The 72,089-nt window shown below is 45.1% G+C and overlaps 1 protein-coding gene across 1 annotated transcript; it reads left to right on the top strand.

Annotated features, from left to right (window-relative positions):
• The first annotated feature begins 54,430 nt into the window (after positions 1–54,430).
• Positions 54,431–60,019, top strand: LOC119321240 (probable 4-coumarate--CoA ligase 3). Its single transcript, XM_037595012.1, has 6 exons — positions 54,431–55,230; positions 55,797–56,150; positions 56,244–56,442; positions 58,889–59,102; positions 59,232–59,334; positions 59,628–60,019. The coding sequence occupies exons 1-6, from the start codon at positions 54,574–54,576 to the stop codon at positions 59,745–59,747; spliced, it is 1,647 nt and encodes a 548-aa protein (XP_037450909.1). The 5' UTR covers positions 54,431–54,573; the 3' UTR covers positions 59,748–60,019.
• Positions 60,020–72,089: the final 12,070 nt, after the last annotated feature.

Below are 72,089 nucleotides of genomic sequence, written 5' to 3'. Positions count from 1 at the left end.
TACAACCCATGGTCGTCCAGCTCGATCACCTTTGATCGCAAGGATCATCCGACCAGTATCCTTCAAGGCGGCTCAGCCGCACTGGTCCTTGACCCAATAATCGACGGATTCCACCTCACGCGAGTCCTTATGGACAGAGGCAGCAGCCTGAACCTGCTTTATCAGGATACAGTGCGCAAGATGGGTATAAATCCTTCAAGGATCAAACCCACTAAAACCACCTTTAAAGGTGTCATACCAGGTGTTGAGGCATGTTGTATAGGCTCAAGCACTCTGGAAGTGGTCTTCGGATCCCCGGATAATTTCTGTAACGAAGAGTTAATCTTTGATATTGTCCCTTTTTGCAGTGGCTATCACGCACTGCTTGGACGAACCGCATTTGCTCAATTCAATGTGGTGCCACACTACGCTTATCTTAAGCTTAAGATGCCCGGTCCACATGATGTCATAACAGTCAATGGAAACACTGAACGCTCCCTCCGTACCGAAGAGCACACCGCCGCCCTAGAAGCAGAAGCACAGATCGGCCTCTTTCAATCGAACACTCATTCGACGGCCAAGCTCCCGAGCACTGTCAAAACAGTCTGAACTACCTCGCGGCTGGATAGCCCAGCTCGTCAAGAGCTCAACTAACCACTTCGGCGATAGACGGAGGCACAACTAGGTTATGTCCCACAATACGGCTCAACCGCTCGGGGACACACAAACATTTTTCGCATTTTCTTTCAGGTTCACTTTTGTCTAGGCCATCACTAGCGACCGGACCTATGAAGGCACGGACACACCACGGAGGGAAACAGCTCGAACGCGCGGAAGAATCCTTAGATATTACCCTTTACGATCATCCTACTATTCTACGGATCCGCACACAGCTCCCCCTGGTCTCAGCAGGTTCCGAAGTCATATTTCCTTTTATCGCACTACTTGTACTCATACGCTTTGACGTATTATTAAATTACAGTCTGCGGCTTTATATGACGTTCACTTGTTGTTCTTCTTTCTTGATATTTTTTCAAATGGCAGACGTACACTCTGGTACACCTTAATATGCCAGGGGCTTCGTTGTACCCATAATACGACAAGAAATTCCGAACACCCTCACGGTCGTTCGGCACCCCGAACTTATAGCATTATATGCATCAGCTCCGAATCATGTCTTTGGTCAAATGTTGGGTTTGCTAGGCTCCCATATTTTGCTACCTTACGTTCCGCTATATCGGCTAAGGTGGCACAGGGAGAACTACTGCGATTGTGTCTCGGTTCTTCCGGGCGAGCACCTCAGTAGAGAAAGCCGAAAACTCACTGTCATGATGCGGCGAGAGCTGGTCAGCTGTTCGAGAGGTTACAAAATCTTTAAAGATTTCTTCCGCATTACGCGATAACTAATGCAGTGTGCGATGGATCAGTTTTTTTTCGATCAGGTGCTTATAGAGCCCCTAGTTCGGTCTTCCGAACACTAGGGGTTGTGCCTACCTTTCTTTCGTCAAACTCCTATGGCTAAGTGAGGGTGATAAAGCCTTATAGTCCGATTGCCTAGTTTGTTGCGCTGAACACCTCCTTAAAGGACCCAAAAATTGGGGTAAAGAGTGTTTAGATTTATCCCGACCACCCCCATACTTCCTACGTGGGGGCAGAAGCCGACGACTGGCCAACTCTCAGAATTAATATAAATAACGGCCGCACAGGAGGTAAAATTCATAAAAAATAACAAGCATTACATTGCATAAACGAGCTTGTTCAACATTACAACGCCGGACAACATGAATAGATTCATGGGAAAATAATGTCCTTGGCACACTGTTCTACCACAAGGCAGGATCCCTCCAGGACACTCTTGTAATACAAGCCGGGCTTGCGATGTTCCTTCCCCGCAGGCGGTCCTTCAGTCATCAGCTTCATAGAATCCATCTTCGCCCAGTGTACCTTGGCGTGGGCAAAAGCCATTCGTGCACCTTCAATACAGATCGATCGCTTGATGACGTCAACTCGAGGGCAAGCACTAAACAGCCGCCTCATGAGTCCGAAGTAGCTGTTGGGAATCGCCTTGGTAGGACATAGCCAGATAATTAAATCCTTCATGGCTAGTTCGGCCGCCCTATGCAGCTCGACCAGCTACTTCAGCTAATCGCTAAAGGGCGCTGGATGTTCTGGTGCAAGATATTGCGACCAGAATAGCTTCTCTGTAGAGCTCCCCTCTTCGGCTCGATAGAATTGTGCGGCATTAGATATGTTGCACAGCAGATCCGCAAACACCCCTGGAGAATTCCGAAGTCGGGTTAGTAACAGAAATCTTTCCTTCACATACTCGCTCTGCATAGAAAAAGCCTTACCCGCCGTGATCTTCCTGGCCTCCTGGATTTCCTAGAGGGTGCCTTGGGCTTCCCCCTGGGCATCGCGTGCGGCTTGACGAGCCCTGGTGAGTTCAGATGCTTTATCCGTCAAACTCTGCTCCAATGTCTCGCACCTCTTCACGGCCTCTTGGAGTTCCTGTTGAACTTCAGTGACCCTGTCCTCGTGTTTTTCACGAGTGGCCTGCTCCTTGGCTACCTTCTTCTCGGCTTCAGCCACCGCCTTCTTAAGAGCCTCGACTTCGGACGTCGCTCCTGGTACACATCACGACATTTTTTTTCATCACAATCAATCATTGATTTGTATTGAATACAAACAAGGTTTTACGTACCTTGGTTATCCTCCAACTGCTTCTTTACTTGGTCGAGCTCTTCTTCGGCCCGCTCTAGATGCTGCTTCAGTTTGGAGGCTTCCGCAGTATGATAGGTGGAAGTCAATAAAGACGTCTGCTTAAGACAAAAAAAGGGTATTTCATGGTAAGTCTCCTGCGAGCATATATTCGATCCTCTGTCCGGCTTTTCTCTTCGAACAGCGAACAGTGTATCAGGGGCTACTATATATACTATGACACTCTTTAAACCTCACCACTTACCTCAAAGCTTGTTAAGAGGCTGGTGCAGGCTTCAATCAGCCTACTTTCCGCGGACTAAATCTTCTCAATCACTGCACCCATAAGGGCACGGTGTTCTTCAATGATGGAAGCGTTCTTTAGCGCTGTCAATAAGGTATCCGACACCTCTGGCTGGACAAAGGTCGCCGGTGGAACAGGCGCACCCCCTTCTATTGAAGAAGGTTTCCTGCCTGAATCCGGAGCCGTGTCGATCTCCGGAACTGTGTCTAGTTGGGGGCTGAATTCAAGCTGCCCCCGCCGTCAGTATCCATGGGGGTCTCCTCCCCCATGTGTTTGGCTGCCGAGGTCTGACCCTCTGGCGCCACCTTGACGGTCTCCCCAGCTCCTCCTTGGCCCGGGCACTGTTGGGACGACACCTCGGTGTTGTCCACGTGTTTGGGGAAGGAGGCCGTCGGGGGAGTCTCACTGTCCATCGCGTCCGAGCCCTGTAAATCCTCCGATGAGGATTGCTCGACATGAGACCTGAGCGGACGGCAACATGTGTGATTCAATACGTTAATGCTATGCGATAGTGAGTCTGGATATATGAATGTGTCCGGGTTTTTTATACTCATGATTTAGCAAGGGGCTTGACCCTGGGATCCCACTCTAGGCTGATATCGGTGGCGATGGTGAATTCGTCTGGGAGGAAGGCTTTCCCCTTCTTAAACGACTCGGCCTCCAATCGTGTGGAGGTCGTCCTCTTCTTTCTCCCCTCGCTAGGGGGGGTTGTCTTTTCTCCTCCTCTTCAGAGGAGGAGCGGGCCTCAGAGTCTTCGGACACTATGTCCGAAGTACCCTTGCGACGAAGGCCGCCCCTGGTCTCTTTGGCCTCCTTCTCGGCCTTCTTCGGCGCCTTGTAAGGCGCCGGGACCAGCATCTTCATCAGAAGTGGACCGGCTTGTTCTTCTGGCAGCGAGGCCGGATAGTAGATCCGCTCCGCCTTCTTCGTCCAGCCCTAGGAGAATTATTGGAAAATATATTAGGCATTTCCCTCAGAATACGCAGATAAAGCATACGTCTTGCCAATATGCGAAAACTTACCGAACTTGCAGGATGGGTCAATTTGTACCCACAGTCCTCGGCTGAGTCTGGCCACGATTTGCCGGACTTGAAGAGCACCTTCCAGATGTCTTCATGCATTGTGCCAAAGAACTCCAGGAGGGTCTGGTGCTTGGCCGGGTCGAATTCCCATAAATTGCAAGCTCTGTGTTGGCATGGGAGAGTCCGGCGAACTAACATCACCTGGACCACATCGACAAGTTTGATGTTCTTGTCTTCCATGCCCTTGATACGCGCCTGGAGCACCGCCAGCTCGTCTGACGAAGACTAGTCCAGGCCCTTCTCGGGCCAGGACATAAGCCGCAATGGAGCTCCGGATTGGAATCCAGGAGCTACGGCACATTTTGCGTTGCGTGGCTCAGTGACATAGAACCACTGTTGTTGCCACCCTTTGACGGAATCATTAAAAGTACCTGATGGCCATGTGACGTTGGGCATCTTGCTCACCATGGCGCCTCCGCACTTGGCGTGCTCTCCGCTCACCACCTTGGGCTTCACATTGAAAATCTTCAGCGGCAATCCGAAGTGTGGATAGATGCGGAGAAAGACCTCGCACACAACGATGAATGTCGAGATGTTGAGGAAGGAATTGGGGGATAGATCATGGAAATCAATCCTGTAGTAATACATGAGGCCGCGAACAAATGGGTGGAGGGGAAACCCTAGACAGCGGATGAAGTGAGGGAGGAATATAACCCTCTCGTGGGGTTCTGGAGTGGGGACAATCTGTCACGCCGTCGGAAGACGGTGGCCGATCTTCTCGGCCAGATACCCGGCCAACCGAAGTTTCTTTATATCCTTCTCCTGGACAGTGGAGGCCATCCATTTGCCTCCAGCTCTAGATCCGGACATATTCGGAACGCTTTTGTGGGCGGAGAAGGTGAATGCTTGGGCGTTGGAGCTCGAGAGAGAGAGAGAGAGAGAGAGAGAGAGAGAGAGAGAGAGAGAGTAGGCAGAGGAAGAAAGGCGTGGGTGAAAGAGGGGAATCCTTGTCCCTTTATAAAGGCAGTAAAATCATGCGCCTCCCCACGCGCCCACAAAATCGCTTATTCCCCAAGCGCCGTGCTGATGGCACGGTTGGGTTACCCACGCCCGTACTGATGAGGATCCCGTAATAAGGGGACATGATCTCTGCTTCAACAAGACGTGCCAATAAAACCGCCTCGCGAAACATGCAGTAGCAGGTTGGAAAAATGGTTCGAATAATGACCGGGCCGCGGTGTGATGTCACGCTATGAAGAAGTTGTCAGCAGATTAGACTCGTGGAATATTATACTCTCTATGGTGGTATGTGGAATTTATTTTGCAGAGCCGGACACGATTCTTGTGTTCAAAGATCTACTTTGGAGTATTCAGAGAAGGAACCCGCCTTGCAATGCCGAAGACAATCTGCGCGCCGGACTCAATCGTCATTGAAGCCTAGTTTAGGGGCTACTGATGAAGTCCTGGATTAAGGGGTCCTTGGACAGCCGGACTATATACTTTAGCTAGACTATTGGACTATGAAGATACAAGATAGAAGACTTCGTCCCGTGTCTGGGTGGGACTCTCCTTTGCGTGGAAGGCAAGCTTGGCGATTCGGATAGGTAGATTCCCTTCTCTGTAACCGACTCTGTGTAACCCTAGCCCCCTCTAGTGTCTATATAAACCGGAGGGTTTAGTCCGTAGGACAACAACAATCATAATCATAGGCTAGCTTCTAGGGTTAGCCTCTACGATCTCGTGGTAGATCAACTCTTGTAATACTCATATCATCAAGATCAATCAAGCAGGAAGTAGGGTATTACCTCCATAGAGAGGGCCCGAACCTGGGTAAACATCGTGTCCCCCGCCTCCTATTACCATTAGCCTTAGACACATAGTTCGGGACCCCCTACCCGAGATTCGCCAGTTTTGACACCGACATCCACCCTCGGGGCTGGCCAATTTCACCACGGGTCGTTAATGGGCCAAGAGTTACAAAGGGCCTCATATGGGCTGAAAGACGTCCCGGGCCATACATGGGCCGGAAGTTACAACGGGATGGAATCATATTGGACGGCCCAGATGAAGCTACTAGTCTTAATTCGGATAGGTTGTAACGGGCCGTAAGTTAGCGGGTCGTAAATGGGCTATATGTGAACATGCCGTTAACATGCTTTCCATGGGCCAGCCCGCTACCTTTTGACCAAGTCAAATGGGTCGGCTTTTTCACTGGAATGGGCCTTTATTGGGTCGTGCCACGTGTCTACGTATCATAGGCGCCTCCTGTCCAATTAGTAGATGACATCTGTCTCAACGATGAGCCGACATGTGGTTCCTCTGGCCATTGAGAATTTTACACATGGAAAATCCCCTTTGGTCTGTGCTGTTAACGGGTTAGTGGATCCAAAAGCAGACCCGGTAGCTTAACGGCGACCCGTTATGGTGGATGCCATTGTTGGAAATATGCCCTAGAGGCAATAATAAAAGGATTATTATTATATTTCCTTGTTCATGATAATTGTCTTTCATTCATGCTATAATTGTATTATCCGGAAATCGTAATACACGTGTGAATACTTAGACCACAACATGTCCCTAGTGAGCCTCTAGTTGACTAGCTCATTGATCAACAGATAGTCATGGTTTCCTAACTATGGACATTGGATGTCATTGATAACGGGATCACATCATTAGGAGAATGATGTGATGGACAAGACCCAATCCTAAGCATAGCACAAAGATCATGTAGTTCGTTTGCTAGAGCTTTTCCAATGTCAAGTATCTTTTCCTTAAACCATGAGATCGTGTAACTCCCGGATACCGTAGGAGTGCTTTGGGTGTACCAAACGTCACAACGTAACTGGTGACCATAAAGGTGCACTACAGGTATCTCCGAAAGTGTCTGTTGGGTTGACACGGATTGAGACTGGGATTTGTCACTCCGTATGACAGAGAGGTATCTCTGGGCCCACTCGATAATGCATCATCATAATGAGCTCAAAGTGACCAAGTGTATGGTCACGGGATCATGCATTACGGTACGAGTAAAAGTGACTTGCCGGTAACGAGATTGAACGAGGTATTGGGATACCGACGATCGAATCTCGGGCAAGTAACGTACCAATTGACAAAGGGAATTGTATACAGCGTTGCTTAAATCCTTGACATCGTGGTTCATCCGATGAGATCATCGAGGAGTATGTGGGAGCCAACATGGGTATCCAGATCCCGTTGTTGGTTATTGACCGGAGAGCCGTCTCGGTCATGTATGCATGTCTCCCGAACCCGTAGGGTCTACACACTTAAGGTTCGGTGACGCTAGGGTTGTATGAATATGAGTATGCAGCAAACCGAAAGTTGTTCGGAGTCCCGGATGAGATCCCGGACGTCACGAGGAGTTCCGGAATGGTTCGGAGGTAAAGAATTATATATAGGAAGTGCAGTTTCGGCTATCGGGAGAGTTTCAGGGGTCACCGGTGTTGTACCGGGACCAACGGAAGGGTCCCGGGGGTCCACCGGGTGGGGCCACCTATCCCGGAGGGCCCCGTGGGCTGAAGTGGAAGGGGAACCAGCCCCTAGTGGGCTGGTTCACCCCCCCCTTGGCCCCCCCTCCTGCGCCTAGGGTTGGAAACTCTAGGGTGGGGGGCGCCTCCACTTGCCTTGGGGGGCACTCCACACCCCTGGCCGCCGCCCCCCTTGGGAGATCCCATCTCCAGGGCCGGCGCCCCCCCCCCAGGGGGCCTATATAAAGGGGGGAGGGAGGGCAGCCGCACCCTGAAGTCTTGGCGCCTCCCTCTCCCCTACTACACCTCCTCCTCCCGTAGTCGCTTGGCGAAGCCCTGCCGGAACCCTGCTGCATCCACCACCACGCCGTCGTGCTGCTGGATCTTCATCAACCTCTCCTTCCCCCTTGCTGGATCAAGAAGGAGGAGACGTCACGCTGACCGTACGTGTGTTGAACGCGGAGGTGCCGTCCGTTCGGCGCTAGCATCTCTAGTGATTTGGATCACGACGAGAACGACTCCCTCAACCCCGTTCTCTTGAACGCTTCCGCACGCGATCTACAAGGGTATGTAGATGCACTCCTCTCTCTCGTTGCTAGATGAACTCATAGATTGATCTTGGTGAACGTAGGAAAATTTTATTTTATGCAATGTTCCCCAACAGTGGCATCATGAGCTAGGTCTATGCGTAGTTCTCTATTGCACGAGTAGAACACAAATTTGTTGTGGGCGTAGATGTAAGTGCATCTAGTGCCACCTCTAGTTGGTTTTGGAGTATTGACGACAAAGTTGGTTGAGGGACTAATGCGTTTGTGAGAATTGCAGGATAACGCAGGTAGTGTCCCTCATTGATTCGGTTTACCTACCGGAGATGACCCCTAAAACATTGACGACAATGGTGGTATGAGAAGATATTCATATTGAAGGCTATGACATGAGAAGACATTGCGTGAAGACTATGGAGCACGAAGACTGTGTGGTTTCGTTGTTTCCTTTTCTTCTTTGTTGAGTCATAGGAACCACCGTACTGTTAAGTGGGGTCCAAGTGAACTAAGTCAGAGTGACTGAAGTGATGCTCAACCCAAATCCTATGTCTTCGAGCAAAGACAATGAGAGCAAATCTTATCCAGAGTTGGATGAGTCAGCTTTGCTTGTAGCCCAAGTAAAGTTGTCGTGTGTGTTTGAAATCTGACCGTTGGAACACGTGTCAGTTCCTTAGTGACCCAGGGTCATTTCGGACAAATCAGGTCGGGTTGCTAGTGGCTATAAATAGCCCACCCCCTACACCATAAATTGGTGGCTCCTCAGAGTTAGTATACGGCTTTTGTCGTTTGAGAGCAACCCACCTTGAAGCATTTGAGAGAGAGAAATCCTTGCGAGGACAAAGCCCAAACACCCAGAGCCAAAGAGTGTTAGGCATCACTGAAGTCTTTCTGTCTGTGTGACCTGAAGACTTATTACACTTGAGGACTGTGTATCCTCCAGCCGGTTAGGCGTCTCGTTCTGAGCATCCAAGAGTCATTGTGGATTGCCGGGTGAACGGAGTCTGTGAAGGTTTGGAAGTCTACCTTGAAGACTTACCAGAGTGATTGGGCGAGGACTGGGTGTCCTTAGCTCAAGGGGAATAAGGTGAAGACACGGTCTTCTGAGTTGAATCTCAGCCTCCCTAACCAGACGTACAGTTGTCACAGCAACTGGAACTGGTCCAACAAATCATGTGTCTTCAACAAGCAACTGGTTCTATCTCTTCCCTCCTTTACTTGAGTTTGTCTTCATGAAGTCATTGCTTATCGTCTTATCTGATTGACTTCATTGCTTGACTACTATTGTTGATTGGCTTCATACTATCTTCCATCCTGATCCTACTACCTAGCTGCTATTAATCTTCGAACGTTAATGCTATTGCATACTTGATTATGGCTTGCTTGTTGTAGTTTATCTTCCGCTGCATATCAATTAGGTTGTTTCTATTGTTTGTCTTCGAAACTTCCATGTTTTGAAGACTTTCATAAAAATCGCCTATTCACCCCCCCTCTAGTCGATAACTAGCACTTTCAATTGGTATCAGAGCAAGGTACTCCCTTGTTCTGTGTGATTCGGTTTAACCACCTGGAGTTTAGCTATGTCGACTGCAGGGATAATCAAAGTCTCCGCTGCTTGCCCCATGTTCGATGGAACAGAATATCCCTACTGGAAGAATAAGATGCGCATGCATCTTGAAGCCATTGATGTTGACCTCTGGTATGTCGTCAAGAATGGCGTTCCCAAAACTGGTGAAGGTGTCACCCCTACTGATGTCAAGAAGTTCATTCAACTGGACTCGACTGCAAAGAACATCATATGTGGTCATCTGACCAAAGGACAGTATGGCCGTGTGAGTGCTCTGGAAACGTCAAAGCTAGTCTGGGACTGGCTTTCCAAGGTCAATGAAGGCATCTCTACACAGAGAGACCAGAGGATCAGTGTTCTTCACAATCTCTTCAATCGCTTCAAGAGAAACGACAATGAAAATGTCCAGCTCACGTTTGATCGCCTCACCGACATCACAAATGAGCTTCAGGCTCTCGGCGCCACTGAGATCACCAAGCATGAAATTGTCAAGACACTACTGAGATCACTTGACACCTCCTTTGACACCCTTGCCCTCATGATACAAGAACGTCCTGACTTCAAGACACTCGATCCGTCTGATATACTTGAGAGGCTCAACACACATGAGTTCCAGCTTTCTGAGAAAAGATATATCTATGGCCCCAACTATGGCCGAACACGTGCTTTGAAGGCAAAAGTTGTTTCCTCATCTGAAGAAGAAGAATCTGACTGCGGTTCTGACGATCCTGAAGACATTGGAAGGGAGCTTGCTATGCTTGTGAAGAAGTTCCAGAAATTCACCAAGAAGAAGGGCTTCAGAAAGTCTTCACGATCCAGTTCAAGAAATGATGAAGCTTCCACTCAAGACAACAAGAAGAGAACATCTCACAAGTGTAAGAAGCCTGGGCACTACATCTCTGAGTGTCCTCAGTGGGACAACAAGAAGAAGAAGAATAAGAGCAAGGAATATGACTCCGATGACAAGAAGAAGAAGAAATCTTCGAAGACTTCTTCCAAGTCCTCATCAAGGTCTTCATCTCACAAGAAGAGCTCATCTGGCAAGGCTCGTGCTTTTGTTGGCAAAGAAATGGATTCAGAGGAGGAGTCTGCGTCTGAGGAGGCAGAGGAAGAATCTGAAGTTGAGTCCGACTCTGGCGTTGCAAGTCTGGCTCTGGCCACAGCCTATGTCACAAAGTCCATCTTCAACACTAAAGACAATGACTCCCACACCAACGCTGATGATGACAAGGACGATCTTGCTCCTACCTACTGCTTCATGGCACGCGGTGCCAAGGTAAAATCGCGCGATGCTTACTTTCAAACATCAAGTGAAGATGACTCTGATTGTGAATCTAAACCCAGCTACAAAACACTTGCTAAAATTGCTACTGAACAACAAAGGGCTATGGAACATACTCAAAAACTGTTAGACAAAAGCGATGACCTGTTGGACGCAGAAATGACACGTTCACAGTCCTCAGTTGAAGACATAAAAAATCTTCATGCTAAGTATCAAGAACTTGAAAGTCTTCATGAGACACTCTCAACCACTTATGAAAATCTCTCCTATGATTATCTTCAAAGGAAGCAAGAGCTTGAGAAACTGAAAGTGTCTCATGAAGATCTTCAAAAAGAGAATGAGTCATTTCGCGCTCAACAGATCAGTCCCGCTCAGGATGAATTTCAACCACCATGCTTAAAATGCATTGAGCGTGATAACGCTACCTCTATTACTGAATGTTCCACTGCTGCTACTGTTGCTCTGTCTTCAACTACTGATGTGGTAACTAACCCCTCTTCTGAGGGTACCACTACTATTGCTGATGAAAATGCTAGGTTGAAGACATTGCTTGAAACAGAGATGTATAAAAGTCTGAAAGGGCATCAGACACTTTGTGATGTCCTCAAAAGGCAGATTCTGAACCGAACCCCTAGGAAAGAGGGTGTTGGGTTTGAGAGGAAAATGAATGCTGATGGTTCCTACTGGAAGCCTGAGCAGTATCCCAAAACCACATGGGTTGCTGCAAAGGAACCTTCAGTGGATCCATCTACTTTATCTGGATTTACCTGTGCTAATCCTATTATCATTGATGAATCCTTTGGTGCAAACTATAAACTGTTCAAAAATCAGAATGGTGAAGTGTTTGCCAGGTATATTGGTACTAACTGCAGGAATGGACCTCCCATGAAGAAGATCTGGGTTCCCAAAAGCTGCCTTGAGAATCTTCCAGTGAATGTCATCATGACACCACCAGGGAAGAAGACAAACCCCAGACCAAAGGCATCATATGGTCCAGCGGCTACTTACGAACACATGACTCACTTGAGTCACCCTAATGCCAATGTTTTGCAGGGAAATCATACTCAGACTCATGAATATGAGTGTGTGTCTTCAAATCGCTATGTTCATAGAACTAAGAACTTTTCTGCTTATTCACATGAGTATCATTCATCTCCTGCAAGGCTATTTGCTAGGGCTTCAAAGCCGAAATTCTCAGATGCTGCACTTAGACTCATTGCATCTAAGCCACCCCTGAAAATGTGGGTGGTGAAGAAAAATTAACTCTCTTTTGCAGAATGTGGTCTCCAGCCAGCAATCAATGGCGTCCGATATAATTGCTGGGGACCTAAAACACAAAGGGACGCATGATAAAATGACTTACTATGTATTCCACATATGAATCACTTACCTGTCATACTGTGTGCTAACTCTCATCTATGCTGTGATAATCCAAGTGTGCATCAATTGCTTATGCTTCACAACATACATTGTGAAGCCTATCCCTCTAACTGCACTGTAGGGTACACCAAAAGCTTCAGAATGGATTATTGACAGCGGATGCACTAATCATATGAATGGCGATCAAAGTCTTCTCATGGAATCAACCTTACATCCATCAGACAAGAGTCAAATCACATTTGATGACACTGGTAAAGGCAAAGTATTGGGTATAGGTAGAGTTGCAATCTCAAAGGATCAACACATGGATAAAGTGATGCTTGTTGAATCCCTTGGATTCAACTTAATGTCTGTCTCAATGCTTTGTGACTTAAACATGATTGTGATATTTGGAAAATATCGTTGCCTTGTACTAATAGAATCTGAAAAATCTCTAGTCTTTGAAGGATATAGGAAAGGTGATCTATACATGGTAGATTTCTCAGCAGGTCCAAAACTTGCCGTATGTCTTCTTGCTAAAGCTTTAGAATGCTGGCTCTGGCATCGAAGGCTGGGGCACGCTGGCATGAGGAACTTGCACACTCTCGTCAAAAAGAAGCATGTCATAGGCATCGAAGGTGTCAAGTTCAAGAAAGATCATCTGTGTGGTGCCTGCGAAGCTGGAAAGATGACAAGGGCCAAGCATCCTTCGAAGACAATCATGACAACATCTCAACCCTTCGAGCTGCTACACATGGACTTATTTGGACCTACCCACTACTCCACCCTCACAACAACGTCGTGTCTCTATGGCTTCGTCATTGTTGATGACTACTCAAGATACACATGGGTGCACATAATTCTATATAAGACTGAAGTACAAGATGTCTTCAGACGATTCGCCAATCGAGCAATGAACAACTATGGCGTTAAGATCAAGCATATCAGAAGTGATAACGGCACTGAATTCAAGAACACCGGCCTTGATCTTTATCTGGATACAATGGGAATCACTCATGAATTCTCTGCTCCATACACACCACAGCAAAATGGCATTGTTGAGCGCAAGAACAGAACCCTCATAGAGATGGCTCGAACAATGCTTGATGAGTACAAGACACCAAAAAAGTTCTGGCCTGAAGCCATTGATACAGCTTGTCACATCATCAACCGTGTCTACATCCATAAGCTTCTGGGCAAAACATCCTATGAGCTCCTCACTGGCAAGAAGCCAAATGTCAGCTACTTCAGAGTCTTTGGTGCTAGATGTTGGATCAAGGATCCCCATCACAAGTCAAAATTTGAACCCAAAGCTCACGAAGGCTTCATGCTTGGCTATGGAAAGGATTCGCACTCTTACAGAGTCTTCAACCTCTTCCACTACAAAATCGTTGAAACAGTGGATGTGCGATTTGATGAAACCAATGGTTCACAAAGAGAAATTCTGCCAAGTACACTTGATGAAGCTCCTTCCTGTGAATCTATCAAGTTGATGGGAACTGGTGAGATCATGCCCTCTGAAGCACAGCCTGAAGAGGAACTTATCATTTCTGCACCAAACCAACCTGAAGACAATGCTCAGACTGAAGACAATACTTCCAATGATGAAAATGATCAGCATGAGCAAGGTCTTCGTCCAGTTCATCCTCGTGTTGCAAATGAAGTACAAATTGAGAAGATAATTGACAGCATCAATGCGCCTGGTTCGCTTACTCGCTCAAGAGCAACACAGCTAGCAAACTTCTGTGGGCACTTTCCATTTGTGTCAATATCAGAACCCAAGAAAGTTGCTGAAGCTTTTATGGAACCTGAATGGATTCAAGCCATGCAAGAAGAACTTCAACAGTTCAAGCTGAATAATGTTTGGGAACTTGTCAAGCGACCTGATCCTCGCAAGCATAACATTATTGGAACAAAGTGGATATATCGAAACAAGCAAGATGAGCATGGTCAAGTCGTCAGAACAAAGCACGTCTTGTGGCTCAAGGATATACTCAAGTTGAAGGAATTGACTTCGATGAAACATTTGCTCCTGTTGCTAGGCTTGAAGCCATTCGCATACTGCTAGCCTATGCAAATCATCACAACATCTTGCTATATCAAATGGATGTAAAGAGTGCATTTCTCAATGGCAAGATTGAATAAGAAGTATATGTTGCACAACCACCTGGCTTTGAAGATCCAAAACATCCTGATATGGTGTACAAACTGAACAAAGCACTATATGGCCTCAAACAAGCTCCTCGTGCCTGGTATGATACAATCAAAGACTTCCTGAAGAGAAAAGGCTTCAAACATGGATCCCTCGATCCCACTCTCTTCACGAATACATATGATGGTGAACTGTTTGTGTGCCAAATATATGTTGATGACATAATCTTCGGCTGCACCAACCAGAAGTACAGTGATGAGTTTGGATTTATGATGCAAGAGCAATATCAGATGTCCATGATGGGTGAGCTGAAGTTCTTCCTTGGTCTTCAAATCCGTCAGCAACGAAATGGCATCTTCATATCTCAAGAAAAATATCTCAAAGATTGCCTGAAGAAGTTCGGCATGAAAGATTGCAAAGGCTACACGACGCCAATGCCAGCCAAACATCATCTTGGTCCCGACGACAATGGTAAAGAGTTCGATCAAAAGGTATACTGCTCCATGATTGGTTCTTTACTTTACCTATGTGCATCTACCCAGATATTATGCTTAGTGTTTGCATGTGTGCTCGATTCCAAGCGGCACCAAAGGAATCGCATCACTTAGCAGTGAAGTGAATTCTTAGATATTTGGCTTACACCCCAACACTCTGATTATGGTATCCAAAGGGCTCAAGGTTTGATCTGGTTGGATTCTCGGATGCTGATTATGATGGTGACAAAGTGGATCGCAAGTCTACATCAGGCACATGTCATTTTCTTGGTCGATCACTTGTCTGTTGGTCTTCAAAGAAGCAGAACTGTGTATCACTCTCAACTGCTGAATCTGAATACATTGCTGCTGGATCCTGTTGTGCTAAGCTTCTGTGGATGAAGCAAACTCTCAAGGACTATGGCATCGATCTGAAGCAAGTCCCTCTCTTCTGCGACAACGAAAGTGCCATCAAGATTGCCAACAATCCAGTCCAGCACTCGAAGACAAAGCACATTGAAATACGTCATCACTTTCTCAGAGATCATGTTATGAAGAAAGATATAGATATCATGCACGTCAAAACTGAAGAGCAACTGGCAGATATCTTCACAAAGCCCTTGGATGAGAAAAGGTTTTGCAAGTTACGGTGTGAGCTAAATATCTTGGAATCCTCTAATGTCCTGTGATCAAGCACACATCCTAACACTTATGCATGTTGATGACTTAGATGTGCAAGACACAAAGTAATGTATATCTTCAATCAATGAAGATTTACACTCTGAGTGTGAATACATTAACATGGAATTTGACTTCGGAGCGCCACGATAATTGTGTGCCGTGTCTGGGTCTAATACTTCCTATATGGTGGGCAACGCCACCACCAAATTTCTCTGTTTGAAGTGTTTCACTCATAGCGTTATTTTGCAAAGATTTTGCATTTGGTTTGTCTTCAGTTTCAATTTATCTTCGTGATTTTTTCTGCGCTATAATGATTTGATTGCATATAAATATACTAGTGTTTTGTCCTCTACAGCATTCACTTATAGCTATGTCTTCAAGTTGAATCTTTTGAACTAAGTGAATGTGATCGGACCCTAATCTCTCTATGCTTACTATCTCAAACTCTATCTGTCCAAATCATATGCATTCTATTGAAACTGTCGAATGTCTTCTCTGCATCCTTGTCAGCAGAAGACACAGAGACAAAACATTAAGTCCTATTTAAATGAATCATCTAAATTGTCGATATCCGGAGAAGCCGAAACGAACATCTGACATACTTGGCGGGCGTGGGAACATGGGACAATTCTAAATGTGTTGCATGCTTGCCACGTACCCCACGGATGTGAACAGACAGGGGCACCTGCGTAATTGCGCTGTGTTGCACACCTACTTATAAATATGTGTCCCCTGCGGTAAAAAAATCCTTCTTCCACCTCTCCACCTCCGTCAAAACCCTAGCGCCACCGCTAGCTCACGACGACGCCGGCGACGAAGCGCTTAGCTGACGCGACTTCTCCGACGCCGTCCTCACGCCGGCTGCGGACATCGACCTCTCCGCCGTCGCCATAGGTGTCCTCCGTCGCCAAGTTAGGGCACGGTGGGCTGAACTGCTTGGTCTCTCATTCTTCCCATCTAGCAGTTCGTCGTGCGGTAATTATAACTCTATTTTTACCACCTTTTTGATCTTTATAGATTCATCCTACTTACCGAAAGTGGTTTCTGCCTACTCAATGTTAGATCTATTCTATCTGCATCTCATAATGCCTAGTCTATTCACTTAGATTTCCTATCTAGTTTGATTCCTCACTTGTACTTATTCACGGATTGGTACAAATCTGGAACCAACTCACCACATATAAGTGAATGTCTTCGCATCATGAGGTCAATGTCTTCAAACTGATTTATCTTCAAAATCTTCTGAGAATGCATATGACCTCTTCCCCTTCCCTTGCATCTCTAATGTTGTCACAGGTACATGTCCGTGGGAGAATCCCTTGGTTCTCATAGTCTGCATTCGTTTGTAGAATACTTACAGCATCATATCAATTCTCCTGAAGCCAGTTCCTGCTTGACCAGCAAGCGTAAATCTCTGAAGCCTCTAAACGTATTGAAGCCATTCAGCTTGAAGTTCATGGCTGCAGAAAAATCAGCAAGGAAGGGTGACAGACAGCGTCGTGGGGGAACTTCGAAGGATCTGCCTGAGGATCTGGCAGAAATGTATAAAACAGGTCCCGAAGAAGATTACAATCAGCGCAAGACTCGAATCCAATGGATTCGACGCTATTGGGCTGAACAGTGGTACAAGTACAAGTTCGTCACCCAGGAGTACGCAGAGAAATATGCTATCAAGAGCCCTTGGGGTGATATTCTCTATCGAGGCCTTCCCCCCAAGAACAAAGCTGAAGCCATTGCGCAAGAATTCTATCCTTGCATGGTCCGTGGACCACAGCCTGAAGAAGCCGACCCATCATCATTGCTCTGGTGTCGCGATGACAATCTCTTCAAGCGCAACTTCCAGTTTGTTATGTCTTCAGCAAAGGAAAACAAGAAGTCATGGGGATTAGACTTCAATCCTGGTCCCTCTGCTCCCCGTGAGGATGGGACACGTGAAGCTGAAGAGAATAGAATTGGCCCCTTTGCAAACCTTGATGGTCTCATCTCCTACGTCTTGGTTCATGGTGCCAGAGTGGATCATCCCAACAATGATGCTGATTCTGATGAAGCCCCTGCTCCTACTCCAAGGCCGAAGAAGCCAATGAAGGTTAAGGCTACATCATCAGCCGCACCTCCCAAAGCTTCTCATGTGAAGCCATTGGCCACTGCACCTCCTGAAGCCAGTGTGCAGTCTGAAGATCAATCTCGTATCTCCAAGAAGACGGAGAAGAAAAGGCAACTTGTCAGGCATACTGATCAAGCTCTAACTCCTGCTGCTATTCTGCGTGAAGAACCCATTGATCTATCAAGTGATGAAGATCTTGCGGATGATGCTCTTGAGCAGCTGATAAAGAGCAAGGAAGAAGCAGAAATCTTCAGCAATTTGCCTCTCTTTGATGTGGCCATCATCCACAATTTCATTGATGAGTGGTTTGACACCCCAAACATCAGCTTTGAAGATTTACAGCTTCCAATTGGCCTCAGCGTCTCTTTTAATGGCGCCATTGCTTCTGAGATGGCTCTCACTCAGTGAATCGTTGAGCTCATGCATAAGATTGATTATGAGTGATTATGAGAAGGCTCAATTCCAGAAGCATGTGGCCAAGCTAAGTGTTCAAGACGTCCAAAACTTTAAGGTCATGCTGCATGAGCTTAAAGAAGATTTTCTGAAGAAGCGCCAAGAAGCTCAAGGCTCTCATGAGCGCATGAAGAGTTTGGCTGATAAGTGTGTGCTTGCCTACAATGAGGCTGATAAGCGCAAGTCACTTGGCCGTCCTGGCATTGACCCCAGGATGGCAGCAAAGAAAAAGAAGAAGCTTCCTGCTGATCAGCCTGCACCTTCAAGCCAAGAAGCTCCACGCATTATCTTCCCAAGTAGCATGACTGGCTCGAAGCCAAAGGTCACCACAACCGCTTCAGAACAGAAGAAGACGAGGGCTGCAGAGGCAGAAGCCAGAAAGAGGAAGAATACCGAAGCCTCTGATGCCGCTCCCTCCAAGAAGAAGCGCAAGACCAAGAAATCGGGCTGCTCCCACAGAGCCCCTTTTTGTTGAACCCATCTCAGTGATTCATCCTGCATCTGCATCCCAAGAACTTCACCTGACTGTTCATGAGTCTGCTTCCACAGAGGCTCCTGAAGCTGAAGATATTCCAGCAGGTGAACCCACCACTGCTGAAGACATTGGTCATCATGACAATGTTGAAGATGATGAAGTTCTTCCTCAGATCGAATACAATGTGGTATCATCGGCTATTCGTACGAACAGCGAACTCATCAGCATTGGCCGTCCTCTGACGCCAATTGCACAGGATGATTCATGGGCTGATCGCCCGCAAGAACAAGACTCCCCCAACACTCCCCAACAACAAGTCGCAACATCCGTACAAGCTGAAGAGGATGAGGGCTTGCCCACTCCATCTCCAAAAGCGTCGCCAGTACTTCAAAGGCTTCGCAAAGGACCAAGGCCTCAAGCTCCTCTTCCGAGCGTTCCAGAAGGAGAAGTGCATCATCAACCTGTTGCACGTCAAGTGTTTTCAGAAGCCACTCCTGCTGCGAATGTCTCTGCGTCTGAAGCACCTGTTGCTGAAGAAAATCCGGCTGCATCAGCCGATGAAGAACGTCAAGAAGAACGTCTCCCTACTCCCCCCATTCCTGAAGAAATAGTTCATGAAGTGAACGTGTCAATGCCTGACCCTCCAGCTCCTCAAGTGGAGGTTGAAAATCCTGAAGCTGCCACAACCAACGCAAGTGAAGCCGATGACATTGTCATGGCTGAAGCTAATGTGGAGCTTGCAACAACCAGTGTGCCTGAAGCTAATGCGGCCACTGCACCTGAAGCTAGTGAGGCTACTGCTTCTGAAGCACCTGTTGTGCAGCCTGAAGCCTCAGTTGCCGCCACTGCTCCTGTTCCGCCCCCAAGGCCCTATACAATTGAGCAAGCATATAACCACGGAGAGCTAACAACAGTCAGATGGCCCGTTCTCGTCCCTCTGCCTAATGTCTCTGGTCCTCAATTTGACTATCATGTTGAGCATAGGCCTCAAGTCCAGAAGCCCAAGCCCAGACTGCCAAGGTTTCCTGGTACTGCCACCGCTGTCGGGTCCTTTAATGCAAATGGCTTCAAGAGCCACAACACATTCTTTGATAGCTCGAAGAACCCCTACACGAAGCCAAGAATTGCATCAGATCGGTTCTGGAGTCATCAGCAGCGAAGCTATTACTCCTGTGTTCTGTATGATCAAGGGCGCATCTTCCCTCATATGCGCCTCGACACTGAAGCCATTACTGGACTCCCCTGCTTAGAAGAAGCACTTGACTGCTTTCGTGATGCTGGGCTGCTCAGTTTTGTCACAGATAAAGAACACTGGAATGAAGAACTATTGCTTCAATTCTATGCCACACTGCACATTCACGGCTACAACAGAGATACGAAGACTTGGGTTCTCGAGTGGATGACCGGAAACGTTCATCATGAAGCCAAAGCTATGGATATCATCGAGCTTACAGGCCTGTCCACTCCCAGAGAACTCTATGAACCTGGCTGTCAACATCATCGCAATGCCCTGGAAAGCATCTTTCATAGGCCTGAACCCAATATGAGTCAGATGCTGAGCATGATGAAGCCTTTGCCCCGTGACGCTGAATATCCAACAGAGTTCTTTGTTGAAGACCTTGAGTATCTGCCACGCACCATATATCACATCATCAGGCGGACTCTATGGCCTATCAAAGGACATTCATCAGCGGCAAAGCTTGAAGGAGCTATGAAGACTTTGGTCTTCTACATTTTCAATGGCATCAGCTTCAATGCACAAGATTTCTTCATCAGACAACTTGCTGCCTCCGGCTCTGATCTCTTTGGTCTGAAGTTTTATGCTCCATGGGTCATGCGCCTCATAAAGCGACACTCTACTGTCAACTATCAACCTTCTGCTCGCAATCATGTGATTTTTCTACCTGAGGTTGATATGTCAGTTGAAGCTATATATCCTGACCCTGCCAAGAAGCCTCTTTGTCTTCAGAATGCCGAGCACCAAAGCTTCACTCAACCCATTGAAGGTGTTCAAGCAGCTACACGAATCTATCCATTGGCTGGAAATACTCGCCTGCCTCATCGAGCACCTACTGAAGCTACTGAAAGCACCATTGCCCAAAGGCCTCGGAAGCGTTGTCGCGTTCTCAATGACCGAGAACTTCTTGTGGCCCTTCATCAGAAACAGGATAAGCATCATTTCTGGCTCAAGAGACAGATGCAAAGCATCTTAGTGGATGTCAATCGCATTCACAACCTTGCCACCAAGAATGCCTTTGTTGCTCATGAAACTTGCCAGCGATCATGGAAGATTTTGACCCTGCTTAGTGCTGAAGCAGATCTTCAAGACGATGGTTTCAATGAAAGATTTCAGTTTGACTCCACTCCTCCACGGAATGTTGTCTTACGAAGAACTCCATCTCTTGAAGACTTTGAATATTCTTCCTCCGTGGCAACAGTAAATGCCAGAGTGATCAATGATGAAGATGATGCTACTTCACCACCTCCTACTACTACTGCGCGCATCGACACTGCACCAAGTTCATCTGCACCGCCACCCAACGACAACAACCCTGCTGCTTCACCTACTCATCAAGAAGACGAGTAGATGCTCTATGTCTTCAAACCTTTTTGGTCATTACTGACAAAAGGGGGAGAAGCGTATGAGTTGATAGTCTTCAAGCGGGTTCATATGGGCGGTTGCGTTATATTTTGCCTCGTGCTTACAACTCTTGCGTTTTGAAACATTTGGTTCTCTGAGTTGTAACACTTAAACTTGATGGTCGTCTGCTACTTATTTGCATTTCCACGTGCGATGATAACTTCCGCACTTAAATCATCCTGCAGACGTCCATTCTTCATTATGCATGTCAACCTGTATGCTATATCATTTCATGCATTATGAATTATCTTCATAAGTTGAAGTGGATCTCCACAAGTACAACCTGCCATGTGCATTTGCATTCCAAAAGCAAAATTATTTATATGCACATCTTCAGGGGGGACCCTTGCTACTTATGAAGACAAATTCCTATCCTTTACAATTTCACATACTTTATCCCCGTTGAAAACTTCAGCCAGTTTGTCATCAATCACCAAAAAGGGGGAGATTGTAAGTGCATCTAGTGCCACCTCTAGTTGGTTATGGAGTATTTACGACAAAGTTGGTTGAGGGACTAATGCGTTTGTGAGAATTGCAGGATAACGCAGGTAGTGTCCCTCATTGATTCGGTTTACCTACCGGAGATGACCCCTAAAAATGTATGAAGACATTGACGACAATGGTGGTATGAGAAGATATTCATATTGAAGACTATGACATGAGAAGACATTGCATGAAGACTATGGAGCACGAAGACTATGTGGTTTCGTTGTTTCATTTTCTTCTTTGTTGAGTCATAGGAACCACCGTACTGTTAAGTGGGGTCCAAGTGAACTAAGTCAGAGTGACTGAAGTGATGCTCAACCCAAATCCTATGTCTTCGAGCGAAGACAATGAGAGCAAATCTTATCCAGAGTTGGATGAGTCAGCTTTGCTTGTAGCCCAAGTAAAGTTGTCATGTGTGTTTGAAATCTGACCGTTGGAACACGTGTCAGTTCCTTAGTGACCCAGGGTCATTTCGGACAAATCAGGTCGGGTTGCCTAGTGGCTATAAATAGCCCACCCCCTACACCATAAATTGGTGGCTGCTCAGAGTTAGTATACGGCTTTTGTCGTTTGAGAGCAACCCACCTCGAAGCATTTGAGAGAGAGAAATCCTTGCGAGGACAAAGCCCAAACACCCAGAGCCAAAGAGTGTTAGGCATCACTGAAGTCTTTCTGTCTATGTGACCTGAAGACTTATTACACTTGAGGACTGTGTATCCTCCAGCCGGTTAGGCGTCTCGTTCTGAGCATCCAAGAGTCATTGTGGATTGCCGGGTGAACGGAGTCTGTGAAGGTTTGGAAGTCTACCTTGAAGACTTACCAGAGTGATTGGGCGAGGACTGGGTGTCCTTAGCTCAAGGGGAATAAGGTGAAGACACAGTCTTCTGAGTTGAATCTCAGCCTCCCTAACGAGACGTACAGTTGTCACAGCAACTGGAACTGGTCCAACAAATCCTGTGTCTTCAACAAGCAACTGGTTCTATCTCTTCCCTCCTTTACTTGAGTTTGTCTTCGTGAAGTCATTGCTTATCGTCTTATCTGATTGACTTCATTGCTTGACTACTATTGTTGATTGGCTTCATACTATCTTCCATCCTGATCCTACTACCTAGCTGTTATTAATCTTTGAACGTTAATGCTATTGCATACTTGATTATGGCTTGCTTGTTGTAGTTTATCTTCCATTGCATATCAATTAGGTTGTTTCTATTGTTTGTCTTCGAAACTTCCATGTTTTGAAGACTTTCATAAAAATCGCCTATTCACCCCCCCTCTAGTCGATAACTAGCACTTTCAGTAGATGTTGTCAACTTTCTTGCCACTACTAGTCCTATCTTGCTTCAACGGTATTGTGGGATGAAGTGGCCCGGACCGACCTTACACGTACGCTTACGTGAGACAGGTTCCACCGACTGGCATGCACTAGTTGCATAAGGTGGCTAGCGGGTGTCTGTCTCTCCCACTTTAGTTGGAGCGGATTCGATGAAAAGGGTCCTTATGAAGGGTAAATAGAAGTTGACAAATCACGTTGTGGTTATTCGTAGGTAAGAAAACGTTCTTGCTAGAACCCTATTGCAGCCACGTAAAAGATGCAACAACAATTAGAGGACGTCTAACTTGTTTTTGCAGCAATTGCTTTGTGATGTGATATGGCCAAAAGTTGTGATGAATGATGAATGATATATTGTGATGTATGAGATCATGTTCTTGTAATAGGAATCACGACTTGCATGTCGATGAGTATGAAAACCGGTAGGAGCCATAGGAGTTGTCTTAATTATTGTATGACCTGCGTGTCAATGATTTAACGCCATGTAATTACTTTACTTTATTGCTAAACTGTTAGCCATAGTAGTAGAAGTAATAAGTTGGCGAGCAACTTCATGGAGACACGATGATGGAGATCATGGTGTCATACCGGTGATGAAGATGGTCATGGAGCCCCGAAGATGGAGATCAAAGGAGCTATATGATATTGGCCATATCATGTCACTACTATTTAATTGCATGTGATGTTTATTATGTTTATGCATATTGTTTACTTAGAACGACGGTAGTAAATAAGATGATCCCTTATAATAATTTCAAGAAAGTGTTCCCCCTAACTGTGCGCTGTTGCTAAAGTTCGTCGTTTCGAAGCACCACGTGATGATCGGGTGTGATAGATTCTTACATTCACATACAACGGGTGTAAGACAGTTTTACACATGCAAAAACACTTAGGGTTAACTTGACGAGCCTAGCATGTACAGACATGGCCTCGGAACACAGAGACCGAAAGGTCGAACATGAGTCGTATGGAAGATACGATCAACATGGAGATGTTCACCGATGATGACTAGTCCGTCTCACGTGATGATCGGACACGGCCTAGTCGACTCGAATCATGTAACACTTAGATGACTAGAGGGATGTCAAATCTAAGTGGGAGTTCATTAAATAATTTGATTAGATGAACTTAATTATCATGAACTTAGTCTAAAATCTTTGCAAAATATGTCTTGTAGATCAAATGGCCAACGCTCATTTCAACATGAACTTCAACGCGTTCCTAGAGAAAACCAAGCTGAAAGATGATGGCAGCAACTATACGGACTGGGTCCGGAACCTGAGGATCATCCTCATAGCTGCCAAGAAAGCATATGTCCTAGAAGGACCGCTAGGTGAAGCACCCATCCCAGAGAACCAAGACGTTATCAACGCTTGGCAGTCACGTGCTGATGCTTACTCCCTCATTCAGTGCAGCATGCTTTACAGCTTAGAACCGAGGCTCCAAAAGCGTTTTGAGCAACACGGAGCATATGAGATGTTCGAGGAGCTGAAAATGGTTTTCCAAGCTCATGCCCGGGTCGAGAGATATGAGGTCTCCGACAAGTTCTATAATTGTAAGATGGAGGAAAACAGTTCTGTCAGTGAGCACGTACTCAAAATGTCTGGGTTGCACAACCGCCTGTCCCAGCTGGACATTAACCTCCCAGATGAGGCGGTCATTGACAGAATCCTTTAGTCGCTCCCATCAAGCTACAAGAGCTTTGTGATGAACTACAATATGCAGGGGATGGTGAAAACTATTCCTGAAGTATTTTCAATGTTGAAGTCAGCAGAGGTAGAAATCAAGAAAGAACATCAAGTGTTGATGGTCAATAAAACCACCAAGTTCAAGAAGGGCAAGGGTAAGAAGAAATTCAAGAAGGACGGCAAAGATGTTGCCGCGCCCGGTAAGCCAGTTGCCGGGAAGAAGTCAAAGAATGGACCCAAGCCTGAGACTGAGTGCTTTTATTGCAAAGGGAAGGGTCACTGGAAGCGGAACTGCCCCAAATACTTAGCGGACAAGAAGGCTGACAACACTAAAGGTATATTTGATATACATGTAATTGATGTGTACCTTACTAGTACTCGTAGTAACTCCTGGGTATTTGATACCGGTGCCGTTGCTCACATTTGTAACTCACGGCAGGAGCTGCGGAATAAGCGGAGACTGGTGAAGGACGAGGTGACGATGCGTGTCGGGAATGGTTCCAAGGTCGATGTGATCACCGTCGGCACGCTACCTCTACATTTACCTACGGGATTAGTTTTAAACCTCAATAATTGTTATTTAGTGCCAAGTTTGAGCATGAACATTGTATCTGGATCTCGTTTAATGCGAGATGGCTACTCATTTAAATCCGAGAATAATGGTTGTTCTATTTATATGAGAGATATGTTTTATGGTCATGCCCCGATGGTCAATGGTTTATTCTTAATGAATCTCGAACGTAATGTTACACATATTCATAGTGTGAATACCAAAAGATGTAAACTTGATAACGATAGTCCCACATACTTGTGGCACTGCCGCCTTGGTCACATTGGTGTCAAGCGCATGAAGAAGCTCCATGCTGATGGACTTTTAGAGTCTCTCGATTATGAATCATTTGACACATGCGAACCATGCCTCATGGGCAAAATGACCAAGACTCCGTTCTCCGGAACAATGGAGCGAGCAACCAACTTATTGGAAATCATACATACTGATGTGTGTGGTCTAATGAGCGTTGAGCCTCGCGGAGGATATCGTTATGTTCTCACTCTCACTGATGACTTAAGTAGATATGGGTATGTCTACTTGATGAAACACAAGTCTGATACCTTTGAAAAGTTCAAGGAATTTCAGAATGAAGTAGAGAATCAACGTGATCGAAAAATAAAGTTCTTACGATCAGATCGTGGAGGAGAATATTTAAGTCACGAATTTGGTACGCACTTAAGAAAATGTGGAATCGTTTCACAACTCACGCCGCCTGGAACACCTCAGTGTAATGGTGTGTCCAAACATCGTAATCGCACTCTATTGGATATGGTGCGATCTATGATGTCTCTTACCGATTTACCACTATCATTTTGGGGATACGCTCTAGAGACAGCTACATTCACTTTAAATAGGGCTCCGTCTAAATCTGTTGAGATGACACCATATGAATTATGGTTTGGAAAGAAACCTAAGCTGTCGTTTCTAAAAGTTTGGGGATGCGATGCTTATGTCAAGAAACTTCAACCTGAAAAGCTCGAACCCAAGTCAGAAAAATGCGTCTTCATAGGATACCCTAAGGAAACCATTGGGTATACCTTCTACCTTAGATCTGAAGGCAAGATCTTTGTTTCCAAGAACGGATCCTTTCTGGAAAAAGAGTTTCTCTCGAAAGGAGTAAGTGGGAGGAAAGTAGAACTCGATGAAGTACTACCTCTTGAACCGGAAAGTAGTGCAGCTCAGGAAAATATTCTTGTGGTGCCTACACCGACTGGAGAGGAAATTAATGATGATCAAGGTACTTCGGATCAAGTTGCTACTGAACTTCGTAGGTCCACAAGGACACGTTCCACACCAGAGTGGTATGGCAACCCTGTCCTGGAAATCATGTTGTTAGACAACGGTGAACCTTCGAACTATGAAGAAGCGATGGCGGGCCCAGATTCCAACAAATGGCTTGAAGCCATGCAATCCGAGATAGAATCCATGTATGAAAACAAAGTATGGACTTTGAAAGACTTGCCTGATGATCGGTGAGCGATAGAAAACAAATGGATCTTTAAGAAGAAGACAGACGCGGATGGTAATGTTACCATCTATAAAGCTCGACTTGTCGCTAAGGGTTATCGGCAAGTTCAAGGGGTTGACTACGATGAGACTTTCTCTCCCGTAGCGAAGCTGAAGTCCGTCCGAATCATGTTAGCAATTGTCGCATACTATGATTATGAGATATGGCAAATGGACGTCAAAACGGCATTCCTTAATGGCTATCTTAAGGAAGAACTTTATATGATGCAGCCGGAGGGTTTTGTCGATCCTAGGAATGCTAACAGGGTATGCAAGCTCCAGCGATCCATTTATGGGCTGGTGCAAGCATCTCGGAGTTGGAACATTCGCTTTGATGAGATGATCAAAGCGTTTGGGTTTATGCAGACTTATGGAGAAGCCTGCGTTTACAAGAAAGTGAGTGGGAGCTCTGTAGCATTTCTCATATTATATGTAGATGACATACTTTTGATGGGAAATGATATAGAACTTTTGGACAGCATTAAGGCCTACTTGAATAAGTGTTTTTCAATGAAGGACCTTGGAGAAGCTGCTTACATATTAGGCATCAAGATCTACAGGGATAGATCGAGGCGCCTCATAGGTCTTTCACAAAGCACATACCTTGATAAGATTTTGAAGAAGTTCAAAATGGATCAATCCAAGAAAGGGTTCTTGCCTGTATTGCAAGGTGTGAGATTGAGCTCGGGTCAATGCCCGACCACGGCAAAAGATAAAGAAGAGATGAGTGTCATCCCCTATGCCTCGGCCATAGGATCTATTATGTATGCCATGCTGTGTACCAGACCTGATGTAAACCTTGCCGTAAGTTTGGTAGGAAGGTACCAAAGTAATCCCGGCAAGGAACACTAGACAGTGGCCAAGAATATCCTGAAGTACCTAAAAAGGACAAAGGACATGTTTCTCATTTATGGAGGTGACGAAGAGCTTGTCGTAAAGGGTTACGTCAACGCTAGCTTCGACACAGATCTGGATGACTCTAAGTCACAAACCGGATACGTGTATATGTTGAATCGTGGAGCAGTAAGCTGGTGCAGTTGCAAGCAGAGCGTTCTGGCGGGATCTACATGTGAAGCGGAGTACATGGCAGCCTCGGAGGCAGCACATGAAGCAATATGGATGAAGGAGTTCATCACCGACCTAGGAGTCATACCCAATGCGTCGGGGCCAATCACCCTCTTCTGTGACAACACTGGAGCTATTGCCCTTGCCAAGGAGCCCAGGTTTCACAAGAAGACCAGGCACATCAAGCGTCGTTTCAACTCCATCCGTGAAAATGTTCAAGATGGAGACATAGATATTTGCAAAGTACATACGAATCTGAATGTCGCAGATCCATTGACTAAACCTCTTCCGCGAGCAAAACATGATCAACACCAGAACTCTATGGGTGTTCGATTCATCACAATGTAACTAGATTATTGACTCTAGTGCAAGTGGGAGACTGTTGGAAATATGCCCTAGAGGCAATAATAAAAGGATTATTATTATATTTCCTTGTTCATGATAATTATCTTTCATTCATGCTATAATTGTATTATCCGGAAATCGTAATACACGTGTGAATACTTAGACCACAACATGTCCCTAGTGAGCCTCTAGTTGACTAGCTCGTTGATCAACAGATGGTCATGGTTTCCTGACTATGGACATTGGATGTCATTGATAACGGGATCACATCATTAGGAGAATGATGTGATGGAAAAGACCCAATCCTAAGCATAGCACAAAGATCGTGTAGTTCGTTTGCAAGAGCTTTTCCAATGTCAAGTATCTTTTCCTTAGACCATGAGATCGTGTAAATCTCGGATACCGTAGGAGTGCTTTGGGTGTACCACACGTCACAACGTAACTGGTTGACTATAAAGGTGCACTACAGGTATCTCCAAAAGTGTCTGTTGGGTTGACACGGATCGAGACTGGGATTTGTCACTCCGTATGACGGAGAGGTATCTCTGGGCCCACTCGGTAATGCATCATCATAATGAGATCAAAGTGACCAAGTGTCTGGTCACGGGATCATGCATTACGGTACGAGTAAAAGTGACTTGCCGGTAACGAGATTGAACGAGGTATTGGGATACCGACGATCGAATCTCGGGCAAGTAACGTACCGATTGACAAAGGGAATTGTATACGGGGTTGCTTAAATCCTCGACATCGTGGTTCATCCGATGAGATCATCGAGGAGTATGTGGGAGACAACATGGGTATCCAGATCCCGCTATTGGTTATTGACCAGAGAGCCGTCTCGGTCATGTCTGCATGTCTCCCGAAACCGTAGGGTCTACACACTTAAGGTTCGGTGACGCTAGGGTTGTATGAATATGAGTATGCAGCAAAACGAAAGTTGTTCAGAGTCCCGGATGAGATACCGGACGTCACGAGGAGTTCCGGAATGGTCCGGAGGTAAAGAATTATATATAGGAAGTGCAGTTTCGGCTATCGGGAGAGTTTCGGGGGTCACCGGTATTGTACCGGGACCACCGGAAGGGTCCCGGGGGTCCACCGGGTGGGGCCACCTATCCCGGAGGGCCCCGTGGGCTGAAGTGGGAGGGGAACCAGCCCCTAGTGGGCTGGTGCCCGCCCCCCCCCCCCCTTGCCCTCCCCTCCTGCGCCTAGGGTTGGAAACCCTAGGGTGGGGGCGCCTCCACTTGCCTTGAGGGGGCACTCCACCCCCCTGGCCGCCGCCCCCCTTGGGAGATCCCATCTCCAGGGCCGGTGCCCCCCTCAGGGGGCCTATATAAAGGGGGGAGGGAGGGCAGCCGCACCCTGAAGTCTTGGCGCCTCCCTCTCCCCTGCTACACCTCCTCCTCCCGTAGTCGCTTGGCGAAGCCCTGCCGGAACCCTGCTGCATCCACCACCACGCCGTCGTGCTGCTGGATCTTCATCAACCTCTCCTTTCCCCTTGCTGGATCAAGAAGGAGGAGACGTCACGCTGACCGTACGTGTATTGAACGCGGAGGTGTCGTCCGTTCGGCGCTAGGATTCCGGTGATTTGGATCACGACGAGAATGACTCCCTCAACCCCATTCTCTTGAACGCTTCTGCACGCGATCTACAAGGGTATGTAGATGCACTCCTCTCTCTCGTTGCTAGATGAACTCATAGATTGATCTTGGTGAACGTAGGAAAATTTTATTTTATGCAACGTTCCCCAACAGCCATGTGTCGGTTACCTTGACGAAAGCACTTCCATGACGCGTCATTTATCGTCATGGAAGTGGAGACTTCTGTGATGATAACTTTGGTAATGTCATGGAACACTTCCACGACAGCACATGTATGACTATCTTGATTCTGTCATAAAATCGTCATGGATGTACATGCATGACAGAAAATGTGTCCTACTTTGACAGACATGTATCATCATGGAAGTGTATTTTTTTTGTAGTGCTCTCTCTCTCTCTCTCTCTCTCTCTCTCTCTCTCTCTCTTGATTCTCAATACAATAGTCTTTTGGAGGTCTATTTGATGTAACTCTTTTTGTGGTGTGTTTGTTGCGATCCGATGAACTTTGAGTCTATGATCAGATATATGTTTTTATCCATGAAAGTTATTTGAGTCTTTTGATCTCTTATATGCATGATTACTTATAGCCTTGCATTTATTCTTTGAATCTTTGGTTTAGTTAGGCAACTAGATCGATTTTTCTTACCATGGAAAGAGGTGCTTTGTGATGGGTTCGATCTTACGGTGCTTGATCCCAGTGACAGAAGGGGAAACGACATGTATGTATCATTGCCATTAAGAATAACAAGATGGGGTCTATTTCTACATAAATATATCTTGTCTACATCATGCCATTGTTCTTATTGCATTACTCCGTTTCTCCATGATAATACACTAGATGCATACTGGATAGTGGTCGATATGTGGAGTAATAGTAGTAGATGCAGGCAGGAGTCAGTCTACTAATCTTGGAAGTGATGCCTATATAATGATCATTGCCTGGTTATCGTCATGATTATTTGAAGTTCTATCAATTAACCAGCAGTTATTTGTTTACCCACCATATGCTATTTTTCTCAAGAGAAGGCACTAGTGAAATCTATGGCCCCGGGGTCTCTTCTTTATCATATTTGTCTTCGAGATCTATTTTTATTCGCTTTTTATTTTCAGATCTATATTTCCAAAAACCCAAAAATACCTTGTTGCACTTTATTTTATTTTGTGTTTATTCGAGATCTATTTATCCAATATATCATATTTTTATCCTGTCAATTCGACAATTTCTGGCATCGTTACCCGAAAGGGATTGACAACCCCTTTAACACGTCGGATTGCAAGTATTTATTCTTTGTGTGCAGGTACTGTTTACATAGTGTTGCGTGATTCTCCTACTGGTTCAATAACCTTGGTCTCATCACTGAGGGAAATACCGATCGTCGCTGTGCTACATCATCCCTTCCTCTTTCGGGAAATACCACGTACTTCAAGCCGCAATCACACCTCAGTTGCCTAAAACTGGTTAACTTACAAGTTATCGTCTTCTTTTTTTTAACTTTATTGATTGTCGCCACGACTTCACTTTTTAGACCATGCATACCCTTTATATATGTTATGGATTTCATGCATCAACATATAAATAATTACTCTCTTTTTTGCGGGTGATATAAATAACTACTCGATGAAAAACATATAAACATCTAGTATAGGCGATCCAAAGCTTAGAAACAGAACAGAAATTTCAAGGTTACCTCATAGGCAACCCCAACAACGCAGAGCATACTCCAAACACTTGATGCGCTTATCCCAATTTTTTTAATCATGCCAAATTGTTGGTGTGCATAGATCGATCAAACATCCACTCCATATGTACTCACAGTTGACTTGGTATATGTACTAGAAGGGTTGGGCGCACTTTGCTGCGCTATTGATGTTGTTGGAATTCTTAAATTTCTTTACTCACTCTATTTCAAAATATATGGTGTATTTTTTTTTGAAAAGTCAAACTTCTTTAAGTTTGATCAAATTTGCAGAGAAATATATCAAAGTTCATAATATCAAATCGTTGTTATTAGGTTCATTATGAAATGAATTTTCATATATTTTTGCTTAATATTATGGATGTCAATATTTTTGGCTCTAAACTTCGTCAAAGTTAAAGAAATTTGTTTGTCCAGAAAACTAATACCACTTATATTTTTGACACTGATGGAATATTTAGTTTTTCCGGTGGGGGAGATGATGAAGTGTGTTTTATGTTTCTTTATAATGCGGTTATTTGGTGGGCCTTTTGCGGTGCGATTCTGCATTATCCGCTAATTAACCCATATTTATGTGGGGAAATTTTTGCATCGGTGGTTGCATCTACTATATTCATGCTATAGTATCACATGGTGACACTTTTTTCTATGTGATGGGAGTCTGCCAAGGGTTTATATGTTTTTATAGGCCGGTTGCTTCTGATTGATTTGAGAAATTGTTCGCCCGATCAAAATCGTAAACCAAATCCAAAATTGGATACCTCAATCGAATGAAAGAGTTTTAAAATGAGGGAACTTAGAGAATTAAAATAACTAAATAAGAGAGCTCCTTGAGAAATTTGTCAAAAAGGTGGACCAATTCTAAATTGAAGCCTCAATTAATTGTGAAGCTTTAAAGATTAGGAATCAACCCATATTTATGTAGGAATTTTTTTGCATTGATTGTTGCATGTACTATATTCATGCTATAATATCACATGGTGACGCTTTTTCTGGGTGATGGGAGTCTGCTAGGGGTTGATATGTTTTTATAGGCCGGTTGTTGCTGATAGATTTGAGAAATTGTTGGCCCGATCAAAATTGTAAACCAAATCCAAAATTGAATACCTCAATTGAATGAAAGAGCTTTAAAATCAGAGAACATAGAGAATTGAAATAATTAAATGGGAGAGCTTCTTGAGAAATTGTTGACCCGGTCAAAATTGGGTAACCCAATTCTAAATTGAAGCCTCAATTAATTGTGAAGCTTTAAAACTTAGGAATTAACCCATATTTATGTGGGGGAATTTTTGCATCGGTGGTTGCATGTACTATATTCGTGCTATAGTATCACATAGTGACACTTTTTTCTGGTTTATGGGAGTCTACGACGGGTTGATGTGTTTTTATAGGCCGGTTGTTGCTGATTGATCTGAGAAATGGTTGGCCTCGTCAAAATCGTAAACCAAATTCAAAATTGAATACCTCAATTGAATGAAAGAGATTTAAAATTAGGGAACATAGAGAATTAAAATAATTAAATGGGAGAGCTCCTTGAGAAATTATTAACCCAGTCAAAATCGGGTGACCCAATTCTAAATTAAAGTCTCAATTAATTATGAAGCATTAAAATCGAGGAAGCATACTGCATTGTATAAAAAATTGAATGAGAGAGTTTTGAGAATTGTTGGCCCGGTCAAAATTGGGTGATCAAGTCCCAATTGAAGACCGTAATTGATTGTGAGGCCTTCAATCCTAGGGAGCTTAGTGATATAGTATATTCAGCCTCCATGTGTCTAATTAGTTGCGTTAACATGGTCATTCAAGCTAGGGCCAGCGGATTTTGGGTTATAAAATAAATAAAAGTGATCTAAAACATATCCTTTAAGGCTTTAACCATCACTTTCAGATAAGCAGTATTTGACCCATTATCTAAAACATAGTTTAGATTAGTAACCACCATAGACTATGTATACCCTTGTATACATTTTTTTTAATTTCATGCATTGACAATAAACAACTCCTATAACCGATCCCGAGCTTAGAAACAGAATCAGAACTTCAAGGCTGCCTCATAGGCAGCACTAGAAGCGCAAAGTAGACTCCAAACACTTTCTAGTATATCTACCATAATACTTCAAGGAGATGTGCTTATCTCATGTTTTCGAAAAACTTAATGTGCCAAATAGCAGGCAATCGTTGATCAATCAAACATCAACTACAGATATACACGTTGTTTTTATACATTCCACATCCTAGACACATTCCGATGGTAGACTAAGGAACTAGAAATAACATCAGCGCAAAGACAAGGAGAGAGAGGGGGGAGAGGAGGGCCTATTTCAAGTGATTTATAAACGCATAGATGAGTTGCATCATTTTCAATATAAAAGGGGAAAAAGATGAGTTGCACGTGCATGGTTTGCTTCCCACGGAATAGTGCAGCTTTGAAACTCTAGAGGACGCCACCAAAACCTCCACCTCCGTGGCCGCGAGAACGTATAAAGGAACATTTATATCACTTGGCGGGTTTTTTTAGAAACATGGGTCACGCCCCCAATTCCATTTTCATTGAAAGCAAAACCAAAACGAGTATCACAAAATCCCACAGCTTCCTGCAGGAAGACTGCCTCGTTATAATGCCTACAAACATAAGTTCAAAATGCAAAAATCTCCAACAGCGCAAGCAAAAACCATGAGAAACAAGGGGCACACACACCAGATACATCAACATACTCTCAGTGCACACCTATCCAAACTGAGCTCAACAAAAGAAGACAACATGGATCGACTCGCTACTACGAGGATTCTTCTGTAAGAAACTTACGGAGCTTCTCCCTCCATGCAATTGTCCTCTGTATGTAGCCTCCCGTGAATCATGACATCACCTCAGCCATGTTATGGCATTCCCTCAGTGTAGCTCGATCTCCAATGGAGCTGACATTTTTAGAACAATCAGCTCTAGGAAGATCATCATCTTACCGTTTTTGAGATCATTGAATTGTTTTGCCCAATCTATCAGATATGTCAAGATCCTGCCCCACGCCTGCTTCACATTGATCCAAATCCAAGTACACCGGTTAAACCCTAAGGCATTTCTACAATTCCGCGGCCCACAAGGGACCGTAGAAGATGCAACATTCAAGTGCGGGATTTCCTTATTATAGCTAGTGTTTAATTTCTCCTAGGACGAAAGATGGCACGATCTAGATGAGACCCTATATAGATGTACTTGATCGATCCGAGGGGTCGGGTGGCGCCATGGCACATTTTTTCTCGAGAATCCATACATCCCTTATCAATGTACGAAGAGCTATCTCTCGAGCACAGATTAAGGTTCATCGTCAATGCACAAATTGAGCACCTAACAACTCATCTTCACTGATCAAGAACCACAATATCACCCATTTAATTCTGACATGACAAAGAGATCATACCATTTGAGCCTTCGTGTCATGCTTTTCTCGATGGTGTAGAGAAAAGTAGCAACCAATAGGACTTCCCTAACCACCTCTTCCTTTCAGAAAGAACGTGAATTTTTTAATAAAAATGGGAGCAGAGCCCTATGCCAAGTTTATAGATTCCATATCCAGTAGAAAAATCACGGTAAACTTTCTCGGTGGAGGGTTCGTGTGCAGGGGTGAACAGGTCAGAACATACACACGCGTTCAACGCCTTCATTAATAAAAACATTTGAGAAAGTCAAAATATTATTATCCCAAAACCTAAAAAGTGCACGCGCACTATCTAGAGAGAACGAGCGGCCGAACGAGAGCCGCTCGATCGACTGCGCGTGATGTGCCAGGTGTTACCTGGTCGGGTGGTGAAGCCGCTCCGCTCGGACCGCGCGTGGACCGGTCGCCTGGTCCGAGCGAGCCGTGCGAGATTAATTTCCCAACGGACCCACACGTCATAGAGAGGATTAGGCAGTTCCCAGCGTGATAGACGTCATGGGGAGTGGGCGGCGGTTTCGAATTTCGTGCCATTACCCCGTCCACCCCGCACCTATCGCCGCCCATTCCTCCTCTTTCCCCCCTGCTCTCGCCGCTGGTTGGTGCTCGGAGGCGGCTCGAGATCCGCCGCTGGTTCTGGTCGACGGTGGGGCGCGCCATGAGGGTCGTCGTCTGCGGCGGCACAGGTACTGCTCCTACCACGCTTTCCCCGGTACTCGTCCCCGCCCCCTCCTTTTTTCCGGTGAGGTTGCATGTTTTCAAGTGAGGTCGAAGTAGAGGTCAAACTCGATGTCGCGGTCGGGGGTAGGGAGGTCGAACTCGTTTTCCGGCGAGGTTGAGGTCACCCCCGCGGACCACTTCGTTTGGGAAACTGCTGGATTGGCAGGGACGGGCTAGGGTCGTGCTCATCCCGTCGTTTTTGCGTTGCAATAAGGGGAGAGTTCGTGTATATACGTACGAGATGAGTGGTTCAGGGAGGATGATTGGTTAGTGGCCATAGTGGTTCGTCTGTGGATTGTAGCCTCGCGGTGGATCTGGTGTTTTTGATGAGTGTTTTCTCCCCGCAGTGTGCAACTGCGTTGCCCCTTGCATGCAAATTAGGAGCAGTAGTAGACAATTTTTGAGACAATATAGCCAACTTGTCAGCCTTGTGGTGGTTCTCCTGGGTCATGTGTTTTTCCCTGCTGTGTGCAATTAGGGACCATTTTTTGTGCAAATCAGTACCTATGCTTGCCAATTTCCCAACATTAACTAGCCAAACTGCCATCCTTTGTGATTGATCTGGTGGTTCGTGTGTTTTCCCGCTGCTGTGTGCAACTAGGAACCCTTGCAATTTAGCACCAAGGCTTGCCATTTTTTGCAATATAGTGGACCCAACCTGCCAGCCTTGTGGTCGATGTGGTGGTCCACGTGGTTTTTTATTCTGTTCTATGCAAATAGATATCATCACTTGTGCAAACTAGTACTCCCCTGACAGCACGGGGGTGGCTGGCCAGGGTCAACGTGTAGTTGGCCAGGGTACGCGGTAGTCGTTAGGTAGAAGGGATGCATGTCCACGGCGCCCGTTGCGATTTTAGGTCGATTTGGCTGTTTAGTTCATGTTCTATTCAATTTTGCAGAGGTTTGAGATCTGTTCATGATTCTTAGTCATTCTGCAAGTTGTATTAGATGCGCGCAATGTAGTGTGCAATGCATTGGCTGATTTTCCCTGATCCTGCAAGTTCATGATTCAGTAATTTAAGTGGTTAGTTGCACACAATTCTGCTCAGTTGGCTGCGTCCATATAGTACCTAGCTGTCCATATGCTCTGCAGTTGCAGCAGTTCTTTTGGTCAGTTGGCTCACTGTTTGTACTAGTTGGTTGTCTATACGGTGTTCAGTTGCTCAAGTTGCCTGTTCAGTTGGATGCATCACTTTTACTAGTTGGCTATTCATATGTTATACACTTTGTGATAGTTGCTCTACTTAGTTGGCTTTGTTGTTTTCCCCCTCTGCTGTGTGCAACTAGGGACTCTCGTTTGTGCAATTTAGCATCAATGCTTGCCAGTTTTCCAATATGGTCTACCCTATCCACCAGCATTGTGGTGGTTGTGGTGGTTCATGTGCTTTCTCCTGCTTTGTGCAACTAGGGGCCCTTTGATTGTATAAATTAGTACCAATGCTTGCCAATTTTCCAATTTATTTTTTCTCAATGTGCAAGTCTTTTGTTGTGGATGTGGTTGTTTTCATGCGTTTCCCCTCATGTGCAACTAGGGACGCTTATTTTTTGCAAATTAGCACTGAATGGTTGCTAATTTTTCAATATAGTATGCCCAATTGTTTTGCTGGATTTTTTGCTTTGCTTTTTTTGCTTGTTCCAGTTTGCACAAGTTATCTTTACTGAGCTTGTTGCCTTTAGTTAACTATTTTCTGCCTAGTTATTACTTGTCACAGTTGGCAAGTAATACCTAGGCAGAAAATGGTTAGTTGGCTTATATGTTGTCCAGTTTGCACAAGGTTTACTACCCAGTTGGCTGCATCATTGTAGTAGTTGGTTGTCCACATGTTTTTTTGGTTTTTTGCATTTTGTGTGACCTGCTTATGTGTAGATGTCTGCAGATCAAAGCAACCTTCTATGATTTCCCTAGTTTGTTTCCGCATCTTCTAGCTATGTTTTCTTTTGTTGTATTTCCTCATGCAGGGCAAAAATGGTTATAATAGGAGGAGATGCGGATGGCAATGAAGAAGATGTATTTTTTTTCACTTTTTCTGTGTTTTTGAGTTGTTTTCAACTTATGCACGTATGTTAATGTCCTTTTTCATGTTTTCTTTTTGGGTTGCTTAATCAGCGTTCTGGAAGTTAGTCGCTTCGCCGGAGGTCGAAGCGTCCTGCTAATCGCCAACCACGACCTGTGCGTAGTGTTGAGCAGGGAAAGGATGTTGAGGTAAGTGGCATGCTGATGACACAAGTCCATTTTTCGGTTTTGTTTGGATCATATAACATTTTTTTATTTTTTTCCCATGCTCATGTTTTTATTTTTCTTAGGATGCTGAGCAGTTCCGTGTTGTAAAGCGGCCTAGACGTGGAGCAGTTGGAAAGGGAGTTGAGTCATCTTCTAGGGTAAGTAAATTATGCAGCAGTTCTCACCAGCATTTTTGTTTTTAGTCTGTCAATAACAACCTTGTAGTTGACATCTCTAGTCATCTTGATCTAAATACAGTTGACATTAGTTGGCATTAGTTGGCATCTTGTAGTTGACAAGTTGGCTTCTTTATAGTTGACATCACTGGCCATTTTTGTGCGCAGGCAGCAGTTGCTGGAGGAGTTGTCGTATCTTCCGCAACAGTTGTTGAGGTATGTGGTTTTTTTGTGTGTGTATGAGCTATTGAACAGTTCCTTGCAAACCTTTTTTTGTAGTTGTTGTTATGTTGTTGCAATATTATTTCTTATTGTTGCACATCCGTTAGAACTTTTTGTAGTTGCCAGGTATCGTATAATTTCTTAGTTTTTTCTGAAGGTTGCACACTGGCAGTTTTTCAGTTGTCCTCATGATCTTTATTAGTTGCACAAATATATCATATTAGTTGGCATGATCCATTTTAGTAATATATAGCTTTTTCCAATACTGATCAAAATGTTGATTGTAAGATTTTTTTCATTCTTATTTTTTCTCTTGTTTTTAATGTTTCCTTAATGTTTTTATATTCTCATCAAGAGGCTAGCGGTGAAGGAGTTGAGGTGGCTGCAGGGGAAGATGTGGAGCGACCATCACAAGCAGGGAGGATAAGGGCATCACCAGCGCGGTTTGCAAATTTCAACGCCTCTCTAAGCCCACCACGGAAGTCGGAGCTAGTTTCGAGGTTGTTCGGGGGGCTATTGAATTTGTCAGACACACTTCCAGCGGACCTCACTAAGTTCCTGGTGCAGTCCTACCAGCCACAGACGTCTGAAATGGTTTTCCCAGGAAGGGGAAGGATCCGTGTTGATGCTGACAGTGTTCAAAGGGTATTTGATCTTCCTAACAAGGGTCTAAAAGTCTGTTACAAAGTTGACAAGGGTACAACTAGGAGATTCAGAGAGACCTTCAACATAACTGGAACTTCTCATCCCTAGATCAGTACATGGACCAAGATGATTACGGATATGGGGGGAGAACAGATGACACATTCTTTATGGCCTGGCTTGCGGTTGCCTTTAGCACTTTCTTAGCACCAACCACGGCCTTTAAGCTCAGCCCAAAGTGCTACGGACTCGTGCTAGATCATGAAAACCTCAAGAACACAAACATCTGCCTTTTTGTAGCAGAACACATTAACGAAGCTTTCCGGAACATGGACCAAGATAAGCAAACTGTCTGCTGCTGCTTGTATCACTTGATGGTTAGTAATAACGACCACTTCCATCTGTTCTTGTTCTTTTTGTGCAGTTATAGTTTGCTGAAATACTCATAATAATAATTGAACTTGTCTTTTCTTTTTGTTGGGTCTGGTGAAGATACTATACCTTGATGCGCTTGTCCATGACATCCCAGTAAGCAACTGTGCGATACGATCGAATGCATGGGATAGTACTCTAATTGCCAAGGTGATCAAGAAGGATACCATCTCTCCTGGTGTGTTCGGCAAATTACAAGTGAGTTCTCTTTGTTTTTTTCCAACAGTTTCTTCTTTTTATGTTCTTTTGATGTCTGGTCACTTTTTTCGGAAATTGCACAAAATCTGCCATCAGTTGGCACAACAATGCATGTAGTTGCACAGCTTGTAGCTTTAAGTTTGGCATCTGCACACATGTTCATTTTAAATTGGCACACCATCTTTTTTAAGTTGCATAGTCTTACTAATCTTGTTGCACAGATGTGTGGCATCAGTTGGTAGAAATTTTTTAGGTGCCATGTGGGTTGCACAGTTTTTGTGTCTTTGTTCAGTTGCATACATGTATAGTCGAATTGTCTACCCCAGTATCTTGTTGTAGTTGCACAGGTTATAATGTTTGGTTTCGTTCAACACACAAATCTGTTATGATAACCTTGTTCTTTTCTTTTTCTCTTTTTTTTACACCAGCTTAAAGAGGAGTATAGAGGCATGGAGCAGACACCACTGTTTGGTGGAATTTTGTAAGCTGAAGCATTCGTGGCATCCAACTTACCAATAACCTACAATCCGCAGGTTAGTGTTTTGCATACAGAAATTTGTACCACTTACCGATATTTTCTTTTGGCTGGGATGTATGTTCAGTTGGACATGTATAACTTTTTGTAGTTGCAAGAATACATGATTCAGTTGGCTGTTATGTATGTTCAGTTGCACATATAAGCATCTGTAGTTGCACATGTTCTTTTGGACAGTCAAAGTGTTCGTTTACAACCATTGACATCAACTTGGCAGAATGCATGTTTTTAGTTTGTGCCACAGTGCATCTGTAGTTGGCTAGAATCATGTTTTTAGTTGGCCAGAAAGTGTGTATTAGTCGGTTTTTGCTTATCACATCATGGTCAGTTACAGACATTTTACTTTTTAATTTTTTTCTAACTGAATCAGTACTGAATCTTTTTTTTGTTGATGCAGAAAAAGGAAAGATTGCGAAAGTGGTCAATGACCTGTGCAAGGCTGTAACTGAACAGGTTGGCACCTTCATTGAAGCAGTTGCCAAGATCGATGACGAGGAACCAGATATTGATCCTTACGTACAGCAGCCATCAATGCAAACCGGGGCGTCACACCATGCTCCAAAAAGAAAGAGACAAGGGTCAACTATACAAGAAGAAGAAGAGTTTGTTGAGGATGAGTCAGAAGAAGATGAGGAAATGGAAGCAGCGATAGATGTTGACGATGACAGTGACACAGACGTGGATGAATCAGAGGAGGAGGACAAGGATGAGGATGACAATGAAGAAGATGCAGAGGAGGAGGAGGAGGAAGAGGAGGAGGAGGAGGAGGAGGAGGAGGGCAAACAAGAAGAGGACAAAGGAGAGGAGGAGGAGGAGGAAGAAGATAGTGAGGCAAAGGAGGAGGAAGAAGAAGGTGAGGCCGAAGAGGGGGGCGGGGACAAAGGTGCAGTAGTTGATGGCAGTGAGAGGGGAGAAGACAAAGGCGCATCAGTTGATGGCAGTGAGAGGGAAGAAGAAGACGAGAACGGTTATGGTGATGATGTTGGGGGATCCAATGGAGGCAGTGACAGCAGCGATGATGATGATGATGATGATGACAATACCCCTGGTTCTGGTGGTACAGGCGGCAACACATCCAGGAGGACTAGCACTTCCGCCACTCCTGCCAGCAGCAACAATTCATTGAGTAGCAGGAGCACACTACAGATGTTAATTGACAAAACTTGCTAGAAAGACAAGGATTTTCCGAAGTCAAAGAAAATGACAAAGCAGAGTCTCAGGGCAGCATTGATATGTTCAAGCTCTGCAACTTGAAGCTAGCTTTGGCAACCACCTTTCCTGTGCCAGATTTTAGCGACCAAGATATGTGTGACAAGATCAACTTTTCCATAGACAATAGCCTGTTCTTATCAAGTGTTGCTGAAAAGAATCAAGTTGACATGGAGGAAGCAGGAAAGGGTCTTGACTAGGTTCATTCAAAGGAAAAATACAAGGAATATTTGAAGCAGCTTCCAGACCTAAGCTCCGGCAAGATTAAGGCAGCATCCATGGCAAACCCTCACGTGGTCCAGAAGCGTAAAACAGTTTCAATGAAGAAGAATCTGCAGTTGCCTCAAACCAAGGAGAAGATGGTGAGTGCAGATGCTGAAGTAAATATGGTCAAGGAAGCTGTGCTTCAAACCGATACGCCAACTGTAGTGAGTAGAGAGCCAACCACTATCACGGGAGTTCAACAGATCAAGGGGAAGACTCCCCATTCAATAGTCCCACCAAAACCACCTAAGCAGCAAAAGATTGTCAAGTTTGCCAGGGGCACAAAGGGGGAACAGGCCACAAAAGGTTTGGGGTTCAAAGACGAGAGAGAACTGCGACCCGCAGCCATTGATGCAGGGGTGCCAAGTTCTGCTAGGTTGCTGTCAACTCAGACTGGAAAGATGCCAACTACAGATACCAATGTGCCAACTGATGTGTCAGCTAGCAGCGTGGTCACAGTCAAAACCACCATGGCTGCTCAGGAAGGCACCACTGCAACTGCAAGCCCCAAGGTTCCTACTCATAGAGATGCTTCAATGCCAAACACAAAAGGAGGTGATCCTACTACCAAATTGCCGTCCTCAAGAGCCAGCACACAGGAGCCAAGCAAGCCTACATCACCAAGAGCTGACTTTCAGCAAGCACTAACACAAGAGGAGGTGTTCAACATTATAAGTAGGTGCAAGCCTCCAAGGCCGCCAACTACAACACTATCGCGAACCAAGTCAGTGAATGATGCACCCGTGTTTGTGCCGCAAGGAGATACCCTGGTCCTTGAACCCATACGAAGATCAAACTCTTATCATGGTGATGGGTTCTGCGATGCACCATCTTTTGACCTCGGCATAGATGGTCATGCTCCAGCACCTGCTCCAGCAGCAGAAACAGCGGAAGACGGTGTGATTAGTATTGATGAGTGTGAGTTGGACCCAGCAGCTGTTAATGAAGGATGCGCTGCTGCTAATGCTGTCGGATCACCAGAGAATTGCCACACCCCAATATGTGCAGAACCAGAAGCTGGCACGAGCATTTCTTCGGGACCACCTATTGCACGAAGACAGAGGAGGGTAATAAGGCCCGCAACATCTCAAAGGTCTCCATTCATTGACTACAGCAATAAGAAGTCATTCAGCTCCAATGAGGCAGTGAACAAGCTTTACGCTGCCCTCTTGTGTTGGGTCAGGCATCACGAAGGAGCAAAAGATGAAGCTACCAGGTAAGCTAACTCCCCACAGCCTACATACATATCTTTTTCAGTTGCACAGGACCAGCCACTTAGCTGCACAGAAAGCATAGCATGTTGCACAGAACAGGGCTTTTAGTTGCACACTATTTTGTTTTTCAATTTCATGCACATTTTTTTTGCTGATGTGACCCTTCGAGCTAACTTGTCTTTTTATTGCTTTCAAAAAAAATTCAGCCCTGAGATAATCAGGTATGGTAATTTCTTCATTTCTTTAAAGGAGTTAGTTGATTCGATGAAGCCAGTTCAATGGCTATCAAAAATTGTTATTGAGACTGGAATCTTACACATCATGGAGAACTTACCAGAAGGGTCAAAGAAGGTTGTTATGCCATTGAGGTTTTCGGTAAGTTTTTCCAAAACCTTCTACACGCTCATCTTTGATCTGTAGCACTTTTTTGGTGATCAATTGAGCCATACTTTTGTAATCTCTGCAGATTAATTTACAGCAAGGTATCCACAACGTGAATGAGATAAACAAGAAGTTTGATTACAAGAACCGTCTCGACAAGAAGGACTTGGTGAGTGATGTGCCCACATGAACCATCTCTTTTTGTTGACACCCACAACATGTTCAGTTGCACATGGCACATATGTTTAGTTGGAACATACTTGTTGGAAACCTGTTTTTAACTTGACCAAGTCTTTTACTGTTTTCTCTTAGCTACAGCCTGTATATGTGTCTGAAATCGTTCACACTTGCAGGTCATGCTGCCAGTGCTCGAGTGCGCTGATGTAACTGATAAGGAGGGAGGGAGGCATTATTGGGTCTTCAATGTCAACTTGAGGGACGGATGCTTTGAAGTTCTTGACTCAAGCAGGACGCTAGATGACATTGAGCTGATGACCACCGCCTCTACCATCGCGGGGGCAGTACACCAGCTATGGAGGAAGCATTACCCAAAGTTCAGCATCGAGCACTTCCAGATTATTGACATCGACGTACCGAAGCAGCTCGGCAAGTAAGACAATAAGCATGGCTCTCTTCTCAATTTCTTACCATCACTTTGTAGTTTTTAAATTTTTCTACATGTGCAATCTTTAGTTTTTTAAGACACAGTACTAGTCTGCAATCTGTTTATCATTTTTATGAATTTCTAATAGATTATCTAGTCAGTTGCAGAGTGGCACATAAGTAGTTGCACAGTGGCACATAAGCAGTTGCATAGTGGCACATAAGCAGTTGCACAAAGTGCATTATCTTTATTTGGTTTTAATTTTATGTTGCAATTTTTCTTTTTTTTTGACCATCGCAGTAATGAGTGTGGGCTGTTCGCACTGCTTAACGCCATCGAGTGGAACGGTAGCCAACTACCCAACTACGACCCCAAGGAAGTACTCAACATCAGGAAGAAGCTGGCATATGACTGGGTCACCAGTGTGCACAACACCGCCCCATGGAGGAAGTTGCTGAGATACGACAAGGACTAGTCAGTACTATTTTTCTTTCTCTGCTCCATGGAGGTAGTTGGTGGTTTGCACAATTTTTAAGCAGATTTTGTAGTAGCACACTAGTAGCAATTCTGTTTGCAAGTCAATATCTTCACTTTTGTTGATACATTAGGAGCACTGGACATACAATTGTTCAACAACTAAATATTTAACTAGTTGCCAACAAAGGCACAAATAGCAACCTTTTTTACACAGTGCATGAACTAATTCAAGGAGCATAAATTAGATAAAGATAAATCATAGCTGCTGAATGTGTCCACTTGGTCTCAATATTGCTAAAAAACATCATTCTTTTCCTTTTTTGTCTCAAAGTTACAAACGATGAAACAGAATCACAGTAGCCTGAGTGGACACACACCAGCAGTGTGGTCTATAGATTGGCACTGGCTGCATTTGTTTTTCTTCTTTGGGTGTAGCTCCAGCTCCGATTTGTACCGTCGACTTTTTGCCCTACCCTTTGTAGTACACCTTGGAGGATCCTTGGGCACAAAATCATCAGAAACTTGTGCAGGGGATGCAACCTCCAACGGGGCAGTAGGACCATCACGATCACCTGTGTGATAATCATATAAAAAATTTAGTACTTTTTTTAATGTGCAACCAGCACTGATGTTCTCTGCAACCACACAGCCCATGTTGTCCAACTAACTGGTTGTTGTGTGCAAGTTAAGTTGAAAAAAACACCTGTAGTAGCACAGCCCGTCATGGTACTTGGATTGTAATCACTTATGGGCAAAACAGGACTAACAAGTTAGATTTTTAGCTTGATCGTCAAACTAACACAGCGCATGCAACTACGCAGCATGTTCTGTGCAACTGGGCAGGATGATATGTGCAACTGAAGTCACACACCCTAGTTTTGTTGGGAGATGGGGAAGGTATTTTTACCTGGGTGATGAGCCCCCTGAGTCCTGCCTATAGGTCCATTGGGAGTAGCACGCAGGGCACTGCTAGTTGAGCCAGACGGGGGAGGAGGTCTTTGAGGGTTGGCATCACCTATAGCCAGAACAGGACAAACAAGTTAGTTGTGTTATCTTTGATGCTCGTACTAACACAGCGTGCGCAACTAGGTAGCCTATTTTCTGTGCAACTGAGCCCCATGATGTGTGCAACTGGAGTCACAGACCTAGTTTTATGGGTAGTTGGGGCAGGTAATTACTTGGATGATGAGGCCCTTGAGTGTTGCCTGTAGGGCCAGGAGGTGGAGGATGTCCTTTTTTTTGAGAACTAGGTGGAGGATGTCCTTGATGGTTGACATCATCTATATCCAGAACGAGAAAAACAAGTTAGTTGTGTTATCTCGATGCTTGAACTAACACAGCATGCGCAACTAGGCAGCCTGTTTCTGTGCAACTGGGCACCATGATGTGTGCAACTGGGCACAATGATGTGTGCAACTGAAGTTACACAGCTAGTTAGATCAGGAGTTGGGGCAGGTAATTACCTGGATAATGAGCCCCCTGATTGCTGCCTGGAGGTGGAGGAGGTCCTCCAGGGTTGCCATCATCTGATGGCCCCGTCGCAGTAGTCGGTTTTTTTTCTTGGACTTGTTCAGGTGGCCGATCTCGGTATGTGCTGCGTGCATATGCTTGTATACAATAGCTTGTGCTGGATAAGAACCACTCACAAACTTTGCTAGTTTCCGAAAATCGTATATCATGTTCCTCTCCCTTATCTGCTTCTTTGACTGAGGAGGCATTTCATCCGGTTGCTCATAACCAGTCCCTGGCGCACTAGGTATAGCAGTAGGTGTCCACCGTCTTAGCAGGTACCTTTCCGGTATGACATCAAATCCAATATGGGTGAACACCTTGAGGATGTGGCAACAGAGGATGTCGTCCTTGTTCATTTTACAGCACTCACACAAATAGGAACCCTCCTCCACCCTTGCCTGCACCAAGTAGTTTCGAGAACCATATTTGGCAACAAATTCCTGGTTCGGTCTGAGCTCAAATATATCCACACCAACTTGGAATGCATTATAACGTCCAATCAGCTCAAACTCTTCTCTGAACTTGTGGTAAAGGTCCCTAGTATAGGTTTTGTAAGCTTGCTTCTCTATTGGGAAGTTGGACCAGAGCTCAATCTCAAGGTGTTCTGTCCTGTAATCATTGCAGCCTTCCTTGGCAAGGATGTGGTTCTGGATTTTTTCGTATTGCTTGACGAAGTTCAGCATTGAGTTGTGTGGGTTCACATATCTTTTCAGGACGGCGTTGAACCCCTCACTACGCTGTGTAGACTGTAGGAACAGGAAGAACATGTACTTGAAGTAGCACAGCACCCAAGTTGACCTGTATTCGTACAACTTCTCAAAGTGCGTGTGTGTCATAGCCTCGTACTTCACCATTAACCCAGCCCAATTCTGCTCAAACTCGTCTATAGTGAAGCTGAAGTCAACACACTTGTTGAAATCATCAGAGAGTCCTGGATTCCGGCACAGCAGCCAGCCAACTTTTTTCTGAGCCTTTTTCATGATGTGCCATCTACAACAGCGGTGCACGGTGGTTGGAAAGATACTCTGTATTGACTGCTTCATTGCACCATCCTGATCGGTGATGAAGTTGTCAGGAGGTTTGCCATCCATAGCCTCTAGGAATGCTCCAAAGACCCAATCAAAGCTCGATGCCAACTCCTGCCTCACAAACGCGCAACCCAGCATGAAAGATTGGCCATGTCGGTTTATTCCTATGAAGGGCGTGAACGGCATATTGTACATGTTGGTCATGTAGGTGGTGTCAAACGATATGCAATCATGGTACGCCTCCGCATAAGCTTTTCGAGCTAAGTCATCCACCCAAAATATGTTGACAACTCTGTCCTCTTCATCATATTTCACCTTATAGAAGAAGTCTGGATCGGTTTTTTGTATATCCTTGAAATGCGCAATTGTCTCAATCAGATCACCCTCCTTTGTGTCATCTCTACGGAAACTAGTACAAAGATTAGTTATTGCCTTTTGTCCGAATGGCACCATCATCTCAGATCCATAGAACTCTGCCATTACATCCATCATACGTCCTGCATAATACAAAAACAAACAGTGTATCATTTATTTAGTTGCACGAATGCGCACATCCAGCTGCTCGGTAATAGGACATTTGTTGGCACAGAAGATAATCGCAGGAAATGGACACCTAGCTGCATCTTTTTAAAAACACTTTTGCACTTTTTGCATACAGGACACTGTCTAGTTGCACAGTAAAGACAATCTAGTTGCACAACAAACACCAGTTGGACACTAGTTGCACAGTTAAGTTATTTCAGTTGCACAGTAGTACCATAACAGTTGCACACTGGACTGCCTACAGGAAAACTTAATTCTTTAAGGGATATAGAAAAACACCACACCTGTAGTCAAGTTGCAGTTATACAAGATGCGCAGAAACTCCTTTTCATCAGGTGAGATGCCTTGGTGGGATCTCAAGTATTTGGACAATGAAGGTTTGTTCACGAGCGGATGATTGTGGTCACGAACAAAGTGCGTCACCTCCCATCGCCCATCTATCAGCTTCACCAACATTTTTGCTTTGCACTGAGTCTGCTTTATTATCTCACATTTGCGCTTCTTCTTCTTCTTACTAGTACCAGCCTCCTCTTCAACAAATATTGGAGGTTCTTCTTCCCTCTCCTCATCACTGTCAACAGATTTTGGATCTAGAATAGGGTCCAGAACAGGAGCAGCCTCAGCTCCTCCATCATCAGCTTTGGGCTTCTTGAACTTGTTGCAGCAAAACTGTTGTTTTATCAATTCATTGGTGCAGGGTGCCCGTCTAGATGTGTTCATCTTGATAGAGAAACACATCCGTAGTGCGTAGCTGTTGTAGTGATCCTTAGCAATTTGAAGGCCGTCAAACCTCATGCCAACATAGGGTTCCATAGGTTGAGAACCAGCCTCATCCTATCCTTCTTCTTCTTGCACAGCTCCGTCAACAGCCCCAGCTCCTAGCTCAGTCCTGGTTGGACCAGGAACATTTGCCTCGGTTCCAGTGTCATCTAGAGTATGGCTCTCTGACTGCAAAGACACCACTACAGGGGCACCACGGGTTGATGGCTGGCCTGCCACATTGTCATGGCCCATAGGGTTTCCACCATGACTTGCCTGCGTGTAGTAAACAGATCGAACATTTTCTGTCCGGCTTCCTTGTGGTATGCTGGGTTGCTGATGATCCGTATCATGAGGAAGCTCATTGAGATCAGGAGGCAACTCATTGAGATCAAGCATTTTTTTTCCTTTTTTTGGATGCTGCCACACACTCACTGCACATATAAAAAAGAATAAAGTAATGTAATCAGTTGTTAATCATAGAAAAGAGTGTTTTAAACAACCTAAAAACTTAGTAAATAGGCAGTTGCACACCATTTTATGTCAATCTTAGTTCCAAAAGCAACATGTCTGTAGCAGAACCTTTTTTATAACATGCATGCATTTTTTTGTTTTCGCACAGAGTTGTTATGTTAGTTGCACAGTTTGCAGTAAATAGTTGGCAAGAAATTGACTTCTTTTTACCACAGAGTTTTTTGACTTTTTCCTCTGCTTTTGTTGCAATGATCCGCAGGGTTTCCATTAGCAAGGAGCTTATTCTTATCACCATGCACATAATTGGGACACAATTTGATGCTACTGTTTTCAGATGCAAAATCCAGGTGAAAGAAGAAAGAAGAAATTGATGACAGACTATAGATATATGTTTTTCGTCGTCGTTTCTGTTTCTACTTCCAGTATATTTGAACATATTTTTACACTATAGCTTTGCAATAGGTGTGCTACCAGAATATATGTGTGGGACAAGCAATATATGCGTGACTACTTTAATGTGGTTTTATGCCTTCAAGAACATTGTTTATTTATCTGTCGCACATATTGCTGCAGAAGTTGTCGTACTGCAGTTTTTTGTTTTGGCTAGAATAGAACTTTGAGTTGGCAGTCAATGTCTTCAGTTTTTGCTAGAATAGATGTTTCAATTTCCCAGGATGCATACATCAGTTGCCAGCATGCATGTTCAGTTGCACAGTCCATGTTTTCAGTTGGATAGAATAGATGTTTCAATTTTCCTAGGATGCATATATCAGTTGGCCAGCATGCATGTTCAGTTGCACAATCAATATGTTCAGTTGGCTAAAATAGATGTTTGAATTTTCATTGATCCATATATCATTTTGGCCAGGATGCATGTTCTGTTGCACAGCAAATGTATTTAGCTGGCTAGAATAGACATTTCAATTGGCCAAGATGCATATATCAGCATTGCCCTGGATGCATGTTCTGTTGTACAGTCAATGTGTTTAGCTGACTATAATAGACGTTTCAGTTGGTCAGGATGCACATATTAGTTGGCCAGCATGCATGTTCCGTTGCATAGTCAATGTTTTCAGCTGGCTAGAATAGACGTTTCAGTTGGCCAGGATGCATATATCCAGTTGGCAAGCATGCATGTTTACTTGGCTAGAATCACGTATTAATTGGCCAGAAAATATGTCTTAGGTGACTTGTTGAACACATAAAAGGGGCAGGGGAAACACTTTTGAAGCAGGTTATTTAACACATCCAGGTGGGAAAAACTTGTTTGGCATGCATCAAGTAGTTTTTGGCTTGTTTAACACATCCAGCAGTAACATCAAGTAGGCTGGTGTGATGTACCACATTCACCTTTTTTTTGAAGCAGCTTCTCCATGAATTTTGTCCTAGATCCATGGAGAAGGGGGTTTACATATGCATACATGTATGTAGTAGAAGAAAGGGGGAAGTGAAGAGGAGCAGAGGGGCTTACCTACCTGATGTTAGTGCCTGGTATGGGCTCTGACCATCCTGCCCTTAGATCTTCTTTTTTGAAGCAGCTCCTCCTTCTACTTTGGGGCTCCCATAGCGGCTGTGTAGGAGGAGGAAGGAAGGCCTTGGATCCCTTTCGTGGAGAAGAAGAAGGGACCGTGGGGCGTGGGAGGCGCTGGGTAGGTACGTGGGCGTGGGGACGCTGCGTACGTACGCTGAGGCGTGGAAGGCGCTGGAAGCGTGGGGTGTGGGCCGCTCGATAGGGTTTGGTGGCAGCCTGTCCCTGCGGGCCGCTCGATCGGGTTTTGGTGGCAGCCTGTCCCCTTCCTTTTCTGTACCGCGGGGGACAGGGCTTATCTTTTTGGGCTGGCCGCTCGATCGCGCTAGTGGGCAGTCGGCCGTCCACTAGACGCGTCCTATTATTATTCCCTAAGCCAGCTCTCCCTATGATTAAGCGCTGCTAGGTACACCATACGTGCTAGGTAATGAGTGGGATCGAATGTATGTTCTCATCTCCAGGTTAGCTCGCTGTGCCATTTTTTCAGTGTGTAGACAAGACAGCCACGCGAACCTGCCTTATTAATTATCAGGTGACAAACTATACCCCGTTTTTCTTTCTTTTGTCGCAACAAAGCTGCATCTTGTCAATGTGAGTTGAGTATATTACTCTTACCCGATGGTCACAAGAATCTGTATTTTGCCGAAACTGATCATTGCGGCCTCAAAGGAAGCTACCCTGTTGTCAGAGCCAACATAGACTCTTTGTATCTTTCTCTCTCTCTCTCTCAAAAAAAAGAGCTAACATGGACACATAGTCTGCTGCTCCGTAGTGAGCCACACTGGATAACAAGACTCGTCGCGTGTGTACATGTTTGATCTTTCCCTTGTGTCATCCGAAGAAAAACTGGACGATACCGTCTACGATCTACGTGCGGATATGTCGTCACTCGGGGCCTCCACCCAACAATCCCCGGAAAGCAACGCGTCGCTCGGGTACTCGGGTTCGCATGGCACGCCACTGTACGCTGCACCTGGACCATGGCCAGCAAGCAAGATTGCGCTGCGCACCGCCGCCATGCCCACTGACCCATATGCACCCGCGGCCACTCCACACGAGCCAGCGCTCGCTATCTTCCCTACCTGCCGGCCGGCCGGAGCGGCGGTCGCCTTTCCCTGCCCGCTGTACCGCCGACCCACTCACCCATCGAGGATCGGACGGCCGCGTGGCATCAGCGTGGCGTCGCTCGCTCGGCGCCACTCGTTTGTGTTGGGCCGGCCGGTGGTAGGTGGAACCGATGGGCCGTCGCCTCGCGGGCGTCGGAGCGCGCCGGTCCCGTCCGGCCCGATCCAAACCTTGGCGAGGTAGACAGGTAGTAGTGGCGTGCGAGCATTATACAACGACGGAATTGCGCGCCCTGTCAGATGAATAGATGGTACTCTTAACATTGTTTGACTACAAGCTCATTTTCCTCGTAGACATTCCTTCTACCATCGTGGGACGATAATTTATACTGACGACGCGCACCATGCGAGATGCGACCTAGTGGTGTGCAAAAATATTCGCCACTATGCGCGGCCACTCAGGATCAAGCACAAGCTGCTCTGGATTGACTTTACAGTGTTAAAGCATCTACGGGCGCACCAGACCAAACCAGACTCAGACGTCCGGGCGAGTCTGGCATATCAGCCCGGCTCAGGCTCATCCCGACTTCACTCCGTCCTCACAGATATTTTCAATCCGGAACTCTATCTCACTCCGCTCTCGATCCGTCTTTTTTTTTTTGATTTCTCCGATTCGATCCACTCCGACGACTCCGGTGATTATGTCGAGCACCGAAAGCCGCTCCGACTTCGCCTCCGACGAGGAGCTAGCCCTCCACATTGCCCTCGAGAGGTCCAAGGTGGATACGGGTGGCAGTTTCGAATCGGCCGCCTCGCCTCTCCCTCGCCAGCGCAACGAGGACTCTGACGCTGGCTCCTCCCAGCCCGCGCGCAGCTCCGCGAGCGGTGTGCAGTTCGTGCCTCCCGACCAGCCCGGACGCACACGCCGGAGTAGGATGCACGCGCCGCTCGCCGCGAGAGGCAATAGGCAAGGGAGAGGGACATGGCGGAGAGCACTGTCCGCCGCTGCCGTGGGTTACCGACGGAGCCCGACGGGGACAAGCGGCTCCTCGCGTGGGTCTACTGCCGGTCGCTTACAACGATGGAGACGGACGCTCGGTGGCTCCAGCGGAAGAACGTGAAGGCTCTCCGGGTTGCCATCAAGCAGCTCGAGCATGAGGCCAAGGAGAAGGCAATACAGACGGCTTGGCTGGCGAAGTTCAAGCGCCAGGAGGACCGGGCTGTCCATCGGCTCAAAGGGTTCATCATCGTCTCCTCCTCCTCCTCCAACGACGATGACGACGACGACAACGTCGAACACGGCTCCTCGTCCGATGAATGGATGATCCTCCACCACGCCAACGGCTACAGCTGCGCCGACGACTGCAAGGGGAAAGAGACAACGAGAAAGTGGTTAAGATCCGCTTTCTTCAATTTAATTTCAAGTATTAGATGTAGTTTAAAGTCGTTCATCGTTTATGTGAACTTTGATGGTCTTTTGAACATTCGTTCGTGATCTTTTGGTGAACGTATTGTACTTGCCTATGTCTGTTTTTATATCTGTTATCTATGTAATTTGATCGTTGTTTCATGGTTTAATATGGATATTGGGAACCATATATGAGATATACGGACGTGGATGACACGACTTGAGGAGTGACTGGTTAGTGCCCAGCCCGAACGTGTCCGTGGGAGTTTGAGGGCCCTAATTTGCCTAGTCCGGCTCAACGAGATTTGCCTAATCATTTTGGTAGATGAAGTAGCGTGTGGTCACGAAGGAAGTAAGGCAACATGTTAAGTTGATAATTCCGAACATTGTAGCATCTTTTTGACGGTTGGGCTTTGAGTCGAGAACTTTTAAGAACTCTTAATATGAAAATACTCTAAAATGACGCAACGAGCGAGACCATTATGTTCCATTGTGAATGAAAGACGTGTTCGACCAACAACATCTACTCATATCCAGCTTCGTGTCATTTTTGAACACTGCAATCAGCAAGCAGCAAGCGGGGGAGAGTCAAGTCAAGTACTAGATGTTCTTAAATCGTAGTACTAGTTGTAATATGGCGATTCCAATTGTAAAGATGGCAAGATGCGGTTGTTAAGCACACTGCTTCGTGGTCCCTTCTGTTTGTGCTTACATGATTAAGTTCTTGAGGAATTCCGATGCAGAAAAATAAGAATCAAGTTTTTTTAGGCAAAAAAGAATTAGGTTTTACGTCCCGGTCGAAGCACATACTAAGTTATTTTATTTTCTAAAACAGGCCAAAAGACTTGACATTTTTATTAATTAAGAAGAGAAGACATGTCGAGCGAAGGAGCATATGCTCCCAGCTTTTGACATTTGAACACATATTTTTTTTCCCAATTTCTTTTGACATTTGAAAAGAACATTTTTGAACAGAAGGAGCATATGCTCCCAGCTTCCAGGAGCCGAATTGGATTTCCAGTGCCCTCCATCTCTCAATATTCATTGCATAAGTTTTTCTTTTACCGAAATTCCTAATTGCGCGTATTAATGTCCCACCCAGAATCTTCTGTATTATCTCAGCTCGATCGGAGGGTGCTAGATGTGCAATAACGTCAGTATTGCCATGCTGATCGGATCGGATAGGATGAGTGGGCGCATGCCACACAAACTAGTAGTGATGTATACACCACCGTAGATCATACAAACAACAAATCATTGATGGCAAGAAAGTTATACAACATCGCTCCTTTTCAAAAGGCGCCTTTTTCTTTTACAAATACAATTATAGCCCCCTCCATCCGAACTCCAAGTAAAAACGAGCGAGCAGAAACCACTGGTAGTAGTACGTGAGACATGCCTGTCAAACGGAACCATCGCCCGAAACCGCCGATCCAGCAAACTTCAACCCCGAAAGACCAGCAAGGTTCAACATGAAAAGTTAGACCAACCCCTGGCATTTTTCGTGTCCTACTACTTCCATACACAAGAGACGATATTGCCGTGTTAAAATGCAGCCGTGACGCATGTGCCTGGGCAGGTTTGGGCGTTGGACTTTTTCCGCGGCTTGAAAGGCAAACGACCACTCCCTCATCACCAACCCCGGCGCACGAAAGCCCGACCAATGCGTGGAGCAGCATTCCGAAGGAAGAGCGGCCGCCCAACCCAAGCACAAGCAGTCGCCGATAATGGATGCGGTAGGTAAACGATGGCACAGTCAACGAACCCCAGCCGCTCTCACCCACCAACCCTGGCGAACTCGCTGCCATCCCGGCCCCACGCGTCATCCTCCACTGACCCCACTCACCAACTCCCCAACTCACCCCCGTATATTAAACCCGCCATCTTCCCTTCCTCCATTCTTCTTCAGGAGATCAAGCGAGCGCGCGCACACACGCACACGCACAAAGCAGCCGTCTCCTCCTACGCCAACTAATTTAACCAGCTTAGGTTTATCATCTTTTGTTTGCCGATCGATCGCCGTTGATCTACCACGATCGTTGAAATGGGGTCTGTGCCGGAGGAGTCGGTTGCGGCGGCGCCGGAGGTGGTGTTCCGGTCGAGGCTGCCGGACATCGAGATCCCCAACGAGCAGACGCTGCAGAGCTACTGCTTCGCCAAGATGTCCGAGGTGGGGTCCCGCCCCTGCATCATCGACGGCCAGACGGGCGCCTCCTACACCTACGCCGAGGTGGAGTCGCTGTCCCGGAAGGCGGCGGCGGGGCTCCGCCGGATGGGCGTCGGCAAGGGCGACGTCGTCATGAACCTGCTCCGCAACTGCCCCGAGTTCGCCTTCTCCTTCCTCGGCGCGGCGCGCCTGGGCGCCGCCACCACCACGGCCAACCCCTTCTACACCCCGCACGAGATCCACCGGCAGGCGGACGCGGCCGGCGCCATGCTGATCGTCACCGAGGCCTGCGCCGTGGACAAGGTGCTGGAGTACGCGGCCGGGAAGGGCCTGCCCGTGGTCACCGTCGACGGGAAGCGCGACGGGTGCGTCGAGTTCAGCGAGCTGATCGCCGGCGAGGAGCTGCCGGAGGCCGAGGAGGCCGGGATCCACCCCGACGACGTCGTCGCGCTGCCCTACTCCTCCGGCACCACCGGGCTGCCCAAGGGCGTCATGCTCACGCACCGCAGCCTCATCACCAGCGTCGCCCAGCAGGTACATACGCCATTCCTCTGCTCCGAGCTCTGTTTCCGTTTCGATCATTCACCATGCCCGGGTCAACGGAGCTCTCAGCCTGCGACAATTCCGTTCCTGTCGGCGCCGAGCCAGCGTAGCTGCTGCTGAGCTGCTCCTCACTCGCAGCAGAGCACGACAGGTGGGCCCACGCTGTACGCGTATACTGCTCGGACCCACCTGTCGGTGCCACTTAGGATATTATACTATTTTCCTCCGCGTGGTCAGAACTCTGGGTGCCAATCAAGTTGGCCGGCTGGCTCATAAATCCGGGCTATATTTTAATTGTAGTAACTATTCTTGGCATCTCGTGCTGCATGCTTTATTTAGGCTCGTAGTATAAAAAATCCGTCCACTGGTAGTAGTAGTATACGGTTCCCTGCACGCGGGCCCCACCAGGGCCAGGTGCATGCTTGAACGAGTCTAACCCACACGCCAAGATTCGTGCTGACACGATGCGTTTGGCGCCAAAGTCAGAGGTTTCGAATTGTGCCCTGATCGCCAGTAGAACCTTTTTCCTGTTCTGATGAAATGATGATGATTTTCAGGTGGACGGGGAGAACCCGAACCTGTACTTCAGCAAGGAGGACGTGCTGCTGTGCCTGCTGCCGCTGTTCCACATCTACTCGCTCAACTCGGTGCTGCTGGCGGGGCTGCGCGCCGGGTCGGCGATGGTGATCATGCGCAAGTTCGACATCGGCGCGCTGGTGGAGCTGGTGCGCGCGCACGGCATCACGATCGCGCCCTTCGTGCCGCCCATCGTGGTGGAGATCGCCAAGAGCCCCCAGGTGACCGCCGGCGACCTCGCCTCCATCCGCATGGTCATGTCCGGCGCCGCGCCCATGGGCAAGGAGCTGCAGGACGCCTTCATGGCCAAGATCCCCAACGCCGTGCTCGGCCAGGTCTGTCCGCTTGATGATCGGGTTGCTTCTGTCTGTCCGTCGATGGCAATGAATGCCGCTGGCTGACACGAGCGGGCGTGCGTTTGGTTTCAGGGGTACGGGATGACGGAGGCCGGGCCGGTGCTGGCCATGTGCCTGGCGTTCGCCAAGGAGCCGTTCAAGGTCAAGTCCGGGTCGTGCGGCACGGTGGTGCGCAACGCGGCGCTCAAGATCGTCGACCCCGACACCGGCGCCTCCCTCGGCCGCAACCAGCCCGGCGAGATCTGCATCCGCGGGGAGCAGATCATGAAAGGTACTACCAACTCTGCACTACGTACTTTCTTGGCTTCGCGTTATGAAACAACCAGGCCACACTTGGCGGGCGTGCGTTCGGGTTGGCATGTCCGCCTTTTGGTTTGCGTGTTTGGCGCGTTGGCGGCAGCTAGCGGCGATGTGGACAAACTTGCTACTCTCGCTAGAGCACATAGGTTGCAACTACTAGTACCAATCTTGGCTGGTCCATGCCGACCAGCCGATCGATCGATTGGGCCCAACGACCACCACCAAAACCTTTTGTTTTTCCAACTCGGATGGGGACTTGGATGAGCAACCCAAGACTGCGTCTGGTTCTCACCTGAGAGCCGAAACAGCTGACCTGGTAGTTCTAAGCAGAAAATCATATGTTGGCCCGTTCTATGTTAACTGTCCTCATCACAACTTCGTCAAAACAACTTCATCAAAAAAATGGACAAAAAGGAAAATAAGCTGATCTGTAGTCCTACTAGTTGCTGTCCATTGGCTACTTCGTGGAAATAAGTTGCTGTCCATTGGCTTGGTCCAAGGTCCATTCTGAATTCCCAATGATTGTTTCAGCAGGACTTCCCGTCCATTCCACTCCACGTTCTTGGGTTAGCAGCCGTAGGCGCGTGGTTGTTGGCACGACACGCTCAACTGCTGCAACCTTAGCAGACCAATAGTAATAGTAGTACTACCTCCGTCCTGGTTTATTAGTCCCCTTTGTAATTTGTGCTAAACTTTGACCAAAGATTTAACTAATAAAATATTAGTGCATGTCAACAAAAAATATATTGCAGAATTCGTATTTGAACGTAGTTTTCTATGATATAATTTTTTGTGACATGCATAAATATTATGTTAGTTAAATTTATGGTCAAAATTTGGCACAAATTACAATGGGGACCAATAAACCCGGACGGAGGTAGTATATCGTTAGCCAATGAATTAATGAATAAACAGCGACGCACGTTGCTAACAACCTGCAACATGATCATACATTCCCTACATGTTGTCTTCACACAGCTCACCGTCACCATGGCACGATTAATTCCAGAATCCAAGTTGCACTGCACATGATCGAAGATGCGACCCCCCACACTCCCAGCAGAAAAACAAAACAAAAATAAAGATGCAACCGACGTACCCCACACATGGGCAAGTAGGTACTAGTACTACTAGGCAAAGCCAAAATTTGGTGGAGGAAGGATGCTGTTAGGTGCTGGCAGACTGTGTGCGATTGTGGACTAGGACAGGGACATCAACCGCTGAGGCTGCACAAGCATCTTGGAAGAACCCATCACCACTCACCAGTATTAGTTTATCAAGTTGACAATTAAAATGCGTAGCACTGTACTAGTATATCCCTAAACTCGGAATTGACACTGCCATGACCATGACACTGGCATAGAAATGAAGTATCTTGAGATGTTGCCAGTCTACCAGGATTTTTGTTAGGTCTGCGCAACTCAACGACCCGTCGGTTGGTACTTGGCGTGCAAAAGTGGAGATCACGTCAGATCCCCATGATCAAGGAGACTGACCTTACTCACGCCGTGATTCCCGCAACTACAAAAAAGCGATTCATGTACAACTCTCTGTTAAGCCCAACCACTAATGAACCAAACCAAACGAAAAAAAAGCTATAGCTGCGCTCACAATGATTAGCATGGACGCCCAAAAGGTGCCTAGAGTAACAAAGGTAATTAACCCAAGTCTAGTAGTAGTACATCTCATTGGAACAAAGGAATAAGCTAGGATTATATTGGTGTTGTTAGGTGCCACTAGTGAGTGTTTGGTGACCCATCATGTGACCAAGAAAAGCCCCGGTTGGGTGACCAACTCCAGCTTGTAGGAGAATTAATCTGGAAAACATTTCCATCAGACATTTTCCATGAAAGAGCCACCATGTCTGACAGAACAGAACTCTTGCTGTGATCCTCCCGAGAACCTTTGCTCTACTGATCCCATGTGAGGTCTCACTTTCAGACAGATTGTATCCATGCTGCAGCAAGCAGCATCAAACGAGCACTGCCATCATGTGCTTCACGAGGTTCAGTTTCCTTGGCTAGCTGAAGCCATCGCGTGAATGCGCCTTCTGAATGTTTGAGTGCACTTGAATGATGGCAGCAGAGATGAACACCACCTGAGATGTGCAGCAGCACCATTGCCATCATGGTGTGTGCGCCTCTGCAGATGCAGTTTGGGCCGGTCAGCCAACGTTACTGCTGCCATGTGCAAACTGCAGTTGAGTTATGGTGGCTTCTGTGATGCTGTCCTGCCTTTCCGGACGGAATCTTGCTGTCCTTCCTAACAATATCGAATGATTACTTTTGCTTGCACAACCTCTTCTTGAAAATTCTTGATACGCACTGCATTTTAATTTTTAGAAAGTATACTTACGATTTCGTGACGATATCGATGGTTTCTCTCAACTAACATGCACCCGGCGTGGAATTCTGCAGGTTACCTGAACGACCCAGAGTCCACCAAAAACACCATCGACAAGGATGGATGGCTGCACACCGGAGACATCGGCCTCGTCGACGACGACGACGAGATCTTCATCGTCGACAGGCTCAAGGAAATCATCAAGTACAAGGGCTTCCAGGTGGCGCCGGCGGAGCTCGAGGCCCTCCTCATCACGCACCCGGAGATCAAGGACGCCGCCGTCGTATCGTAAGTCATTGCTTTCTCTCCCTTTTCAGTTGCACAGTTGGTACAATTGTACTAATAAAAAAAATTCTCCTGCTGTTTGTTTTCTTTAAAACTAGAATGCTCACTTACCCCATGATTATTGTCTTTCAGACTGAAGGACGATCTTGCTGGCGAAGTCCCGGTCGCCTTCGTTATGCGGATCGAAGGCTCCGAAATCACCGAGGATGACATCAAGAAATTCGTCGCAAAGGAGGTAAATAATGCCATCCTTTCCAAGTTTCCACGTAGTCAAAGTGCCAAACACATCTCTCACATGCAGCAACAAGTCAACTAGCACTGCTATATGGTTGTACCGAAACTTCAAAACAAGTCAACTAGAAGTATATGATACTATACAACTTCAGTACACATCAGTTACTAATCATCATGTTAAGCTTAGTCGAATATTTGGATTTGCCCATGAACAACTGCTAGTACTTAGGAATCAGAACTTTTGTGGATAAAGCATTAGAGCTCATGACTAAGATGTGCACCGTGATGCAACAGGTTGTTTTCTACAAGAGGATCCACAAGGTCTTCTTCACTGACTCCATTCCCAAGAACCCTTCCGGCAAGATCCTGAGGAAGGACTTGAGAGCCAGGCTCGCCGCCGGCATCCCTAGCTAAGGGATGCGCCGTCGTCCGCTTCTCAGGCACTCAGCCAGCCAGCAGGGTGCTGTTATAGATCATGTAATATTGGTCGATCTCCACGAAGTGGTCGGAGGAGGTTGAGTTTGTTGGTTCTTCCTGCATGTGTAATGTTGATAAAAATGAAATGATATATGTAGATGCGTTGTTTTTGACAACAAGAACAAGGCTGGTTTCCAAAGGGTACAATGTATACTTCTTTTCCATCAGAGAATATCTTGTTCGAATCATATCATCTATTTTTCCTTTCATTATGTTTCGTCTCCTATATCTACTAAGACACTATGCTCCCTAGTTTTAGAAGTCTCACAGTATACATGAATTCGGTACGAATCCGACATGAGTTAAAACATTTTTTTCTTGAGATTCATGCTTCATAAGAATGTAGGTTCGCAACAATGGAGCATGCGTGCCAAAAGAATAATTTTCCTTATAACAGAAAAAATAGAAAGGAAAACAAATAGCTGAGTGACTTTTTTTTAAAAGGAGGAAGACCCCCGGCCTCTGCATCTGGACGATGCATATAATCATTTTATTAATTACTGATACAAGACCTTACAAAGTCATACAACAGTAAGACTAAAGTCATAGTCTACGCAACATCTGTCGCTACTCATATCCAGTTGATGAAGGAGCGCTGATAGTTTGGACCTAATACCAAACAGACATCACAGCCAAACCTAACATCTAAGACCCGAGGTCCCAACCAGGGCGCCTGCCGGGTATGGGCACCCACCAGTCCGGCGTGCTCCTTGATACGTCTCCATCGTATCTATAATTTTTTATTGTTTCATGTCAATATTATTCAATTTTTATATACTTTTGGCAACTTTTTATATGATTTATTTGGACTAACTTATTTATTCAATGCTCAGTGTCAGTTCCTGTTTGTTGCCTGTTTTTGTATCGCGGAAAATCCATATCAAACGAAATCCAAACGTGATGCAACTCTACAAAGAATTATTTTGGAATATTTGTGATTTTGGGGAGTTGGAATCACCGCAAACGGAGGCCCACATGGACCACGATACACCTGGGCGCGCCCCAGGCCCCTAGCGCGTGGTGGTGTATGCTGCTCACCTCGTACGTCGGTTGGAGCTCTACTTCGGGCGCAAAGAAGCTTATATCAGGAAAAAATCGTGTAAAAAGATCAGCGCGATCGGAGTTACGGGTCTTCGGGAATATAAGAAATGGTTTTCGGCTAAATCTTGGGAGCGCGAAACAGAAGAGAACAGAGAGAGAGATCCAATCTCGGAGGGGCTCTCGCCCCTCCGCCGCCATGGAGACCAAGGACCAGAGGGGGAACTCTTCTCCCATCTAGGAGGGAGGCCAAGGAAGAAGAAGAAGGAGGGGGGCTCTCTCCCCCTCGCTTCCGGTGGCGCCAGAGTGCCGTCGGGGCAACGATCGGGACGGCGATCTACATCAATAATCTTGCTACCGTCAACACCATCACCTTCCCCCATCTATATTCAGCGGTCCACTCTCCCGCAACCCGATGTGTCCTCTACTTGAACACAGTGCTTTAAGCTTCATATTATTATCCAATGATGTGTTGCCATCCTATGATGCTTGAGTAGATTTTTGTTGTCCTATGGGTTAATCGTGATCTTGGTGGTATGATTGTATATTTTATTTTGGTGTTGTCCTACCGTGCCCTCCGTTCTTGCGCAAACGTGAGGGGCCTCCGTTGTAGGGTGTTGCAATATGTTCATGGTTTGCTTATTGTCAGTGTTGCGGGGGTGACAGCAGCCTAAACGCGGATAAGTAGGTTATGGCGTATGGGGGTAAAGAGGACTTGATACTTAATGCTATGGTTGGGTTTCACGACCTTAATGATCTTTAGTAGTTGCGGATGCTTGCTAGAGTTCCAATCATAAGTGCATATGATCCAAGTAGAGAAAGTATGTTAGCTCATGCCTCTCCCTCATATAAAATTACAAGAATGATTACCGATACTTGTTATCGATTGCCTAGGGACAATTCCGCAAATCCTACCACCACTTTTCCACACTCGCTTTATTTAATTTTTGCACTTTTGTTTAAACAACACCTAACTTTTATTTTCCCATTCTTTATTATCTTGCAAACCTATCCCACAACACCTACAAAGTACTTCTAGTTTCATACTTGTTTCCGGTAAAGCAAACGTCAAGTGTGCGTAGGGTTGTATCAGTGGTCGATAGAACTTGAGGGAATATTTGTTCTGCCTTTAGCTCCTCGTTGGGTTCGACACTCTTATTTATCGAAGAAGGCTACAAACGATCTCCTATACTTGTGGGTTATCAAGACCTTTTTCTTGCGCCATTGCCGGGGAGCAATAACGTGGGGTGAATATTCTCGTGTGTGCTTGTTTGCTTTATCACTAACTGATTTTTATTTTGTGCTCTTGTTTTCTATCTCTAGTTATGGGTAGGAAATGCAAAATACCCAAAAAAATAGTTGTACCTACTAAACCAATGGTTGAAGAACCACCCAAAATATATCATACTACTGAAGCTTTCTACTTGGATCATCTTTGATCCATTTGTGCTCGTGCTGAAAATCCAACTAGCTTAGTTGAGGGAAAATCATTAGATGAGCATGCTTGTTTTGTGCGACATCGTTTATCTCAAAAAGGGGAACTTTTACAACATCAAATTAATACTATGCAATGCTATGCTTGGAATTTATGTGAATTATATGATTTTACTTGTTGTTCTGAAGACCCTAAGAAACACCTTCCCTATCAGTGTGAGTTTATTGATAATGGAATCGTATCTTCTTATGCCAAAGGTGTTTATAATTACTTTGATATTGAACAAATTGAAGAATTTGTTGCTTTTAAGGGTGCTTATGAAATGACTTCTTTGATTGAAAAGTATGGTGCTACTCTTAATCTAATTTTTTGCTATACTTAAATATGTTGGGAACGCAGTAATTTCAAAAAAATTCCTACGATCACGCAAGATCTATCTAGGTGATGCATAGCCACGAGAGGGGAGAGTGTGTCCATGTACCCTCGTAGACCGAAAGCAGAGGCGTTTCAATAACGCGGTTGATGTAGTCGAACTTCTTCGCGACCCAATCGATCAAGTACTGAACGTACAGCACCTCCGCGTTCAGCACACGTTTAGCTCGATGATGTCCCTCGTGCTCTTGATCCAGTTGAGGACGAGGGTGAGTTCCATCAGCACGACGGCATGGCGACGGTGATGATGATGTTACCGGCGCGGGGCTTCGCCTAAGCACTACGATGGTATGATCGAGGAGTGTAACTGTGGAGGGGGCACCACACATGGTGGGAAGAGAAACTTGTGTGTTCTAGGGTGCCCCCATGCCCCCATATATAAAGGAGCAAGGGGAAGGCCAGCCGCCCCCTAGGGCGCGCCCCCAAGAGGGGAGTCCTACTAGGACTACTAGTCCTAGTAGGATTCCACCAAGAGGGCGAGAGGGGGAAGGAAGGAGAGGGAGATGGAGAAGGAAAGGGGGGTGCCGCCCCCCTTCCCTAGTCCAATTCGGACCCAAGGGGAAGGGGGCGCGTGGCCTGCCCTGGTCACCCCTCTCTCTCCACCAAGGCCCAATGTGGCCCATTAGTTCCCCGGGGGGTTCCGGTAACCCCCCAGCACTCCGATTTTACCCGAAACTTTCCGCAACACTTCCTGTGTCCGAATATATCCGTCCAATATATCAATATTTATGTCTCGACCATTTCGAGACTCCTCATCACATCCGTGATCTCATCCGAGACTCCGAACAAACTTAGGTCATAAAAAACACATAACTCATAATATATATCATCATCGAACGTTAAGTGTGCGGACCCTACGGGTTCGAGAACTATGTAGACATGACCGAGACAATTCTCCGGTCAATAACCAATAGCGGAACCTGGATGCTCATATTGGCTCCTACATATTCTACGAAGATCTTTATCGGTCAAACCGCATAACAACATACGTTGTTCCCTTTGTCATCGTTATGTTACTTGCCCGAGATTCGATCGTCGGTATCATCATACCTAGTTCAATCTCGTTACCGGCAAGTCTCTTTAGTCGTTCCGTAATACTTCATCCCGCAACTAACTCATTAGTCACATTCCTTGCAAGGCTCATAATGATGAGCATTATCGAGAGGGCCCAGAGATACCTCTCCGAAACACGGAGTGACAAATCCTAATCTCGATCTATGCCAACCCAACAAACACCTTCGGAGATAGTTGTAGAGCATCTTTATAATCACCCATTTACATTGTGACGTTTGATAGCACACAAAGTGTTCCTCCGGTATTCGTGAATTACATAATCTCATAGTTTGAGGAACATGTATAAGTCATGAAGAAAGCAGTAGCAATGAAACTGTAACAATCATAATGCTAAGCTAACGGATGGGTCATGTCCATCACATCATTCTCCTAATGATGTGATCCCGTTCATCAAATGACAACGCATATCTATGGTTAGGAAATATAACCATCTTTGATCAATGAGCTAGTCAAGTAGAGGCCTACTAGGGACACTTTGTTTTGTCTATGTATTCACACATGTACTAAGTTTCTGGTTAATACAATTCTAGCATGAATAATAAACATTTATCATGAAATAAGGAAATAAATAGTAACTTTATTATTGCCTCTAGGGCATATTTCCTTCGGTCTCCCACTTGCACTAGAGTCAATAATCTAGATTACAAAGTAATAATTCTAACACCCATGGAGTTTTGGTGTTGATCATGTTTTTCTCATGGAAGAGGCTTAGTCAACGGGTCTGCAACATTCAGATCTGTATGTATCTTGCAAATCTCTATATCCCCTTCCGACACTTGATAACGAATGGAATTGAAGCGTCTCTTGATGTGCTTGGTTCTCTTGTGAAATCTGGATTCCTTTGCCAAGGCAATTGCACCAGTATTGCAACAAAAGATTTTCATTAGACCCGATGCACTAGGTATGACACCTAGATCGGATATGAAATCCTTCATCCAAACTCCTTCATTTGCTGCTTCCGAAGCAGCAATGTACTCCACTTCACACGTAGATCCCACCACGACGCTCTGCTTGGAACTACACCAACTGACAGCTCCTCCATTCAATAAAAATATGTATCCGGTTTGTGACTTAGAGTCATCCGGATCAGTGTCAAAGCTTGCATCGACGTAACCATTTACGATGAGCTCTTTGTCACCTCCATAAACGAGAAACATATCCTTAGTCCTTTTCAGGTATTTCAGGATGTTCTTGACCGCTGTCCAGTGCTCCACTCCGGATTACTTTGGTACCTCCCTGCTATTCTTATAGCAAGACACACATTAGGTCTTGTACACAACATTGCATACATGATAGAACCTATGGCTGAAGCATAGGGAACGACTTTTATTTTCTCTCTATCTTCTGCAGTGGTCGGGCTTTGAGTCTGACTCAACTTCACACCTTGTAACACAGACAAAAACCCTTTCTTTGACTGATCCATTTTGAACTTCTTCAAAACTTTATCAAGGTATGTGCTTTGTGAAAGTCCAATTAAGCATCTTGATCTATCTCTATAGATGTTGATGCCCAATATGTAAGGAGCTTCACCGAGGTCTTTCATTGAAAAACTCTTATTCAGGTATCCCTTTATGCTATCCAGAAATTCTATATCATTTCCAATCAACAATATGTCATCCACATATAATATTAGAAATGCTACAGAGCTCCCACTCACTTTCTTGTAAATACAGTCTTCTCCAAAAGTCTGTATAAAACCATATGCTTTGATCACACTATCAAAGCGTTTATTCCAACTCCAAGAGGCTTGCACCAGTCCATAAATGGATCGTTGGAGCTTGCAAACCTTGTTAGCACCCTTTGGATCGACAAAACCTTCTGATTGCATCATATACAACTCTTCTTCCAGAAAACCATTCAGGAATGCAGCTTTGACATCCATCTGCCAAATTTCATAATCATAAAATGCGGCAATTGCTAACATGATTCAGACAGACTTAAGCATCGCTACGCATGAGAAAGTCTCATCGTAGTCAACTCCTTGAACTTGTCGAAAACCTTTCGCAACAAGTCGAGCTTTGTAGACAGTAACATTACTGTCAGCATCAGTCTTCTTCTTGAAGATCCATTTATTTTCTATGGCTTGCCGATCATCGGGCAAGTCCACCAAAGTCCACACTTTTTCTCATACATGGATCCCATCTCAGATTTCATGGCCTCAAGCCATTTCGCGGAATCTGGGCTCATCATCGCTTCCTCATAGTTCGTAGGTTCACCATGGTCTAGTAACACGACTTCCAGAACAGTATTACCGTACCACTATGGTGCGGATCTCACTCTAGAAGACCTATGAGGTTCGGTAGTAAATTGATCTGAAGTTTCATGATCATCATAATTAGCTTCCTCAATTATTGGTGTAGGAATCACTGGAACTAATTTATGTGATGAACTACTTTCCAATAAGGGAGAAGGTACAATTACCTCATCAAGTTCTACTTTCCTCCCACTCACTTCTTTCGAGAGAAACTCCTTCTCTAGAAAGGATCCATTTTTAGCAACAAAGATTTTGCCTTCGCATGTGTGATAGAAGGTGTACCCAACAGTTTCCTTTGGGTATCCTATGAAGACGCACTTCTCCGATTTAGGTTCGAGCTTATCAGGTTGAAGCTTTTTCACATAAACATCGCAGCCCCAAACTTTAAGAAACGACAATTTTGGTTTCTTGCCAAACCACAGTTCATAAGGCGTCGTCTCAACGGAATTTGATGGTGCCCTATTTAAAGTGAATGCGGCCGTCTCTAAAGCATAACCCCAAAACGATAACGGTAAATCAGTAAGAGACCACATAGATCACACCATATCCAGTAAAGTACGGTTACGATGTTCAGACACACCATTTCGCTGTGGTGTTCAAGGTGGCGTAAGTTGTGAAACTATCCCATGTTGTTTCAAATGAAGACCAAACTCATTACTCAAATATTCACCTCCACGATCAGATCGTAGAAACTTTATTTTCTTGTTACGATGATTTTCCACTTCACTATGAAATTCTTTGAACTTTTCAAATGTTTCAGACTTATGCTTCATCAAGTAGATATAACCATATCTGCTCAAATCATCTGTGAAGGTAAGAAAATAACGATACCCGCCACGAGCCTCAACACTCATTGGACCGCATACATCTGTATGTATTATTTCCAATATGTCTGTAGCTCATTCCATTGTTCAGGAGAACAGAGTTTTAGTCATCTTGCCCATGAGACACGGTTCGCAAGTATCAAATGATTCATAATCAAGTGATTCCAAAAGTCCATTGATACGTCCATTTTTGATCATGCTTTTATATCAATATTTATTGCATTATGTGTTGTTATTACACATTATATATCCATACTTTTGGCTATTCTCTCTTATTTTATAAGGTTAACCATGAAGAGGGGGAATGTTGGCAGCTGGAATTCTGGCTGGAAAAGGAGCAAACATTGGAAACATATTCTTCACTGCTCCAAAAATCCTGAAACTCCACGAAACTTATTTTTGGAATTAATAAGAATTATTGAGCAGAAGAAACACCTCAGGGGGCCCACACCCTGGCCAGGAGGGTGGGGGGCGCGCCCACCCCTACTAGGCACGCCCCCTGTTTCCTGGGACCCCTGGTGGCCCTCCGGTGTCCATCTTCTGCTATATGAAGGCCTTACCCTGGAAAAAATCGTGCGCAAGCTTACAAGACGAAACTCCGCCGCCACGAGGCGGAACCTTGGCGGAACCAATCTAGAGCTCCGGCAGAGCTGTTCTGCCAGGGACACTTCCCTCTGGGAGGGGGAAATCATCACCATCGTCATCACCAACGATCCTCCCATTGGGAGAGGGTCAATCTCCATCAACATCTTCACCAGCACCATCTCCTCTCAAAACCCTAGTTCATCTCGTGTATCCAATCTTGTATCCAAACCACAAATTGGTACCTGTGGGTTGCTAGTAGTGTTGATTACTCCTTGTAGTTGATGCTAATTGGTTTACTTGGTGGAAGATCATATGTTTAGATACTTAATGCATATTATTACTCCTATGATTATGAACATGAATATGCTTTGTGAGTAGTTATGTTTGTTCCTGAGGACATGGGTGAAGTCTTGCTATTAGTAGTCATGTGAATTTGGTATTCGTTCGATATTTTGATGAGATGTATGTTGTCTTTCCTCTAGTGGTGTTATGTGAATGTCGACTACATGACACTTCACCATCATTTGGGCCTATAGGAATGCATTGGGAAGTAATAAGTAGATGATGGGTTGCTAGAGTGACAGAATCTTAAACCCTAGTTTATGTGTTGCTTCGTAAGGGGCTGATTTGGATCCATATGTTTAATGTTGTGGTTAGGTTTACCTTAATAATTCTTTTGTAGTTGCGGATGCTTGCAATAGGGGTTAATCATAAGTGGGATGCTTGTCCAAGTAAGGGCAGTAGCCAAGCACCGGTCCACCCACATATCAAATTATCAAAGTACCGAACGTGAATCATATGAGCGTGATGAATACTAGCTTGACGATAATTCCCATGTGTCCTCGGGAGCTCTTTTCTCATTATAAGAAATTGTCCAGACTTATCCTTTTCTACAAAAAGGATTGGGCCACCTTGCTGCACTTTATTTACTTCCATTGCTTGTTACCCGTTACAATTTATCTTATCACAAAACTATCTGTTACCTACAATTTCAGTGCTTGCAGAGAAAACCTTACTGAAGACCGCTTATCATTTCCTTCTGCTCCTCGTTGGGTTAGACACTCTTACTTATTGAAAGGACTACGATAGATCCCCTACACTTGTGGGTCATCAAGACTCTTTTCTGGCGCCGTTACCGGGGAGTGTAGCGCTTTTGGTGAGTGGAACTTGGTAAGGAAACATTTATATAGTGTGCTGAAATTTTGTATTACTTGTCACTATGGAAACTAATCCTTTGAGGGGCTTGTTCGGGGTATCTTCACCCCGACCAGAAGAGAAAAGAGTTGCTCCTCAACCTACTTAACTTATTGAAAATATTTACTTTGATATTCCTTCGGGTATGATAGAGAAACTGCTAGCTAGTCCATTTGCAGGAGATGGAACATTGCATCCCGATTTACATTCATCTTTGTGGATGAAGTTTGTGGATTATTTAAGCTTGCAGGTATTCTCGATGATGTTTTCAAAAGTAAGGTCTTCCCTTTATCTTTGAAGGGATATGCATTGACATGGTATAGGCTATGTGATGATACATGATCTTGGAATTATAAAGATTGAAGTTGGAATTTCACCAGAAGTTCTATCCTATGCATCTTGTTCATCATGATGTAATTACATACATAATTTCTGGCCTCGCGAAGGAGAAAGCATCACTCAAGCTTGGGGGAGGCTTAAGTCAATGTTATATTCATGCCCTAATCATGAGCTCTCCAGAGAAATGATTATTCAAAAAATTTATGCTCGTCTTTCTATTAATGATCGCAACATGCTCGATACTTCCTGTGCTGCTTCTTATATGCTGAAGACTATTAAATTCAAATGGGGCTTATTGGAAAGAATTAAATGCAACTCTAAAGATTGGGGTTCCGACGATGGTAAGGAGTCAGGTATGGCACCTAAGTTTGATTGTGTTAAATCTTTTATGGATACTGATTCTTTTTGTGGATTTAGCGCTAAATGTGGACTTGACTCTAAGATAGTAGCTTCTTTTTGTGAATCTTTTGCTACTCACATTGATCTCCCTAAGGAGAAGTGGTTTAAATATAATCCTCCCATTGAAGTAAAAGTAGTTGCACCTATTACAGTTGAAGAAAAAAACTGTCACTTATAGTGATCCTATTGTTCCTACTACTTATGTTGAGAAACCTCCTTTTCCTGTTAGGATAAAGGATCATGCTAAAACTTCGACTGTTGTTCGTAAGAGTAATACTAGGACCTATACACCTCCTGAGCAAATCAAAGTTGAACCTAGTATTGCTATGGTTAAAGATCTCTTGGACGATGATTTAGATGGGCATGTTATTTATTTCTGTGGTGAGACTGCTAATATTGTTAGACCAGATACTAAGATACATAGACCTGTGGTAGGCATGCGTGTTATTTCTGTTAAAATAGGAGATCATTGTTATCATGGCTTATGTGATATGGATGCTAGTGCTAGTGCAATACCCTATGATTTATATAAAGAAATTATGCATGACATTGCAACCGCTGAAATAGAAGATATTGATGTTACTATTAAGCTTGCTAATAGGGATACCATTAAGCCAGTTAGGATTGTTAGAGATGTTGAAGTCTTGTGTGGGAAGGTTAAATATCCTGCTGATTTTCTTGTTCTTGGTTCCCGACAAGATGACTTTTGTCCCATTATTTTTGGTAGACCCTTCTTGAATATTGTTAATCCTAAGATTGATTGTGAAAAGGATACTATTATAATTGGCTTAGAGGGTATGTATCATGAGTTTAATTTTGCTAAGTTTCATAGACAACCTCGTGATAGAGAATCACCTAGTAAGGATGAGATTATTGGTCTTGCTTCTATTGTCGTGCCTCCTAAGATGAAAGAAGTGGTAAGAAAGGAGATACTAAAGCTCCTTGAGGCAGGTATAATTTATCCTGTTGCTAATAGTGATTGGGTAAGCCCTATCCATTGTGTTCCCAAAAAGGGAGGTATTACTGTCGTTCCTAATTATAAAGATGAATTGATCCCGCAAAGAATTATTACAGGTTATAGGATGGTAATTGATTTCCGTAAATTAAATAAATCTACTAAGAAAGATCATTACCCTTTACCTTTTGTTGATCAAATGCTAGAAAGACTATCCAAACACACACATTTCTGCTTTCTAGATGGTTATTCTGGTTTCTCTCAAATACCTGTGTCAGCGGGGGATCAATCAAAAACTACTTTTACTTGCCCTTTAGGTACTTTTGCTTATAGACGTATGCCTTTTGGTTTATGTAATGCACCTGCTACCTTTCAAAGATGCATGATGGCTATATTCTTTGACTTTTGTGAAAAGATTTGTGAGGTATTCATGGATGATTTCTCCGTTTTTGGATCCTCTTTTGATGATTGCTTGAGCAACCTTGATCGAGTTTTGCAGAGATGCGTAGACACTAGTCTCGTCTTGAATTGGGAAAAGTGCCACTTTATGGTTAATGAAGGCATTGTCTTGGGGCATAAGATTTCCGAGAGAGGTATTGAAGTTGATAAGGCTAAAGTTGATGCTACTGAAAAGATGCCATGTCCCAAGGACATAAAAGGTATAAGAAGTTTCCTTGGTCATGCTGGTTTTATAGGAGGTTTGCTACGTCTTGAGCTTGCGTTGGTTTTCCTCGAAGAGGAGAGGGTGATGCAGCAATAGTAGCGTAAGTATTTCCCTCAGTTTTTGAGAACCAAGGTATCAATCCAGTAGGAGGCTCCTCAAAAGTCCCACGCACCTACACAAACAAACTGAGAACACGCAACCAACGCAATAAAGGGGTTGTCAATCCCTTCACGGCCACTTGCGAAAGTGAGATCTAATAAAGATAGTAAGATAAGATAAATATATTTTTGGTATTTAATAATATAGATGAAAAAAGTAAAGATGCAAATAAAAGTAGATTGAAAGCAAATATGATAAGACATAGACCCGGGGGCCATAGGTTTCACTAGTGGCTTCTCTCAAGATAGCATAAGTATTACGGTGGGTGAACAAATTACTGTCGAGCAATTGATAGAAAAGCGAATAATTATGAGATTATCTAGGCATGATCATGTATATAGGCATCACGTCCATAACAAGTAGACCGACTCCTGCCTGCATCTACTACTATTACTCCACACATCGACCGACTCCTGCCTGCATCTAGAGTATTAAGTTCATAAGAACAGAGTAACGCCTTAAGCAAGATGACATGATGTAGAGGGATAAACTCAAGCAATATGATATAAACCCCATCTTGTTATCCTCGATGGCAACAATACAATACGTGTCTTGCAACCCTTTCTGTCACTGGGTAAGAACACCGCAAGATTGAACCCAAAGCTAAGCACTTCTCCCATGGCAAGAAAGATCAATCTAGTAGGCCAAACCAAACTGATAATTTGAAGAGACTTGCAAAGATAACTTAATCGTACATAAAAGAATTCAGAGAAGATTCAAATATTATTCATAGATAAACTTGATCATAAACCCATAATTCATTGGATCTCGACAAACACACCGCAAAAAGAGATTACATCAAATAGATCTCCACAAGAGAGGGGGAGAACATTGTATTGAGATCCAAAAAGAGAGAAGAAGCCATCTAGCTAATAACTATGGACCCGTAGGTCTGTGGCAAACTACTCACAACTCATCGAAGGGGCT

The sequence above is a fragment of the Triticum dicoccoides genome, chromosome 6B (genome assembly GCF_002162155.2).
Source record: "Triticum dicoccoides isolate Atlit2015 ecotype Zavitan chromosome 6B, WEW_v2.0, whole genome shotgun sequence".
Taxonomy (NCBI): domain Eukaryota; kingdom Viridiplantae; phylum Streptophyta; class Magnoliopsida; order Poales; family Poaceae; genus Triticum; species Triticum dicoccoides.
This window is presented reverse-complemented; position numbering and strand designations above follow the sequence as displayed.

Coding starts and splice junctions, on each gene's coding strand:
- LOC119321240 (XM_037595012.1), top strand. CDS start 54,574: ATGGGGTCTGTGCCGGAGGAGTCGGTTGCGGCGGCGCCGGAGGTGGTG. Junction 56,151..56,243: donor CCAACGCCGTGCTCGGCCAG/GTCTGTCCGCTT, acceptor GTTTGGTTTCAG/GGGTACGGGATGACGGAGGC. Junction 59,103..59,231: donor AAGGACGCCGCCGTCGTATC/GTAAGTCATTGC, acceptor ATTGTCTTTCAG/ACTGAAGGACGATCTTGCTG.